This window comes from Coffea arabica, chromosome 8e, assembly GCF_036785885.1.
Source record: "Coffea arabica cultivar ET-39 chromosome 8e, Coffea Arabica ET-39 HiFi, whole genome shotgun sequence".
Lineage (NCBI taxonomy): Eukaryota > Viridiplantae > Streptophyta > Magnoliopsida > Gentianales > Rubiaceae > Coffea > Coffea arabica.
In genome coordinates this window covers 45,357,575-45,428,405 of record NC_092324.1, presented here as the reverse complement: position 1 = coordinate 45,428,405, position 70,831 = coordinate 45,357,575, and the positions used below count along the sequence as shown (strand labels likewise).

At 36.3% G+C, this 70,831-nt stretch overlaps 6 protein-coding genes, 1 long non-coding RNA gene and 1 pseudogene across 8 annotated transcripts; 4 read left to right on the top strand and 4 right to left on the bottom strand.

The window, feature by feature from the left end:
* The first annotated feature begins 1,025 nt into the window (after window positions 1-1,025).
* On the top strand, window positions 1,026-5,162 carry LOC113705434 (protein NRT1/ PTR FAMILY 1.2-like). Of its 2 annotated transcripts, none has more exons than XM_072061746.1 (4): window positions 1,026-1,271; window positions 1,370-1,587; window positions 3,291-3,796; window positions 4,162-5,162. In XM_072061746.1, exons 1-4 carry the CDS (start codon window positions 1,166-1,168, stop codon window positions 5,051-5,053), a joined length of 1,722 nt encoding a protein of 573 aa, XP_071917847.1. In that variant the 5' UTR covers window positions 1,026-1,165; the 3' UTR covers window positions 5,054-5,162. The 2 variants fall into 2 exon arrangements, with proteins under 2 accessions (XP_071917847.1, XP_071917846.1); XM_072061745.1 differs by having other exon boundaries at window positions 3,246-3,796.
* Window positions 5,163-21,228: 16,066 nt separating this feature from the next.
* LOC113703844 (bark storage protein A) lies at window positions 21,229-24,476 on the bottom strand. The gene is made up of 5 exons (XM_027225327.2): window positions 24,156-24,476; window positions 23,977-24,044; window positions 23,724-23,879; window positions 22,625-22,882; window positions 21,229-21,803 (listed from the first exon to the last, which is right to left on the bottom strand). The coding sequence occupies exons 1-5, from the start codon at window positions 24,370-24,372 to the stop codon at window positions 21,432-21,434; spliced, it is 1,071 nt and encodes a 356-aa protein (XP_027081128.1). The 5' UTR covers window positions 24,373-24,476; the 3' UTR covers window positions 21,229-21,431.
* A 2,787-nt stretch (window positions 24,477-27,263) lies between these two features.
* LOC140013132 (uncharacterized) lies at window positions 27,264-30,253 on the bottom strand. The gene is made up of 2 exons (XR_011820205.1): window positions 30,043-30,253; window positions 27,264-27,445 (listed from the first exon to the last, which is right to left on the bottom strand). It is a non-coding gene; the product is annotated as an uncharacterized lncRNA (long non-coding RNA).
* Window positions 30,254-33,741: 3,488 nt separating this feature from the next.
* Window positions 33,742-44,907, bottom strand: LOC113704103 (tocopherol cyclase, chloroplastic). The gene is made up of 10 exons (XM_027225766.2): window positions 44,440-44,907; window positions 43,039-43,283; window positions 42,352-42,431; window positions 41,317-41,393; window positions 39,800-39,969; window positions 38,826-38,923; window positions 38,201-38,308; window positions 36,094-36,210; window positions 35,740-35,889; window positions 33,742-34,150 (listed from the first exon to the last, which is right to left on the bottom strand). The coding sequence occupies exons 1-10, from the start codon at window positions 44,745-44,747 to the stop codon at window positions 33,974-33,976; spliced, it is 1,530 nt and encodes a 509-aa protein (XP_027081567.1). The 5' UTR covers window positions 44,748-44,907; the 3' UTR covers window positions 33,742-33,973.
* A 5,846-nt stretch (window positions 44,908-50,753) lies between these two features.
* LOC113704886 (agamous-like MADS-box protein AGL62) lies at window positions 50,754-51,403 on the top strand (annotated as a pseudogene).
* A 1,149-nt stretch (window positions 51,404-52,552) lies between these two features.
* Window positions 52,553-55,312, bottom strand: LOC113704885 (probable beta-1,4-xylosyltransferase IRX9H). The gene is made up of 3 exons (XM_027226754.2): window positions 54,387-55,312; window positions 53,485-53,737; window positions 52,553-52,838 (listed from the first exon to the last, which is right to left on the bottom strand). Exons 1-3 carry the CDS (start codon window positions 55,310-55,312, stop codon window positions 52,635-52,637), a joined length of 1,383 nt encoding a protein of 460 aa, XP_027082555.1. The 3' UTR covers window positions 52,553-52,634.
* Window positions 55,313-56,625: 1,313 nt separating this feature from the next.
* LOC113703271 (U-box domain-containing protein 26) lies at window positions 56,626-58,412 on the top strand. The gene has a single exon (XM_027224578.2). It carries the CDS (start codon window positions 56,963-56,965, stop codon window positions 58,049-58,051), a length of 1,089 nt encoding a protein of 362 aa, XP_027080379.1. The 5' UTR covers window positions 56,626-56,962; the 3' UTR covers window positions 58,052-58,412.
* Window positions 58,413-62,942: 4,530 nt separating this feature from the next.
* Window positions 62,943-67,143, top strand: LOC140012555 (L-gulonolactone oxidase 3-like). The gene is made up of 3 exons (XM_072060715.1): window positions 62,943-63,687; window positions 65,015-65,270; window positions 66,020-67,143. The coding sequence occupies exons 1-3, from the start codon at window positions 62,989-62,991 to the stop codon at window positions 66,832-66,834; spliced, it is 1,770 nt and encodes a 589-aa protein (XP_071916816.1). The 5' UTR covers window positions 62,943-62,988; the 3' UTR covers window positions 66,835-67,143.
* Window positions 67,144-70,831: the final 3,688 nt, after the last annotated feature.

The following is a 70,831-nucleotide window of genomic DNA, read 5'->3' as shown; positions in this document are numbered from 1 at the left end:
CAAGAACAAGGTGCAAGAAATATTGCACGTTAAAATTTGGCCATTTCTGGCTCGAAAATTAATTTGTAAAGATGAATTGGTTATCAACTTATAAAATGTATTTACACAATATCACGTGTTTCGATAGCAGATTATTTGTAGAAAATTTTAAAATAATGTTGTAGTAGTTTTTGTGATTTGATGTACGTAAAATACAAATTTGATTAAAAATAAAAAATAATTAAAAAATGTCAATAATGCAATCAAAAAATATTTTTAAAATAATGAAGTTCAAGTTTGTTTGGATTGTGAATTATTTTCAAAAATTTATTTGTTTGCATCATTAACACATTTTTTAGTCATCATTTTATCTTACATGCATCACATTAAAAAAGTGTTAAAGTATTTTTTTTCAAAAAATTATGCCAAATAATCTGTCATCCAAACACATTTGGATACCCTTTTCCTTGTAAAAAATTTTGAGTATTGTTCATTATCCATTTATTTCTTTAGTGTGTATTCTGTTGTATTTGTTTGCATTAAACTCACCTTTTCGCATAATTGCAAGTGTTTCAATAATTTGATTTCAGTCCCAATAATTGCATAGCCTCTGATTTAAGCCATTCCAGCAAATTTTTTTTTTGCACCCAAGGCCAAATTGATGACAAAATTAGATTGATTGCGATCGCATATGCTCATTTCTGCGCTACATATACTAGAGACAATTTCACACAGCTCCCCTTATATTCAACGTAATTGCAGAAAATTCCCCTCTAATTATTTTAATAACATATAGACCCCCAAATTCTCATTCAATTTTTTTTGGACTTAAAAGAAGTTTTAGAATCAGAAGAGCACAAACATGCCTCTCAGCAGATTTTCCATCTTACATTTACTTAGAAAACTGCTACAGTAACAAAGAAAACCAAGCCCCCGCTTCCCCCACCCCCAACACCAAAAAAAAAAAAAAAAAAAAGGAAGAAAAAGTCAAACTTGTTGCTACATTTAAAATTCTGTCATTTTCACACCTGTTTCTTGCTTTCTGACCATGGAAGAGACAGCTAAAAGTCCTCCTTTGAGAAGTATCTTGTTTGATGAAAGTCTTTACTTCAACTAGCACAGTATACTTGACACCAAAAAGAAAACTAACACAATAGTCTAGTTCTACTCTTCAAAGAAACTGTTGATGGAAGCAGAGGAGATGGACGTCAATCCAGAAGAAGAGAGTTTACTTGGTCATTCTCCACCAAGAAGGACAAAGGGAGGTCTCAAAACCATGCCTTTTATCATAGGTAAGCAAGCCCATGTTATCTTGGAGTTGCATTTATCTTTATTGGACTGAAGTTTTGATCTTTTTCTTTTACCCTTTTTGGGTTTATCTATTTTGCAGTGAATGAAGCATTTGAGAGGTTGGCAAGCCAGGGGCTAATGCCAAACATGATACTCTACTTGACAAGAATCTATCATTTTCAAACTGTCACTGCTTCAAGTATACTCTTTATCTGGTCTGCTCTGTCCAATGGTTTGGCCCTCTTTGGTGCTTTTCTGTCAGATTCTTATTTGGGTCGGTTCCGGGTCATTTTTCTTGGATCCATCTCCAGCCTTCTTGTGAGTCCCTTGTAACTTTTTCTTTGTTTGGTGATCAATTTAGTCTATTATGTTTGTTTGTTTTTAAGTAAAATTTGCGTCTTTGAAATGGCCCAAGTTTTGTTATTATGTTAAATTGTTGTGGAATTACTCATCTGTGCATAATTTTGAGCCAACATTTGCAAGTTTTGTGTATAAAAATAAACAATGAAGCGATTCTGTTGCTGTTTCTTGATAACATCTTTCTTTAGGGAATTGGGAATTTGATGACTGAGGAATATAATTAATGTGGTCCAAATCAAAAGTTCTTCCTATCATTGTTGTCAATGTTAAATTTTCTTGGAGTTAACTATTATAGTAAAGAAGAATCAGGGTCAATTCCACTGCAAATTGAACCTATTCAACTAATTAGCACCAGATGCTACTACTTATTCACCCTTAAATTACAAAAATTTAGGGGCAGTTTTCTTGATGTTGAAGAAGATGAAACAAACCTTGGTAAATTAACTGATGGATGGAAAATGTAGAATACCTGCACTGTGATTCTGCTATACGCATAAATCAGTATAATGTCTTATTAAGGTAAATGAAGGCGAAGAAAGGAGTGAAATTCAGATTTGAGTTGCTTGAGAGGTGAATTTTGAGTGGCTACTTTGAGGTATGTCCACTAACTGATAGTAATCTTAAAGAGGGTTTCAAAGTTCATCAGCGTGTAGTCCTGTGTATGGAGTCAGTGTCTTTGGTTCCCCGTTCGGTAGCTTATCTAAGCTTTATTTTGAAGATGATAGATTACTATATTAACACTATAATATATTTTCAATCCAGAATTTCTGAAGAAAAGTAGAGTCTGTAGAGCTAGCCTGTAAGAAGAAGTTAACCAAAAGATCAAACAAAGTCTCTAGAACGTTGCTTTACTTTTTGTCTTAGCCACAGTTACAGAGAGCTCAAAGCCAAATAATTTCTCTTGAATATGTTGCTTTATGCGCATGTGCAACTCCAAGTCATCAGAATTTGCACAAATTTGTGACTAATCAAGTGCCCAAATTGTTTGTATGGATGTGCCTCCTAAGGGGCTGCATTAAAAGGTTCCTCCTCTCAATATCCTGCAAAAGGAAAGCTATCTTGAAGATTAGCTGATAGGATTGATAAAGTAAAATAGACAGGAAATATTAGTTGGATACCAGGTTAACTTTGGCTGAGAACTTTTCAACCTTTTGTTGAATTAGAGACAGATTTATCATAGATGAAATGCTTGTAATGTATCCTTTGTGAAGCAATTAGGCTGCTTGTTTGCCGAAGTAGAAATGTTGATTATGTACTTGTGCTGTCACATATGCATGCAGACAATCTGTTTGACTGTGCAATGACATGATATGATTTGGTAACATACAACTATCAACATATAAGCTTCTAAGCATCATTAGGAAAGGTGGAATAGAAATATGACAAGAATAGTTGCTTTTGGATCCATATGTAAAAGAGAATCTGTAAAGTAAGATCATCTCAATGCTGTCATATCTAGTACTGGTATGCATGTAGTTATTGGTATGCCCGATAGGGCATTTGTCTTTTTTATGGTGTTGATATGTCATAAATATTTGGTATTAGGGTAAGATTGTGGGGATTGAAATCTCTGTCCCCTTTTTGGTTGAAAATCAATATATTGTCTGTTTGTGCAGGGAATGATTCTTCTGTGGCTGACTGCTGTGGTTCCACAATTGCAGCCTTTATCTTGTGACCAGTTGAAGCACAAGTGCAGTGCTCCAAATGGAGCTCAAATCATTCCCTTGTTGTCTTCATTTTTGCTAATGTCTGTTGGAGCTGGTTGTATTAGGCCTTGTTCTATTGCTTTTGGTGCGGACCAATTTGACAACAAACAAAATCCCAATAATGAGAGGGTTCTAGAAACTTATTTCAACTGGTATTATGCTTCTACAGGAATCTCAACTGTTCTTGCCATGACTGTTATTGTTTACATCCAGGATCATTTGGGTTGGTCAGTTGGATTTGGAATCCCTGCCATTCTCATGGTTTTCTCTGCTCTGATGTTCTTAATTGGCTCCTCTCTTTACATCAAAGCAAAACCTAGTGAGAGCTTGTTTACTGGATTTTTTCAAGTCCTTGTGGCAGCCTTTAGAAAGAGAGAGATTCAATACCCTTTGGACGAAGAATACAAGTGTTACCATAGAACCCGGCAGTCGAAGCTTCTATCACCCACTGAGGAGTTCAGGTACAGCTGCTACATTTTTAGATGCCATTACAATAGTAAAGTTTCTCAAACTCTTGAGACTTTTAGATATGTTGATATTGACAGCCTCTGACACAGACTGCCAGTCAGTTTTTTAGAGAATACACTGCAGTTAGTATGATTGTTTACAATAATTGGATGTTAATTGGATAATCAAAACATTTGTATCAATCTGGATCTTGCTCGGAAACGTAGTTATCAGACAGAGGAGTTGCTTTCTCCTTTGTGAGAGAAAGATAATAAAAATACTTTTTGCTTGATCAGTATAGCCTACAATAAAATCACTTTGACATTTTTTCAAGTAGGATCCTTGGTTGTTTTACTTGATGCTTTAAGCACTGGTACAGGTGTTTAAATAAGGCTTGTGTTGTTCAAGACCCCGACACAGAGTTAACTTCAGATGGATTAGCTTCAAATCCATGGAGACTCTGCAGTGTGGAACAGCTTGAATCACTTAAGGCTCTTCTCAAAGTCATACCCATGTGGTCCACAGGCCTTGTACTTATATTGACCATGGACCAAGGTTTTCTAACACTTCAAGCAAATTCCATGGATAGGCACTTGTTCTCAAATTTTGAAATTCCTGCAGGATCCTTTAGTCTGTTCATGATAATTACTTTAACAATTTGGGTCGCATTTTATGATCGTGTACTAGCACCGCTATTGGCGAGATATACTGGTAATCCGCAAGGACTAAGTCCCATAGTACGGATGGGCATGGGGCTGATTATGTCATTTATCGCAATGGTATTGGCAGGTGTAGTCGAGAGCATAAGGCTGAAAAAAGCAGTTGAGGAGGGGGTTGAGGATGATCCTGATGCTGTCCTGGACATGTCTGCTATGTGGTTAGTGCCACAGACGGTATGCATTGGATTGGCTGAAGCTTTAAACGCAATTGGACAGATACAGTTCTTTTACATGCTGTTCCCCAAGAGCATGTCCAGTGTTGGAGTGGCTATGTACACATTTGGGATGGCTCTGGCTAGTCTGATTGGAAGTCTTCTGGTGAATATTATCAATAGCATTACTAGTCATGGTGGTAAAGCAAGCTGGTTGGCCAGCAACCTGAATGAAGGTCATCTTGACTACTATTATTGGCTGCTCGGCTTCTTAAACTTAATCAACTTTTTCTATTTTCTCTTTTGCTGCCGCTTCTATAAATCTCCTCACAACAGCAATATGCTATCTAAAAAGGTACCAGAAAAAGAATCTGGTTATGCTCCTTTACCTTCAGCTTGATGAATATGTAATACTAATGTTGTCCCTCTGCTACAATTTATGTATCTGCAGTGATTACAACAATTCTAGCAATAAATATGATGAATGTAGGAAATAATCTTTATCACTATTTTTGCTTACTTCTGCTCCTTATGCTGTTACTCTGAGAAAAGAGTTGTACCTAAAACTCTGCACGTACATTCCTTATTTGGATAATTTTTGGATGCGGGCCTTTGAGTTTGATTTGCCCAATTTACCTATTAGAGCAGATTTGGACGCGACGGTTTTGTGCCTGCATTGCACATCATTTTGGATACAACGTATTCAATTTTTTCTTGTGTTTGAACTTTATGCTGGATGGTAGTATTGCTTTACGCTAAGGTGATGTTTAAGCTGCTTCAAATTTTTTCTTTTATCTGTTCTATTGTATTGGGTTTTGACAAGTCCACATTCACAATTGGCACCACCTTTATGTTGAATAGTACTACTCTTTTACCTAAGGTGATGTTTGATTTGCTAATTCCTTATATCACCAACACTACAGACTAATATTTTCCATTCAAGAGATTTTACATGGGCATTGAGCCTTTTGCATTCCAATATATTGGCACATTCTCTGTATTCTGAAATTTTCCCTAGAAAAGGAATGATCAGAATTTTCTAAAATGACTTTACACCCATACACTATATGCTTTTGCATTTTGAGGAAAAGCCTTAAATTTGCTCGTTCCATGATGCCTACAATGTGAGATGCTCATTTCTTCGTAATCCAACTTAACTACTAGTACACCAGCCACTTACCCCAAGGTCTCTGGTTCAAATTTCAAATCTTCCTCTGTCTGTCTTATAAGGCTTAGAGTCTCGCCTTGAACAAAGTAATAATAATAAAATGATAAATAAATAAAGGTCTATTTAACGTGCGTGCATTGGACACTGGTTAAGATGAATTTTAGGCGTTAGGCTTTTGCAAAAGGTAAGATTAATTAAGAAAAGTATATAAATACAACGGAAGATAATAATTATTAGTGTGTGTATATATATGATAGGTTAAATAAATTTTAACCTAATAATCAACCCCAAGTTAAACAAGTTGGCCTTGCTTAATGACTATGGGTTCGGCAGCTGTGGACTCCATGACCTCCGGAATGTCTGGCTGAAGAAATGCCCCCCTAACCTTAGATGGACCGATAAAATTTATTTTGAAGGTGCTAATTTTAACATATTTACACTGAATAAAATAGAACATTTTCAATTTTTAGCAAGGACAAAATTTAAATTTATGAAAAATACTTTTAAAACTTTTAAACTTTTGAGAGCGCCTTTATCACCAGTTATTTCTAGGGCTGCAACCGAGTCGAGTCGAGTCTAGTTTTTTGGCATAATCGAGTCGAATCTTGACTTAATTTTATCAAACTCGAACTCGATGAGCTGCCAATTTAAATCACGAGCTCGAGCTCGACTCAAATTCGAATAATTATTATAATTTTAAAAAATAAATAAAATAGTATTTTTTCTTAATAGATAATAAAATATTAGGGACATATATATAATTTCACTATTAAAATAAAAAATATATATATATATATATATATATATATATATATATATATATATATATATATATATATATATATATATCCTTGAGCTAATGAACTTAATATTTTTGAGTTCGAACTCGAGCTCGAATTCGATTTGACCAGTTCGAGCTTGACTCGAGCTCAATTTGAGCTTTGACTCGACCCCTCGCGAACGGCTCGATTCGTTTGCAACCCCAGTTATTCCTTTCTTTTTCTCTCTATCTTTTTTTTTTTTTGTGTGCTATAGTTTTTTGATCTTTCATTTATTCAATTCCTACCATTTTATTAATTGAGCATAAATATCCTGTGCCTTTCAAGGCTCGTACTAATATATTGTAAACACCCATGTGGAGATATTTTATTAGGTGGCTGCTGGAGTCTCGACACATATCTTAGTTCAAGATTTTAGGTTTATCTTTAGAAGATTTTGGACATCTGAATAACTCCAACATTTTTAAATAATTCATCTTAGCTATAAAGGCCTCCTAGTCATGACCCTTAGCTCGTGGATAATTTTCTTTATAATCTGCTATGAAGCTTAGCAAGTATGTAAAGAGCTTCGTACAGGTTTTTGGCAGAGTTGGTCCTCTTCGTTTTCTGGATCTTAAAATATGCTGAAGGCGAAGCAATTGACAAGTAATCTGAAGTTCTTGATGTATCTGTTTCTTGTTTTGCTTGTACTTGACATTCATTGTCATTTTTTCTTTTCCCTTTTCTTTTTCAGTAAACACCATTCACAAGAGTACGATTTTCCTATAGCTTTAGTTTTTTTTTTTAAGACTAAATTCCGAGTTTTACACAGGAGCTTAAGGTCTTTGGAGAAAAGTTGTATAGGTCAAAAGAGACAAAGGACATTTGGGAGGTCTTAAGATTCAAGATCAGTAACTGGATCTTAAGTGCTGAATTTCATAATTGATTTGGAAATTAAAAATTTTCACGTAGAAATGCAGGCAGATTTTATTCATCGAGTACAAATATTTTTTCCTCGTGAAAAGAGGGAAAAGGAAAGGGATGAGATTCAGCTAGCTTTACATGTATCTAATTTACTTTGCTGACATAAATCTATTCAAGAATTTGTCACTCCTGATCATTTTTCAACTTCTGAAAGAGGCCATGGAAAAGACTGTAGAATCTTGATGAATTCCACCACAACTTTGAAAGCATTATTAGCAGCAAGAGAAGTGTAAGCAGCAGCTAGCCTCATCAGATTGAGCAGAGCCACCCCCGGCCAAGTCGGAAAGTGCCCTCTAATAACTATGAAAGGCACCCTTTGCTGAACGCAAACGAGAGCCACTGCAGCACTTTCCATCTCCACAGGGCTCACATTAAACTTGTTTGTATATGAAGCTCCTATAAGCTACATTGTCCAAGTATATGCTGGCATTTAATTGTTCCTCTTTCAATAGTTGTCACCTTTGAAATTGGTTTCGAACATATTTATTTCAGACGAACTTGGTCCACTATAAAGGTCCAAAAACGAGTAAAATTAATAAAGATATGTATTAGAGTTTAGCTAATGGAGGAAAAGATACCAAGAATTGAGATTCTCATAAAAAAAAAATTAATAAGAAATCTCCATTTGAGTTTCATTAGCTTTTGGGAGGAAAAGAAGTCTATCTTTATGGATCTACATGTGACTTATTATTTGGAAATTTTCACTTTGTATGTACTGCTCTTTCTTTTCTTAATTTTGGGGTAAAGAAAAACTTCGCATTATTCCCGACCATAACTTTAGCATTATTAAGCTTGTCGTTTTGCAGTCGAGTAAATGGTCAATACTGCATGCTAAATAGTGACGGGTAGACGAGGGATGATTAGATTAGACAATGTATGTACGCTCAAGGTTTAGTAATATAATAAATAATATATAGGAGGAAGATTACTACTCCATATTCCCATTTCATATCCTATTTGACCATTTCCTGTTTACATCTCAATTCATGCACTGCACACTCTATTCGATTGTATTAGCACACACTTCATTTCCTTTAGGATAAGATTTAAAATAAAAATTAATTATCAACTTATTGTTTGAGTAAATCTTCATGAAAGTTGCCCAGAATGCTTCTGATTTGTCTGATTTTTTTTTGGCTGGAATTTTACTTGCATGACGATGGCATATAATGTGCTCAGTAAGAATGAAACTTGGATGTTTATGTACGTAGTGGATCCGTTTCAAGTAGATTTAGAATTACCAAACCTCAATAAGGTCCTAATTTGTTAGCTCAATTGATCAATTCTTGTGTCTTTGCGTGCAATGTACTATCTGCTTCTTCCGGGATTAGGGCAAAGATGATAACAACAGAAAGAAGCAAAATTTTCATCATGGCCGCCATCTTCACTATGCCAAAAATTGACAGGTGCCGAACCTGTGCAATAATAAATACCTACTCAAGAAAATTACAAATTTTGTATATAGCGGTGAGTAGGGTCGATTCCACAAGGAGCAGGTAGGAAATTATTTCTTTCCAAATTAGTAGAACGAAATTGGGGGATTTTCACTGGGAGGCAAACAAAAATAAAATAAAATAAAACAAACAAAATTCAAAACTAACTCACAAAGCACAATTCACTAAAAATAACAATTAATAAAAGTTCTACCCAAAGGATCAACTGCTCAGGCACGGTCCAATTAAATGCTCATCGATGCAAAGATATTTCACCCATTTATCACTAGGTTGGTTATAGCCATCAATAAGCTCTGACAACCAGCTCTTCCTTACTTTTTCGACAGTCAAGGTACGACCATTGACTGCTTCTCTAACCAGATAACAATCCTAGGTACGACCGTAGGAATTTAATTACCCAATTGCATTAAAGCTAGAAGAACCCAACCCTAACCAATAAACACGCTAAGAGGGTTTATTTAAATTAGATCTTGCGTTTCCCCATCATAAAGCCAATTATGGTGGTTGCCACGGGGTGTCAACTAAATGAACAATTACGGATTCTATTTAATTAACGTGGCAGTAGGCTATTAAATTAAATCAAATACCCGGCCGTTGATATTCAATTAATAAAATACCCATGAACAATTAATTCAGGAAACGCACGAATAGCAATTAATTGGAGGAAATAATGAAAATTCGGTTAGATCTCATAGATATTATGGACCGCGCCCTCGCGTCAACCTTTGGGTAGAGGAGGAAATTAGCCGCTCCTCATCGTGTCAATCCCGCGTGATTTAATTGAATTCATTCAATTAATTGCCGAAGAATTGGAAAAGATGAATTAACAAAGGAACGGCTGAAAAACCTTCGCTTCCCTTTGTTGGGTTTCGCGTTCGTACCCCTGGAGCGAAAGTAGAAGCAAAAGTCGAATAGGAAAAATTGTACAGAATTCGAAAGCAAAAGCTACAGCAGAGGAGAAAGTCTCCAATGTCTGACCCAGAGCCGCCGAAGAAACAAAAGAAAAATAAAAGCGTCTGACAAATCTCGGAAAAGAAGACTAAAGCTCAGGTATTGATCCCCTGATTCTGAATCTCCTTTTTCTTTTTATATGTAGCGCCGCCCAAGAGAAGTCAAGAAGAAAGCAAACGTCTGGCCCAATTGATTGCACAAAAGCTAGCTTTTGGAGTTTTAATCCCATGCTCCTCGCGGTTCACGTGGACCGCAGTCCGGCTTTCGGTTTCGTCCACCTTCCAAGGCGTGGCCACGCTCTGAAATGCAAGGTCTTCTGGAATTTTGCCTCGCAAGATCATTTTTTATGCCGACCACCTACAATTCACACAAATGTCGAATATGAGTGAAACTCCAGTTCTTAGCACCGTGAATAGTCAAAATTAGGACAGAATAACAGTCCAAAATACGCCAAATAACCGTTCTATCAAATCCCCCCACACCTAGACAATGCTTGCCCTCAAGCATTTCGGAGCTCAGAAGTACAACCAAGAGAGCAGAGGCCATGTAGTAGTCTATACTAACACAAGCATCTAGGGTCCCTGACAATATCACCAAAGGTAAAACACACCGGACATGTTGTAATTCAAAGAATATATATGAATACTAGAAACGCTCAATTCAACATCACGGAATGCCATTACCATAGGCTTGCACGTTTATCACATCTCCACCACTTAAAAGTGAACTAAACACATAAATCAAAGGGACTTTAATAGGGTTGTAATGGGGCTCAGGTGAAAGGCGGGTTAAGAAGGTATGGATAGGGGGTAAAGTGTCAAGAGAACGTCCGAAACTCACCAATAACCACAGTGCTCTACTGGAGGAGTTTCACTAACAATGCAGTTTCCATTTGATGTACACCCTGTACAAGTGCCCCAAGATATATATATATATATATATATATTTTTTTTTTTTTTTTTGAAACTGCTCGCAAGGCGTGGGCACGCCTTGTAGCCCATAGTCCTCTGGTCACGAGGTCTCTTCAGGATTTTTTTTTTTTTTTTTTTTTAAAGAGAAAGTCCTGTAAGGTGCGGGCACGCCCTGTAAGCCAAAGTCCTCTGGTCAGTGGCCTTTTTTCCAATTTCCCCTCCTTTACACAAAGATAGCATCATATAGCTCCTAATCTAACAGCACTTTCAACCCCAAATTCGTTTGCTTTGCGCAAATGATGGATTTCAGACATCTCTTGACAACACAGGGGTAAACAAGAAAGTTTAAAGAGGTTTCGGGTTAACAAACACGGATAACAACCAAAAGCGAAGGATAAAAGTTCAAATTGGTTCACTATTGGGAAATAAGATGAGGGCTTGGTTTTAGATAGCTAAAGAGAGTTAAATTCTAAATGCCCTTATCATTTCAAATGCATCCAATTCATCAAAATGCGGTCTTGACATGTACAAAATAGCAAGTTCTAGAATGTTCAAACCATGTGCGATACCCACTCAATCAAACAAAATAGAGCAAACAAGAATAATATGCTCAAGTAAGGCTCAAAAGCTCCCCAAAAGTTACAAAAATGGGTGAATTCCAGCATACTCAACATTCAATGACATTGCCAAGGGAAACAAAATGCACAGCCAGTATATACGACCATATACCCACTCACTTTGATTATGTCATTCATCACAGCAACATGCCCCAACACTAACAAGCATAGAAATAACCAAAAACCGACTAACTACAATGTTTTTCTTTTTTTTTTTCCATTCATCCCATGTTATATTTTTTTTTTTTTTTGAGTAATCAAAGCAAAAAGAACTAATGAAAAAACAGAACTAATGGAAGCCACTCCCCCCACACCTAAGACCTACATTGTCCTCAATGTAGAAGAGACAAAATAAAGTAATAGGAGGAAAGAAGAGAAACTTCCCTGGCTCCGGGGGGGAAAATGAGATACTAAGGCGGAGGGGGGGTGAGGCGGGGTGAATCCAATGTGAGTGAAGAAGGCCGCCTGATTCTCTGTTTGAATGCGGACGGCGGGCGGCGTGGTCAAGACTGGGAGAAAAATTATTGGAGCTTAGGCAGAAGGAGTTTGGAAGGATTGTCCAAGACTAGTCAAAGAAGAAGGGAAAGTGGAAGGAGTAGGGTCTTGGTCAAACTTTTTTTTTTTTTTTTTTTTCGCTATCGGAGGGGTTGGAAAGCGTGGGCACGCCTTGGAGGACATTCGCTTCTGCCCACCACATGCAAATAACGTCCAAACGAATTTTTTTTTTTTTTTTTTTGCAAGGCGTGAGCACGCCTTGTAACCCCTACTCTTCTGTCCAACACCACAAAAGCAACCAAAACATTAAGATAAAACTGAAAAATCATAAAGTAAGGTAAAATGATCACAACTAATATTGTAATCCTTGGGTTGCCTCCCAAGTAGCGCCTTTCTTTTTCGTCTTTGGCTAGACACAGCACCACTCTTCAGTCTGGATGTAATTGAATTTTCCTTGTAATTGGTGGCCCTCCTCCAGGATCCACATGGCCATTGAGTGCAACTTTTTTCCTAAATTTTCTCTCCATTTTTACCTCATGAATTGCTTTCACCCTATAGGACTTGTTCGCAGCAACCTTGGATTTACCCCTATAAGCAAACTTAGAAAATTCTTGCACAGAGGGATTAGTGGTATACATAGCAAACACAGAATGAGAGTTAACAGGATGTTTCATTGTATCAAAAATATTAAAGTGGACTATTTCTCCATCAAATTCCATCGTGAGAGTACCCTTACTAACGTCAATTTTAGTCTGGGCAGTACTCAAAAATGGTCTTCTTAATATAATGGGTGATGGATTTGGGGCACTTCTATCATCCATGTAAAGCACATAAAAATCAGCAGGAAAAATTAATCCATCTACTTGCACTAAAACATCCTCAACTATCCCATCCGGATAAGCACATGTACGATCAGCCAATTGAATTATTATCCCCGTTTCTTTTAAAGGTCCTAAATTTAGGGAATCATAGATTGATTTAGGCATCACATTAATAGAAGCTCCTAAATCTATCATGGCATTTTTTATGCTAGAATGACCAATCTTACAGGGGATAGCAAACATACCTGGATCTCCGCATTTGGGTGGGAGTTTCCTCTGAAGTACAGCTGATACATTCTCTCCCACCATCACTCTTTCATCACCCCTTAGCTTTCTTTTGTTAACGCACAAGTCTTTCAAGAACTTTGCGTACTTGGGTACCTGCTTGATCGCGTCCAATAGGGGGATGCTTACTTGAATTTTGCGGAACACATCCAGGATTTCTTTTTCCTTCTCTGCCCTCTTTGTCTTTTCCAACCTGCAAGGAAAAGGAGGTAAGTTAGATTTAACAGTGGGCGGAGAAGTGAAGGTTACCTTAGGATCCTTGAGAATACGCCTTTCCTCTTCAATTTCCTTCTCTATCTCCTCTTCACTTTTGCTTTTTGAACTTTCCACTTTAGGCCCTTCCAGTTCCTTACCACTCCTCAGCGTCATGGCACTTACATTCCTGGGATTTACTTCAGGTTGTGAGGGTAACTTTCCATAAGCGTGGGACTCCAAGCGATTGATGGCAGTTGCCATTTGGCTTATTCGAGCCTCCATATCCTTCATGCCTGCTTTTGTGTCCTGCTGGAACTGAGTGGTGCTCATGGTTAAGACTCTAGTTTCTTGCTGGAGTTGAGCCATATTTGTGGTCAATGACCTGGTCTCTTGCTGGAGCTGAGTGGTGGTCGTGACGAGTTGAGTGGTAGTCGTGGCCAAACTCTTGACAATTTCTTCCAAAGAACTCCCTGAGCTTGAGGACGAGGGTTGAGACTTATGTTGCCAAGGTTGCTGAAAACCTGGAGGCCGATTAGAGAATGCATTTTGTGGCCTACTACCATAACTGAAATTGGGGTGATCTCTCCAACCAGGGTTGTACGTGTTGGAGTATGGGTCGTACGGTCTTTGAGGCGCGGGCACGCCTCCAGCCATGTTCACTTGTTCAGCTCCATCCTCTTGCAACATAGGGCATGAGTCAGTGGGGTGGTCCATGCTAGTGCATATTCCACACACCTTCGCTCGCGGCGCGTCTCTCATAGCTAATTGCCTAACAACTGACGTCAATTCTGACATTTGCTGCTGTAAGGATGAAATCTCTACCTCGTTGACTCTACGGGGAGGGTTGCTCTCACGGAAGCCAAATTGCTGGGAGTTCTCTGCCATGGCTTCGATGAGCTCCCACGCTTCCCTTGGTGTCTTGTTTGCCAGTGCTCCCCCACTTGCAGCGTCGATGATACTCCTATCGGTTGATTGGAGCCCTTCGTAGAAGTATTGGATTAACAGTTGCTCACTAATTTGATGCTGCGGGCATCTAGTGCACAACTTGTTAAACCTTTCCCAGTAGTCGTACAAGGACTCACCGGGGTATTGTTTAATGCCGCAGATCTCCTTCCTCAAACTCGCAGCCCGGGATGCAGGGAAGAATTTTTCCAAGAATTTCTTTTTCAGCTGCGCCCATGTGGTAATACTACCTGCTGGTAGGTAGTACAGCCAATCTTTAGCTGCATCTTTTAGAGAGAACGGGAAGGCTCTCAGTCTAATTTGCTCTTCAGTGACCCCAGGAGGTTTCATACTAAAGCAGACCACCTCGAACTCCTTTACGTGCTTGTGGGGTTCTTCGCCAGAGAGACCATGGAAAGAGGGTAAGAGTTGAATTAATCCCGACTTCAGTTCGAAAGCGGTATTCTCAGCCAAAGCGGGGAATGTGATGCATAAGGGCTGGTGAGTCAGCTCCGGGGCAGCCAGCTCCCTCAATGTTTGGTTGTTGGCCATGCTTACTTCGTCTTCCGCTGACTCGTTTGCAGCAAATAAGTGCCCTTCTTTTTGCCTCTTGGTCTCTTGCCTCTGCCTACGCGCTGCCTTCTCTACCTCAGGATCGTATACCAATTCACCTGTGCGAGAAGAACGGGGCATAAACTAGCAAAAATACCAAGAAGAATAAAATAAAATAAAAACTGAATTTAAAAAGAAACAAATAATCCAAACGCCAACTCCCCGGCAACGGCGCCAAAAATTGACAGGTGCCGAACCTGTGCAATAATAAATACCTACTCAAGAAAATTACAAATTTTGTATATAGCGGTGAGTAGGGTCGATTCCACAGGGAGCAGGTAGGAAATTATTTCTTTCCAAATTAGTAGAACGAAATTGGGGGATTTTCACTGGGAGGCAAACAAAAATAAAATAAAATAAAACAAACAAAATTCAAAACTAACTCACAAAGCACAATTCACTAAAAATAACAATTAATAAAAGTTCTACCCAAAGGATCAACTGCTCAGGCACGGTCCAATTAAATGTTCATCGATGCAAAGATATTTCACCCATTTATCACTAGGTTGGTTATAGCCATCAATAAGCTCTGACAACCAGCTCTTCCTTACTTTTTCGACAGTCAAGGTACGACCATTGACTGATTCTCTAACCAGATAACAACCCTAGGTATGACCGTAGGAATTTAATTACCCAATTGCATTAAAGCTAGAAGAACCCAACCCTAACCAATAAACACGCTAAGAGGGTTTATTTAAATTAGATCTTGCGTTTCCCCATCATAAAGCCAATTATGGTGGTTGCCACGGGGTGTCAACTAAATGAACAATTACGGATTCTATTTAATTAACGTGGCAGTAGGCTATTAAATTAAATCAAATACCCGGCCGTTGATATTCAATTAATAAAATACCCATGAACAATTAATTCAGGAAACGCACGAATAGCAATTAATTGGAGGAAATAATGAAGATTCGGTTAGATCTCACAGATATTATGGACCGCGCCCTCGCGTCAACCTTTGGGTAGAGGAGGAAATTAGCCACTCCTCATCGTGTCAATCCCGCGTGATTTAATTGAATTCATTCAATTAATTGCCGAAGAATTGGAAAAGATGAATTAACAAAGGAACGGCTGAAAAACCTTCGCTTCCCTTTGTTGGGTTTCGCGTTCGTACCCCTGGAGCGAAAGTAGAAGCAAAAGTCGAATAGGAAAAATTGTACAGAATTCGAAAGCAAAAGCTACAGCAGAGGAGAAAGTCTCCAATGTCTGACCCAGAGCCGCCGAAGAAACAAAAGAAAAATAAAAGCGTCTGACAAATCTCGGAAAAGAAGACTAAAGCTCAGGTATTGATCCCCTGATTCTGAATCTCCTTTTTCTTTTTATATGTAGCGCCGCCCAAGAGAAGTCAAGAAGAAAGCAAACGTCTGGCCCAATTGATTGCACAAAAGCTAGCTTTTGGAGTTTTAATCCCATGCTCCTCGCGGTTCACGTGGACCGCAGTCCGGCTTTCGGTTTCGTCCACCTTCCAAGGCGTGGCCACGCTCTGAAATGCAAGGTCTTCTGGAATTTTGCCTCGCAAGATCATTTTTTATGCCGACCACCTACAATTCACACAAATGTCGAATATGAGTGAAACTCCAGTTCTTAGCACCGTGAATAGTCAAAATTAGGACAGAATAACAGTCCAAAATACGCCAAATAACCGTTCTATCAACTATGCACTCATGTTTTTGAATAGTTTTGGGAGCAAGTGTGAGAGAAAAAGCAGGAGACTTACTAATCATTATATAGGAAAATGGATTTTTAATTTTTAATTATATATTTTTTTGTACAAAATAATACAAACTAATCATGTCTTTCATGGAACTTACAATATAATTGTGAACAAATTTAACGATAATGTTTGGTTTCTTGTACACCTCTATTTTCCTACTATTAATGCTTGTCATTTGGTCTAGTAGATATTCATGGGGTGTGTAAGTATTGTCACCCTAAATTTAACTTACATGAATAAGTTGAAACTGCGTTATGGGATGCCTGTGCACTTATCGTGCCTTGGTCGGGTTGGGGCGCCGGGTTCGGGCCATAGGGGATTAGTCGAGTCTCGTAAGAATTGATTCGAACACCCATGCGTCAACAAAAAAAAAAAAAGAATAAGTTGAATCTGTTCCCTTCAGGCTATCTATTTGATTTATAAATCTTTAGGTTTTACGTTACTTGTACTTTTACAACGTATCAAATTATAATAATTCATAGTTTGTGAAAGTATAAAATCAAAACCCACAAGTTACCTTAGCATATGAAGAAATCGGAATGCAAATTTAATATACAGAAAAGTGATTCATCTACGCAAGACAAAAAGTTACGTAAGATTCGAAAGTGTTTTTCCAACGTCGGATCATTTTGTCCTTGAAAGATAGTGAAGCGACAAAGAAGAAGAAAGACGCAGACAAGAAGTGACCTGCGAGCATTTGAATATGTAAAGCGAGTGACAAGTTGTTAGGAAATTGGTTTTATCCAAGTTTCTTATTTTGCGTGTAAGTAACTAGCTTTTTAATTATTTTAATTATTTTCTTATTTATATGAATTTAGAAATTAGGAGTTATTTTTTTATTTTATATAAGATTAAGAATTAGTAATTATTTCCTATTATTACTTAAGTATTAGTCAAGTAATGTAACTTATAAATAAGTAGAGGTATTCATGCTTGTGCTTGTTTTTCGTTAAATTATTGTATTCTTGATTTCTCAATAGTCTTGTATTCTGCGCTTAGATCCCAACACAAGTAACATCAAGATTAAATTGCCTAATTGGTTGTTAAACTATTATTTTTGTACACTTTTGACTCTTAAACTATATTGTGTATTGTTTAAACCTTTGAACAAATTAATATATAAACTTTTGGCCCTTCTATTAATTTCTGCTATTTGACCTTATAAACTTTTGGCCCTTCAAACAATTTTTGCTTTTTGACCTAATAGAATGGAGGGAAAAAATTGTCCTTCAATGAAAAAGAAATGACAAGAAGATGAGTAAAAAGATCAGATCACTATAATTCTATTATTATTGAATCTCCCAAAAATTAGGACTAAAGGATGAAATAACCTGCAAAGAAGAAGAGGAAAAAGAGCCAAAAGTTCGTCATTTTTTATTTTTTTTTGGAGGGACAAAATTGATTCTCCATTCCGTCAGGTCAAATAGTAGAAACAAAAGGGCCAAAACCTTGTATGTTAACTTGTTTAAGCCCTTAAGCGATATATAGTATAGTTTAGGGGCAAAAGTGTATAAAAGTGATAGTTTAGGAGCTGGTTGGAAAATTTACTCTAACATAAAATATTATTTGCAGAAAACTTTCGAAAGTGCCTCGGGAAATAATGCAACACTCACATAACTCATTGAAAAAATCAAAGATCACTGCAAACCTTTTACTTAAGAGAAGTGAATATAAGTTATAGTGCAATTGAGCAGAATACCTTTACAGATTTTCATCTTAAGTTTGCTGTTGCCATCTGAGCTACACAGAAAAGTATTGCTGAAGGTACGTCATAATTCCCTCGTGTCTCTCTGATTGTTTTACTTCCTAATTTTTTTTTTTTTTTACATTTTTCTAAGAGTGTATTGAGAGCAAATTATTGCTTCTGTGTTTTGTGGACCCCTTTCTTTTGTCTTTTATCAATGATTTACGTTTAGGTCTACCTCGTTTATCACGTGGTTTGGTCATTTCTAAATAAATTTGTCAATCCTCATGTCACGTCTTTGTTGTTGCAATAAACTTCCAAACCCGTGATTTTTTAAAGGTAAAATATAAAAAAACTCCCTGTGATTTGTTAAATGTATAATTTAATTCCCTCAGATTTGAAAATTTATACTACAACTCTCTGTGATTTCAACTAAATTAAAAACTGAATGGATCTAATCTAACGGGTGTATGTGAAAAATGCTTTTCGTTTAATTTTTAATTTAGTCAAAATCACAGGAAACTATAGTGTAGTTTTTTAAATTAGAGGGAATTAAGTTGAATATTTGAAAAATCACAAGTTTATATATACAGAAGCATTATTGACATTTCACGTGCAACCGTTAGATTGGATGTTTCCATCCAATTTTTAATTTAGTTGAAACTATAGGGAGTTATAGTGTAGGTTTCTAAATCAGAGAGTTAATTATACATTTGACAAACCTCAGGGAGTTTTTTTTTTTTTTTGGTATTTTACCCCTTTTTTAAGCTACATGCTTTCTTTTATCTTTATACACTAGATTTTCCTCAATTGCGTAAAAATTAAAAAGGAGTACTTAAATATGTTAATGACCACATACTCTAGGTTGAAACGAAAAATCAGTTAATAAATAGGTTATAGGAGCAATGTCACGAAAATGAGTCCTTTCATTTAGAATTAAATTATTTATACCTATAACCAATTTAACATTAAAACCTTTTCTTTCTTTTATTTATTTTTCAAACTATCACAAAAGTTTCAAATTCCTGACTAAGGTTTCTTGAACTACATTTGTTATGCTGAATTGACCCCCAAACACATGCATTAATAAGTACAAATCTATCTTTTTAAGTGTTAATGTTATTGTTCGTCAAAGTATCTTAACCTAAAGGGTAAAATATATATAACTTCCTTGTGGTTTCATTTATTGCCATATGATCCCCTAACATTTTAAAATATCCATTTTACTCCTCTATAGTTTTATGTGAAGTGAATAGCTTTATGTAATGTCCTTAGTTGAAATACTAATAGTATTCTTTCTTAAATGGTAAATCAATTGACCACTTAACCATCTTATATAAAAGAATAGAAAGAGTACATGAATAAATATAAAAATCATAGGGGGTAAAATGGATATTTATACAAACTATAAGGGGATTATATGAATATTAAGATTTTATCACAAGCGCTTTTAAAGTGTGTTTAGTGTAAATGCTATAATTGATTATGCATTCTGTCTATTTTTCACTTTATATAAAATCACGGGAAATTATGTAGCTATCTTAAACCTTACGGGTGGTCGTTTAGCATTATATAAAATTGCATAGGATAATAAGCAATTTACACTTCCTTCGTCCCAAAAATTGGGACGTTTTTCGAGAGTAGCACTTGTTATTCACAGTCAAATGGTGGGCTGCACTTTTCGTATTCTTCCTGTCTTACCCATTGTTTGAACACGGAAATAGCCAGCTAAAAACAAAAGGTCAGAGGACTTGTGAAAGTGTGCACTTGTTATAGTGGGTCATATGTAATTGTTTGTTATTAATTGATGAAATCTTATCCTTATTATTAAGGGTACGAAAGAAAAATAGTATTGAAAGTTGTTTGATTTTTATCATGAGACTTTTATTTTGGGACGATAAAAAAGTGAAAATATGGCATTAATAATGGGATGAAGGGAGTATTATTTTATAAAGCTATGGGTTTTTTTTCCTCCCAATTATTTTCTACGTAACTCTCTAATCTTGATGTCAATGCCCATAGCTTTCTACCCCAAAAAAAAAAAGTTGATGACCGATTTGTTGGGAATATGGTGATTGCCTGGAGATGTGGTTCAGATTACAACTTTCACGTTTGATACAAATAAAAAATTTCAGTAGTGGTAGTAGGTGCAATAATGTAAAAGTATTCAATGACTACTAGCAGTCTTTGATTTTTGAGAATCCAGTAGTTTAACCAATCAAATTTGTTCACATATGCTTAATCTAAACAGGGAGAGTTACATCTACTTGTGGTTTATGGTCCCCTATGCTTTTCAGGGATTTTTCTTGAATAAATATTTTTGCTTTTTTTTAATAAGTCACTTGTATTACCATCTTATTAGTTGAAAACAAATATCGTCTACCTAATATTCAATTGGAAAGGATGAAACTGAGGCAACCCAACATGTTCAGCAGAACATTATTATCCTTTGTTGATATTAATTTTATTCAAGAATTTGTCACTCCTGATCATTTTCCAACTCTAGAAGGACTAAACCAATTAGGCTCTAAGGTTGCTCAATTCACTGCATCGATAGCTCAAGATTCTCAGAGATATTTTGTTTGGTGGATGCTCAAAACATCTCTTAGTGTCTGGTTTTATGAATCTTTAGAAAATTTTGCACATCAGTAATATCAAGATTTAAATAACTCTTTCTTTTGTTTTTTAAAGATTTAAACAACTCAGCTTTCTGTTGTTTTGCAGAAGATTTGTCAACATACAGCGTTTGTCGGTAGCCAACTAGCCATAAGGCATGGAGGCCTGTCATTATGACCTTCGCCTAAAGTCATGTGGAATGTCTAAAGAATCAAGATTAGCAGGGTTGACAAAATCTTAGAGATAAAAATTTTATGCCCACTATATATAATTTGTTTCCTAAAAACTGGCGTGAGTCTACCAGAACCCTTCACCATCTCAAGGTGGAATTTGGAGAAATATGCAGAAAAAAAACAACACAGATCTGACATATGATATACTCGTACTGGAAATGAAAAAGCTTCAGTACAACGACATGAAGTTTTAATGATCCAAACTACAGTTTATTCCGCTCGTGGAAAGAGAGAAGAAAAGGGATAGATTAAGCCAGCCAGCATGTTCTGCAGAACAATTATTCTCCTTTGCTGACATTTAACTTATTCAAGCATTTGTCATTCCTGATGATCTTTCAGCTTCTGCCTTCTGGAAGGAGCCAGGGAAAAGACCGTAAAATCTTGATGAATTCCACCACAACTTTGACAGAATTATCAGCTGCAAGAGCAGTGAAAGTAGCAGCCTCATTGGATTCAGCGGTGCCACCGCCGGCCAAGTCGGAAAGTGCCCTAATGACAATGAAAGGAACCCTTTGCTGATGGCAAACGAGAGCCACTGCAGCACTTTCCATCTCCACAGGGCTCACATTAAACTTGTTGTATATGAAGCTCCTATAAGCTGCATTGTCTAAGTAAATGCTGGCACTTGTTCCTCTTTGAACCCTTGTCACCTTTGGGGTTGTGTCCAAACATGTTGTTGAATTCACACAACCTTCTAATTCCAAGCTCTGAAAGTTAAAGTAACAAAAGATACATTAGTTTAATTTGATACATTAGTGAAAATTTTTTTCCCCATGTTTTAATTAATAAACGGATGTCAAGAAGATAAAACGTAGGATTTTCTCTAGTGAAAATATAAGAAGAATTTAATCTCTGAGAAAATATATGTTTATTTGAGTTTCATAATTACTATTTTGTGGGGGTTGGCGAGGTGAATAAGTACAATGGATTAACTCTCTGTAATGTAACTTTAGTTTTACTATTCATTGCATGCTAAATAATTGTTTGTCTGATGAGATGGAATTATTAGACCAGAAATATACGTAGATTTCAGTATCACAATATAGGAAGAGAAATACTATATTCATCTAAAATCCGAGTATGAAATGATATATTAAGAACTCAATTACATAAAAATTGTTTTCACTTTCTTGGTACCTCAAACTTAACTAGGAAAAGAGAGAATTGCTTATAGGCCAAATTGAAATTTATTCGGCTGCTTGAACTAGTGTTTGGTGCACTCTGTCTATGTGTGCTCAAGAGGAGGGAAAAGGGAAAAGGGTTAGAAATTCCATCTACAAAACTACCATTAAATTGCTACTTATTTGATTCTGCATTATAGTACAATGGATTGTGCTTTATATATTTATACAATGGGTTTTGCAGATGATGAGACACGAAATTGATGGGATATAAGTTCTGAGTCATATCAGGCTTAGCCCACCACCACCACCAGCACCCGACCCCACTAAACCCCAAACAAAGAATTATACAAAAAGGAAAAAAGTGACCAGACATGAATAAATGACTGGGAGATGGCTTAAATTACCTCAAGCAATCTTGAGATCTTGAAGTAATGGGAATCGACGGGGACCCAAAATGCATGTTGTCTTTCTTCAGGAACTCCATCTATTGGAAAAACTTCTTCAGGCTGGTACCAAACGTTATTTAGAAGATTATCAAACGGGCTGCTGCAGCTTGTTACATTACTAGTTGTATAATCTGCAAATTTTATGTACCCAATATCCCTTGTGTAGTCTCCATTCTCTTCAAGTGGGAGTTCGTTGCTAGGCCCGTCTCCATATCTCTGCAGCATTGCCATTATTAAAGGAATTTAACGATCATAGATGTGAAATTATACATGGTTAATATGACCCCAAAATCCATATTACTCCATAAGGAATTTTATTTCTCAGTGTCACCATGCAGGTTGGCTGTTTAATATACTTTCTAAGGTTCACATTTGAAACAGTGTGGGGATGGAAAACAATGCAAGTTCCAGAGGCTGTAACTATCCAAACGGTCCCTTTACTACATCAGGACCCTTTTGGACGTTGCATAAAAGTGTCATTACTTTACAGTGAGCTAGCACTAAAAAGGTTACTCCTAGTAATGTAGAAGTGGTAGAATTATTCCAAGTATTTTAGCCTGGTCGACCCAATCATGATATTGAAGGATACAGTATGTAGACTATTAGAATTGCAAAATCGTAAACCCAAAATTCATAACATACACCAGCATTGAACTGTGGAAAATGCTGAATTTTACATCCTCTATGATTTAAATTCTCAAATTGTACAAACTTTACTACGAATAATACAACTTGTTAGAGAGTGCAAATCTTACATAAGTATCAAACAATTAATATAGGTCATGAATATCTATACGACGAATGCATAGAGGTGTAAATTTAGAATGGAGAAGTGTCGATTTAGCCTAATCTGTTGATGTTGGTCTCAAACACAACCCACCGCAGCACCCTTGAGATGTTGGGTTAGGAAAAATAGAAGTGTACCCTTTGACCTCCAATATTGGTATTTAGATTAAGAAAAAGAATAAGAGATTTAATATAGTAGCTACGTGTTAATACTACTTAATCATTTTTCTAATGGTGCTACGCATACAAAAGTAAATCTGCCAAGTTATACCTGCCAATTCCACAGAGCAGAGTGAGACCAAAACTGAGGAATAGTTACATCTCCAATATGAAGAGAAGGGTTTGCATTCCCAGCAATTCCATAATGCACAACACCCTCTATTTCGAACAAGCTCAGCAAAAGCTGCGTAGTCACACCTGCATTTAGCTAATAAAGAGTAGGAGAATTAATATGTGCATATTCCTCTCTATTTTTCTAGTATGGCCTAAAAAGAACATAGATGAAATCCTAAAAATCTGCATACCATTCCAAGTCCCGTCATCACCAATATAACTGGCTTTTTCTCAATTGTTCCAAATCGAAATCTCCTACCTTTGGAACAAGTTTCGAAAATACAAAAGAAGATGTTATTTGTGCAAATCTCGAAGGACAAAAGTTGTTGAAAATGTTTCTGATTTCATGGTGTTTTTGCTGGAATAATACCTGCAAAATCTATAACGAGCTCACTAGGAACGAAACTTGGATGTTGGAGTAGTGGATTCATTTCGAATAGATTTGGAATTACCAATCCTAAATAAGGTCCAAATTTGTTAGCTCGGTTGATTAATGCTTGCGTCTTTCCAAGCAACGCACCGTTCGTTTCTTCTGGGGCTAGGGCAAAGAAGACAAAAGCACTTAGAAACAGAAGAACTTTCTTCATGGCTGCCTGTTTCTTCCTTAAATACGTATATGATGGATTAAATTGTAGGAGGAGCAAAGCATAAGAGAAAGAGAAAGAGAACTAGATTTTCAGGGATGAGACTAACGAGTTAGAGTGAGCGTTTATATAGGAAAATGGATTCTTAACTTTCCTTTTTTTTTTTTTTGGTTCGATTTTACTTTCTTGTGCCAATGATACAAACTAATGTGCCATTCATTGGGCCTTATCATATAATAATGGTGGACCGCATTTCAACACACACACTTTTAAATGTTTCAAAGATGCATTACGATCATTACCTCAAATTTGCTTTACATATACTAGTTGAAATTGGCTTATAGGTTATGAACGTATGTATTAAATCTTTATGTTTGTGTTACTTAGTATTTTAGACCTTCATGTGTACTTATCAAATTGTGAGTTTATGAATTATATAGCCCATATATCACAAGTGACCTAAGTATATTAGCCAAAGATAATCGAAAATTTAAGGTAAAATATGACTCTTCTGTGTAAGGCAAAAAGTTGCATGCAATCATGTTAAAGCAGGTGCTCTCAATAATTGAATCACTTTTTCCAAACTAATACTATCATATAGAAAATGATTGAGGGTGCCTGCATAATTTATTGGTAAAATCAAAGATGTGATAAAGAAAAAAAACCCCTTTCTTTTGTCTTTTTCCAATCATACTTGTTTAGGTTAACCCTACTTATCATGTGGTTAGGTTTAGATTACAATTGTTAATCTTCACACTACCGATTTTTTTTTTATATATTTACAATAATCGTATACAAAGGAAAAATATACTTAAAGAACTCCTAGGCTAGGACGCGTGCGGAGTAGCTTTCCCTCGTTTGACCAACCTGTAATGAGCCATTGGCTCTCCTTAGCACCAAAAAAAAAAAGAAAAATATACTTAAATATGCCATCTCATGACATTCAGGAGTATCGACTGGCCATGTAAATCTTGGTTTCAGTTTCTTGATTAAGTTTTGTTTAACAACATTTGTAACTTATTAACAGTTGCATTTATAGCTTTTAAAGAGAAATGCTATTGTTGGTCCAGTCTCTTAAATCAACAGCCACCTTAACAAATTTTATTATAACTGATCTAAAGACTTGACATTAATTTTTATTTTTGTCCATCTGTTACCATTATTAAATTACAATAGCAAAAAGAAAAAGAAAATAGCCAGCTAGTTTTCTTTTGAGCTTTGCTATTTAAAAAAAGAAAAATTAATGTCCGCAGAATGTGTCATTTCTGTTCTCCTCACGTGCTTATATGTTCTCTTGTTTTATATATTCACGTGCGTAATCCTCTAAGCTTGGTAAGATTGTGGATTGTTTTCTATCACAGAAAAGGGATAAGGTAATCTGTGATTGCCTGAATTTGGATAAGGTAACTCTGATTTCACTTGTGATATTGCTCTTCCTAATAAAGTTAATGGTACCAGATTCACTAGCTGTTGCAATAATCCACTTTACATCCTTTAGTCATACTCGCATCCTCACTTTAATCCCTAAAATATAAAATTTATTTTACTTAAGTAAAATCATTCGCAGAAATGGGACAATTTTATATTTAAGTCAGATAAATTTTTATACTTTAGAGTTAGACAGATGTTGTACTTTAGGGATTAAAGTGAAACGCATTTTATATTTTGTGAACGAAATATTCCATCCTAAAATTTAGAGATCAAAGTAAAAATCTAAATACAGTTGAAGGGTGCAAAGTGAAATTAACCATACTCTCAATCTTTGACCATCTGGAAACTCCTTTTACAAGCTATCACAATTTGGGAATTAATTGCATTTCCACAACTTGCATATATTTACTGGGCTGTAGGCCCTCTAAAGAACCCTAAAAAACAAAGTATGCATTTTAAAGAATAACAACAAAAATAACGGTTCAAGTTTTAATTTGATTGAAGATTATATTGCACTCAATTGATATAGAGGTTCTGGGAAGAGAACCAAATCTAGAGGTCCCTCCACATCAACAGGAGCATTAGCTAACAGTTTCTAGTGTATTTGTTTCAGCTTTCCTCGGGTTGAATCAGGGTCCTCTTATCCAACAACCCATTTTCTTTTTCTTTTTTTTTTTTTAAAAGGCTTTACAGCTCCCATACTACTTGTGAGTTCCAAAATAATCTATGAACATAACAAGAAAATCATATTAACAGTTGGTTTTGAAACACAGAACGTACAAGATGTAAAATAATCATTTCTGCAACACTTGAAACAACATGTCATCTTTGAATATTGGCAGTTGGTTCTGTTTTTAAATTTATGCCGAAAGGAAAGGAACGGAAAATGAAAATGTGAATTTTTATAGATGAGTTTCTGTTTCTTGTTTTTCTCGTATTCTTCTTCTGTAAACAACAATCACAAGAATACGATTTTCCTAGTGTTTTGGTATTTCCATTTTTTCACTAAGAAGTAAGAGCAAGATCAACGCCATCAAGAGCCGCTAGTTCCATGCTATCTACATCCATGCCTTATTTGCCTACCTGTGTTTGTGGGATGACAGTAATGATAACATCATGAACAAAATCCAAGAAGTCATTTGAAGCTGAAATTTGCAAATACAAGTCAGCCAATGAGAGACTTATTCGATGTGCATTGTAGCCTTGGCTGATGGTTTGTCTTAGCAATGTTTGTTAGAGGCATGGATAAATCTGTTGGCATGTGCTACAAATTGCTGGTGTCATTGGAAATCATTGGAGAATGATGACGTGTTGGATATAGTGGCAGCATATTGATAGGACATATTGTGACGCCCCATTTCTCTCAAGGGCGAATCCAAGGGTATCCGCGGGACGCCTGCCCAACTCTCGCCAGGATTCGAGACAATTCCAATTCAAACTCAAAATCTAATACCAACAATGTAAGTCGGAATAAAGGTACAAAGTTATTTCCATACATAAATATTCAGTCTTACATCACAAATTCGAGATACAATCACTTTCCCCAAAAATATATAACATCCAAAAGTGTCTAGTCGATTACAGTCAAGACACTAATACAAAAGTGCCTCAGGTCGGCATTTCTTAACTTCTTCCATTCCGGTTCCTGTTAAGGAAAACAAACTAATAGGATGAGCCAATACTCAGTGAGGCCAAGAAAGTCATGCAAGCACGTAGTTCAAGTATCAATAACACTTATACCATAAATAAAGCGATAAATTCAGGTAATTCACGTTAACAAATTTAAGCACACTTAGGTAGGATACAGGAGCTCTCAGGAGCTAATTTCCACATGCTTTGTCAATGCTCAATCCGCGACCTCCACGAGTTGACACTCCGTCAATCGGGTAGGTTTTGAAATCCGTAGAAGCTTCACTTACAACCTCCAGCCAACATTCCACCCTCTCGGATCCGTAACAAAACACGTACGAAAAGGGTGATACTCGCCGAGTATGCCGAACAAGATCTCAAAAGATCAAGTTTTGTTTTGTTATTCTCTTAGTTCATCAAGCTTCTCGACCAAGCCCATGCCAGCTCGAGTCGCAAGATTAGCCAAAGAGAATTGGGCGTCCCTATAAGTCGAGGAGGAGGTTCACTCTACCCGACAACACGACACGCACGACATTCACGACATGCACTACAACACGACATGTACACGAAAACGAGTATATTTTAGTCGACGAGATTCACTCAAATCGACTTTGAAACCAAGTTTAATGCAAATAAAGTTCGAATAAAGGAGATCGAGTGCGATAAAGTACACACTCGTCTCATCAAGTGATATTCAAGTATATAAGCAGGATAAATCAAGTAAACACATCAAGTCATGCACTTGACACTCACCGATTCAAAATAAGTGAGCAAACAACTTTAGGTGTCCGCACCGAGATTCCCTTCGAAATCTCCTTGAGTGCCCGGACAATTAACAAATATTTCTCACTCACAATCACGTATTATTCAAAAAAGAAAGCACACTTGATTTGACTAGTTAATACCTCAAACACGAACCTTAACCACTCAAAATAATGGTTCAAAAGTGAGGATTTAATTAATACAAGAAAACTAATTTTCTTCACGAACTCGAGTTCAAAACGATTAATCATTATCAAAGGGTAGAGAAAAGTTTCCAAAAACTCGTTTCTCATCAGGTTCCAGAATTTCAGTTTTAAGGGGCTATCTTTGAAAAATTGTATCTCTCTCTCTGTGATTCCAAAATTGGAAAACTTGGTACCGTTGGAAACGTCTTCTAAAGTACTAAAAATTTCTAGAATACACTTTTCCATGATTCCAAACGGAAGGTATTCAAAAATTGTCTCAAAGTTGCTATTTTGGGGTACTTAAGACAGGTTTAGGTTGATTTTTGGCCAACTTTGAAAATTTGATAAAATTCACTTGATTTGAACTAACCTCTAAAATTTGGAACTCTATTAGAGTTGCAATCTAGGTTTAAAACAAAACAAGCGGAACAAGAATCGGAGTTTTGAGCACCAAGATATGGTAGCTCAAAGTTACTAAGATTTCCTTGTTAATCAAGGGTTTTCCAAACTCAAATCATGAACTTTGGAAGTTTAGTTGAGCAGCGAAACGGACTCAAAATGGTACCAAATTTAGCAGTATAATACTACCATATAGGGACTATTTCTCTGTAAAATTTCGTAGAAAAATATGTACGAAAAGATGGTTAACAAAACCACTAAAGTTCCAAGGAGTTTCAAGGCAAATCTGCCTTGGACTTCCGTTTTTCCGTTTTCAAGCATTTGGCCAAGGAAAATTCCTCAAACATGGTTCATTGGTGTAGACAAGATCTAATAATCATCCAAGATGTGTTTGGTAGGTGATTTACACCAAAACTTTCAAATAGCAAGGCCCAAATCAATATTGGTTACAATCTGTCCAAAATGAGGGTTTTCGCCTACAGAGTCAGTTTCGAAATCTGGTCATAAATTACTCATTTCAACTCGGAATTGAGCATAGTTTGCGGCATTGAAAACTAAATCCCTAAGGCTACAATTTCATAGAAGAAATCGTTTCCAAAATCTGTCTACAACTAACTCATTTTTGAGCATTAACTCGCTGTTCAAAACAGGGTTCCGGTGTACACGAGAAACAGGACAGTCATGTTTAAATGATTGGCACGGACTGTTCAAGTGGAATCAGAATGTGCATTTTATACCATTGGAAAGATGGGAATGTCTAGTTTCCAGTGCCATAAATGGCACTCGATTTCGACATCGGAGTAAAAAGTTATAGCAAAAAGAAAAAGACTGCCTGGGCAGTTACGGGAACCATTTTCCAGTTTTCTAAGCTTTCGAAATCAACACATTTGGGTGACGAAATCATGTTATTTTTCAATGAAACTTTTCACACACTCAATATAACATGTATACATCATAAACAAGCCATTAGAACCTCAAAATTTTGCATCAAAGTGCATGAACATAGCAGGGCAAAATGGTCACTTTTGGTCATTGCACCATCCTTAAGTTTCTATCGACAACCCAACATTATTTCACTAATTTAAGCACCAAACTAACATTAATAACATCATCATTCACCAAATCAGTCCATCCATCAAATGTGGGAGTTCATAGAGCCCACACAACCATTTTTCCAACATAAACAAGCTACCCACATGATTAAATGAACTTATAAGTGTAATAGAACTTCCATAAATCAAGATTATCAAGGTTGATCGTTACTTACTTTTGTTGATGACTTAAACAGAAATTTCGGTCCAAAGATGCTCAAGAAAAACCGTGGAAAGCAGGCTCTTTGGGAGCTTAAGATAATCCCCAAATGATTAGCAAAGTGTGGTTGAAGTTGGAGGTGATTTGGTGAGGATTTAGTAAAGAAATGGAGAAGAAATTGAAGCTGTTTTTCTCTTCCTCTTGGTCGGCTGTTTGGAGCAGGAAAAGAAGAGCTAATGCTGATGGTAAGCTTCCGTGAGAAGCTTTAGAATTTGGCCAAAAGTTGTTTCAAAAGTCAACTAGGAATAGTGCGCGTACGCGCGCGTTTTGTGCTCGATTCCTCTCAGGTTTGTTTCACTTATGCACTAAACCTCTAATGCACTTATATTCATACTATTATTATTCACCCTTAATGGTCAAAAAATGAAGGTCTAAAGTCCCTCAAATAATCGCGCGCGTAAAAACGCGTATTTCCGATTTAAGCACGATAAAGTGAAACCTCCAAGAAATTCTTGTAACGATAGTACTACTAACTATCACTTGCGTATTTAAACATAAAAATACCCATTTCAAGACTAATATACAAGTCTCCAATTTTCCAAACTTATTGTATTCTCGATTCAATTATTTACTCCAATCGCGTATTTACTATTTTCACTTAACGAGTCTTCAGAAATTAAATTTTGAAACGAGCCACTCTAAAAATATAATTAAACTATAGATCCATGTAATTAGGTCTAAAAAGGTTAGAAAATAATATTTGGAGTAAACGGGCATTTAAATTTTTAAATAAGCTCGTAACAGAAGTTTAAAATAAATAAATTTTGCGAGTCTTCACATGAGTCGAATTTTAATTCCTCAAATCTCCAATTAACTTTTCTTAATCTACTATTGATCATTCTTACTTTTCCAAAATTAATACACTCTCAATTCAAATATAGTCTCGAAAAACGTGTGCTCGTTGTTCCAAACTTAACGAGTTTTAGAAAATAAATTTTCTAACAAAACGCTTTAAAAACTTAAGAGAGACATTTTTCCATATAAATGGATTTTAAATAGTTGAATTAAATAATTCAGAGAAAATGAGTGAATAACTATTTAAATAAACCAGTAATATTTGACAAAAATACGAAAATTTTCGAGTCCTCACACGTATAACTTTATAAGTCCACTTTTGTACCCTTTCTTTCCTTCATCTTTCTTGTCTCGTGAATCTTCGTACAAGCACTCATATATGTCGTAATTAACTATTAAACCTAATGAAAAGATTCGAAATCTAAATTGTAAATAGTTTAGTGATCAAAATCAGAGTTTTAATAGTTTAGTAACCAAAACTCGACAATTCCATAAGTTTAGTGACCATCCGAATAATTTGCTCAACATATAATTAGATAAGCAAATTTTTTTTCCTTTTTTGAGGCTTTTTTTTTTAAAGAGTGTAAACGAAAGAAGTCAAATCCAAAACCTCTCAATTATTCTCCCTCTCCCGAACTACTCAACCCATCTCTTCCCTAACCTTTTTTCTGCTTTACTAATTAATATCCGTATGACTTCTTTTTTTTGGTACAAAAGAGGGCATGAGCCCATTACATATTAACTAGACGAGGTATTGCCACTCCACAAACATCATGGCCAAGAAGTGATCTTCGTGCTTGTGGAGGATCCCTGAAAATAGTCATCCCCGGAGCTAAACTCTTTCCTAGTTTTGCTAAGTAATCTGCACAACAATTTCCTTCGCGCCAAGAATGTTCCAAACAACATTCCCATTCATAGCCTAGCAACTCTCAAATTCCCGCAACCGTGTTCCAATATGGACTCTCTTCAGATGCACTTTTAATCAATGTCAAGGCCACATGCGGGTCTGACTCAATAACCACTCTCCTATACCCTTGCTCCCAGGCTAGTCTCAGTCCCAATAGAATCGCCTAGAGCTCTGCTGCTACATTACTTGAACTCCCCAAATTTGCACTAAACCCCTTAAGCCAACATCCTTGATCATTCCTTGTAAGACCTTCAACACTTGATTCTCTTGGATTTCTCGTGGCTGCACCATCGACGTTGCGCTTAACCCATCCCAGTGCCGGTTTCTTCCAATTGATGAATTTCATTTGTCGTCCACCCACCAAATTGCAGTCAGAATGTAACTCCTGTGCTATCAGTGATTGCTGTAAAAGAGTCTCAGGCCGAACTCTGACCTTCCTCAGCACACCTTGGTGCGTAACTTCATTTCGTGCAGACCATGCCCAGTAAACCACTTGCTGGAATAACATAGGCCAGTACACTTCCTTCATCCTCCCAATGTCCTTCTGCCCAATATTCCAATCAATCCACTGGATTAGAGATTTAGTGTTATATGTTCGCCACTGCAGAGGATGGACCAACTTTCTCCAAACTTCACTGATCTACCGACAGTCCCTTAGAGGATGCAGAGTAGTTTCTCGCTTCGATTTGCATAGGTCATAGAGCCCAGTAGCATGCAAGTGCCTGGCTTGTTTATCTGCATTGGTAAGAAGTTTCTTATGTCTCACAACCCAAAGTAGAAATTGCCATCTACTAGGCCCCCTTAATTTCCACAACTTATCCCAACTAGTATCTATTTGCTCACTAGCATCATGTCCTCCATCTACCTCGTAAGCAGATGCCGTTGTAAAGTCTCTATTCACTGTCAGACCCCATGATAATATGTCCTCATTCCCAACTCCTCCATAGACTTGAACTGCTCGTATGGCTTCCAATTGGTCCTACTGCAGATAATTCCTAAGGGAGCTCCAGTCCCATCCTGTTCCAGTCCAGTAATCACTCACTACATTATGGACCTCGTTCTGCAGAAGTTCAGTCAAAATTTTCTTGATCAACGGCTCCTGAGTTATCCAATGATCCAACTAGAATTTTATCGTCTTACTGTTCCCTAGCCTCCATTTCAGTCCTTTGTTTAATAATTTAGCCCCTTCCAGTAGACTCCGCCAAGTATATGATTGTATACTTCTACCTTTGAGCGGGAGCTCTTCTCCGCTGCAGACGACATACTTCCCCTCAGTACCTTGACCCATATAGCATCTTGTTGTTTTAAAAACCTCCAGCAAGTTTTTGCAAGCATGGCTCTATTTACTCTCCTCAATTCTTGAACTCCTAGGCCCCCTCTATTCTTGGGCTGTGTAATGGTACTCCAATTAATCAGGTGCATTCTCCTTTTTTCGCCTTCTCCCCAAATGAAATTCATAATTCTCTTCTCAATGTCTGCAGTAATTGTAGCCGGTAACAAAGAAGTTTGCATAGTGTATATCGGTCTGGAAGATATAACAGACTTGACCAAGAGAGTTCTGCCTGCATATGAGAGGCTATGCACCTACCCTTCCAACCCTGCAACCTCGTATGAACCTTTTCCAAAATTTCACCATATGTGCTTCGGTTTACCTTAGAGTGTAGTAACGGCATTCCAAGGTATTTTCGTAGATTATCTGTTAAGCCCACTCCTGTTCTATCGCTGATTTGTTCTGCCAATTCCCTCTCTACGCTCTTTGAGCAAAAAAGTCTAAATGGTTTTTTTTTTTTTTCAATAGGGGTACAGTTTCTTTTCGCTTTAGTTTAGAGCTTCTCACGTGCTTAATTCTCTTATCATGTACTCGGACAACCCTCACAATTATTTACAACGTAACTCTCTAATCTCGAAGCATATGCCAACAGCTTTCTACCCAGAGAAAGGAAAAACAAAAAATTTACAGCAATTTCTTTTCTTAAACTTTGGGACTATTTCGGCAATTTTTCAGATTAAAAGTTTCTATTTTTCTGGGGTTCATCTACAACTGTTTCACCTAAGAAGTCCTACAGGAAAGGTTGGTGTGGAGATCAACCAGTTTCACATGGAAACACCTATGAAATCTGAGCAGTTGTGAAGCTTTTCATCCTCTTTAACCTGTAAAGAAATACAGCATACAGCACTCGATCTGTTAAAGACCGGGGGGCTTCAGCAGAGGAACTGAATCCAGAAGTCCCTCTACATCAACAGGAAGATTAAGAGCCCGGCTAACAAATTCTGGTGCATTCGTCTGGCCTTTCCATGGGCTGAACCAGGGTCCTCCACCAACTTCTACAGCTGCCATATTACTTGTGACATCCAGAATAATCTACGAACATGCATGAAAAGTATATTAATTGTGGATAAAAGATTTTGAACCACAGAAAATAGAAGAAGTAAGATAATCATTTCTACTAAACATGTTGCTCGATAACAATTAACAAGTAACCCCGGAGAATGGAATTCTATGGATACACAGAAAGCGCAGGATCACGCTTTATACTTCTATAGTTATGGATCATATACCCACTTACTCGTCTTCTCGATTAACCATCGTAAATTAACTCATTATATCCTTGTTTTCATGCCCGACTTCTGCCACTAGCAAATAACACATTGCCCTAGAATGTTTCCACTAGGATCTGTTTCCAAATATCCAAATAAGTCCATGATCTCTTGTTTTATTTTCTGTAGCTGCAAACTTGCAATTTCAGAACTCACAGATTCTCCTTTCACCAACACCCAACCAAACCTACAACATCCTCATCCATATTATCCCCTATGATGTCAGAACCGGAATACAACAGGTAGTCTAATAGCTTTCTCATACAATACTTTAAACTCGGTGACTCTAGTGATCAAGACAGGAAATTCCTGTGTCTTTGGTCGTTGACAGCGGGATGAAGTGTTAATAGTGTTGGTTATTCATTTGCTTGGAAAAAGATAACCACAGGAACACAGTCCGTGGGTCAAGATGTCATGCACATATCAAACCAAAAAAAAAAAAAGAAGAGGAGATGTCATGCACAGTGGATCTAACCTACTCAAGTGTCATTAACTCTTCAGTAGTTAGGTCTTGTTTCTTCGTAATGTAACATCAAAGACGGAAGACTCAGATCCTTAAAATATGAAACTTATTAAATATATTCTGACTTCTACAATGCGGTCCCTCCAGGAAATTCACTAATGACTAGTTCAACTTTGCGTATTTCAAGAAGAGGAAGAGGACTATAAGATAATCAAAATTAGAAACCGTAGGACGACTAAATTCTAGTAACATTTTTGGACATTTGTTGTCATGCCCTAAGCCTGCAGATGCAGTCAAGCTACTGCACCCTAGCCTATATCATGACTTGCCAAGAATCCAAGCTATAGATGGGTACTTAGGCTGACAATAGAAAATCACTCCAAACTTTCTCGCTCTCCTGACTCGGGGTCACCAGCTCTAACAAAGTCACAAAGTCATCCTCGTGGCCTAACCAAGCCTCACCTCTTGCAAACACAAATCGCCCACCCTAACAACCTAGCACAGGTTCAGTCTCACCTTGTGGAGAGACCAAGCAGCCTTCACACCTGCTATGTCCTTGCAGGAACCTAACACTAGCTGTCTCTCCTCATGCAAAGCCAAAACTAGATTCTCTCTCATGCCATAATGTAACAAATTCAGCCCACAGGTATGTCCTGGGCTGCAGTACCCCTTATTCAGCATTCATCTTCACTTGCCCATATCCCAAGCTGTGCATTTGCACTTGTGATCAACTTGCATATCAATCTAAACTTTCCTGCCATCTCAAAGTGGGACAAATGGGCTACAGGAACATGAACTTATGCAGAATCTCTAAAATGATAATGGCATCTCAGTGCAAATATGAATTGTTATTTTCAAGAAAAAGAATGGTGAACAAGGACAAAACTCACATTTCCTTTACTTCCATCAGATCTTCGATCCCACAGTTGCAGTCTTAGCTCTGCACTGCAAGTATCCTTACAGGCTGGGGCAAAGCCAGCCTCTGAGGTTGGAGCACGCAAGGTAGTGCCTAGGTCTTTTGTTGTTGCCACCAACTCCACCTGCTTAGACATGACTTCCAATGAGAAGCAACTAAAGCATTCCATAGTATACATGTTTCTAAAGCCATACAAAACAAGTTAGACCAGAAAAATCTGAGTACATTTCAAAATGAAAAGCTAAGCAACATCCAGCTTTGTCAATATTGCTGAGTCGCAATACAGTGCTAATCAGAAACATAATTTTCTTTGGTAGATAACTGATACCTTGTGTGTTTTATTCTCTGCAGACATAAACCAATAGCCCCATTGCGAAACTTCCCATTTAACAACTCCATTCCATGGCACGAATTCGTAGAATACTCCTCTATAGTGAACACCAATCTGCATAATCAATTTATCATGTAAGCCTGTAGCTGTAGCATTTAGAAATTCTCAAACAAAGCACAAAACAATGGAAAAGAGAGACTTGGGAACTTGGCATTTGGAGTAAAAAGGAAGAAATGCTGCCCAGAGGGCAAGAGGAATATGCAGGTGATAGTTAATTATCACGTGAATTTGTAAGTCTAGTTGAATATCCCTAGAAGGGAAAATCAATCATCTTACATCCCTAATCAAGTTCAAGTAAAATGCCTCATTCAAAATCACACGTTTAAAAGAGATGTCTTGATTGACAAGCCTCCAGGGATATGCAAATAAGTCTAGTATCACCATTTTTCTCTAATGCAGAACTTCCAGAAGGCAACGAAGTATTATACACCAAATTAGTAGGAAAGCCCTATAAATACAGAAACTAGACTTCCACCAAGAAATTTAAGCCTATATCTTACTGGATTGGACATAATACTGAGAAATTATTGAATCAGGCAAAGTACACTCAAGCCATTATATAGTTACCACCTTTAAGCCATTACATAGTGCTCAAACTTGGATTCCTATCAATTTAAGCCTTACCCCTCCTTGTGCCCCCACCCCCCGGGGGGTGGGCAGGCGTTAAAAAAGATCTTGTTTAGCAAATAAATTAAGGTTGTATTTCCCCCTATTACAATACAGTGCGTTTCTCTGGGGGTGGGCAGGTGTTAAAAAAGATCTTGTTTAGCAAATAAATTAAGGTTGTATTTCCCCCTATTACAATACAGTGCGTTTCTCATCCAACCCAGATAGGGAAGAGGGTGGGGATGTCAAATCAACATAACTAAGAACAACTACAAAGTAACTAATCAACAAGAATGCAGTAAACTTTAACTTGAATGGGTAAAGTATAACTTAATTTACAGCAAAAAATCAAGAAATCACTAGATATTTAAACATAAATACAGAGATACTAAAAAAAAATAAAGTATGCTCAATTTTGAGGACTAACAATTTGGTTTAGCCATTACTGTGTAAAATTGATAAAGCTGCATAAAAAATTCTGCAAAATTGCTCTGTATGAAATTAAACTTGCAGATACAAAATAGTAATAACATTTCCGTATACATTTGAATGAGCCACTCACACGTCCATAAGATTTAATTTTACTATTGCCAAGAAGTGGAAACTTCACAAGAGCTGCACATAGAATGATAGGCAGTAGCTTTTGTTAGCTTAATACTATGTCAAATTACCACATTGGTTAGAAATTTAGGATGTTAAGTCTTTGAAAGGTAAGTTGAAACTTCTATATTTATCAATCTAGCATCAGTTACATACAGATGAGAGCACAAGAAGATAAATTTGTAACTTCAGAGAGGTGTGTGCATACTACCCAACCCCATACAGGATACAAAGACAGTACAAACCATGCCCAAAGATTAATTATTAAGACTGAATAAAAAGTGATTAAGTCTACATTGGAAGTAATTCCATCATCAAGCACTTACCACTTTGAACTTAAATAACGTATACATCCATAATCTTCTGAATGTGCCTACATGCCAAAGCACTTAAGGTCTATCTAGGGAAGAAAGATTTTGAAGAACAAAACTTTTATTAGGGGGCAAAAACTAAAACATGTGCATGACCTCACAATTGAAGGGTCTACACATGGAAAACCTAATGCAGTGTGCAGTTGTGCACCCATACATCAACCTAGCACCTCACAAGATAGAACAGTACGCCTTACTATCAGGCCACGACACACCTTAAATTTCTAATAAACCATAAAGTTCCTTTTAAGCTATCAGTTTAGCATGAGATGCATTATTTGATCTCCCTCTTTCATGCTAAAGTTTAGGGGTCTCCATGTCTAGCTTGTTTGGATTCAAATTGGGCAGAATACTGATTCCAAAAGCTATTATCTGTAATTCATAGATGAAAGAGCACCACAAGGAAAGGAAAATAAAGAACAAAACAAAAGAGCTATGTGCCTCTATGAAACCTAATATGGATGTACCAGTGCCGCATTTTCAAAGGTATCAGACAATCCAGGAAGTTGCCTCAAGCCACCAGCAGCAGTAAGAGCAATGTCTCCACTTGCACCTTCAAAGACATTGCACTGGACCTGTATAAAGCAAGCCCATAAGCAAATATGCAACATATAAACAGAACAGTCCCAAGAGTGATAGAATTACATAGAGATTCCATATAATAACTGATGAAGGTAGCAGAATAAAGTTAAAGGCAATGTAGTTCTGAAAGATGGAAGGGACTAGGTTTTAGGTCAATAAGCATACATTCTGCTTGCAGACACCAAAATTTTTCACGAACAAAACAGAAGGATACATGCTTTCCTTTCCATGAGGAAGGAAAAATGCTTGCTATCTTGTACAACATAGACATCTAGGATCATCCACAAAGAAACATTGAAAGTTGTAATTGGAATCACACAGAGGATGAAAGCAAAACAAAAAATTAGATCTATGGAACCACTTTCAAGAGTATCATCAAGGGAAAGCTTCATTATTCTATCTTCTAAATGATCACCATGAAACTAGAATAATTCCATAGAGAAATAAAAATCATATAATCAAAAGCAAGCTTCAACATAATAAGACATAGAAGGGAAAGGGAAGACATACCCAAAACCACCTTCTGGGGAAGCCACCACCCCAATTCTTCTCGGAATATGAAGGAGCATTTTCAAACTCAAACCTTTCTCCATCCCACTCTATCCAACCTGCAACAAGAACATGGAACTTGAACAGAAAATAAACAATCGTGTTTATATTATCCGTGCAATCTAAACGTACTACAATTAGAATGTAGAAGAAAAGTAAAAATTAGACTCAACTACGCAGCACATAATAATATGGAATTAAAACAATACACAGAACATTTATCCAGGACAACTGAACTGTTCAATGTAGTTTGGATGCCAACAAATTAAGAACAAGCAAATTCAGATAGATTTTAACTAACAACAATGATTAAGCAATTTGGTAGAGCATACACCAATTTAATGCTCCAGGTAAGATATTGATCTCTAACGTTGAGTGAGGTCTAGTTAAAGCCTTCCATGAAATGAGCCAGTCATGCATATGGCCAGGATGCCAGCAACTATAAAGCAAGCTAACGAACAATTAGACACCATGAGAAAGATAAGGTAGAAACAACTGCAGATACAAACAAGTGACAAACCAACTTCCTCCTTACACAACAACAACATATCTCCAAGGAAGCTTAGAAACTTTTAAAGGACTGTAGCACCTATTGCAACAAAAACTGCAAATAAAAGAAAGACTTTGCTTGTTAGAAAAACGGTAGCAAAATAAGAAAATGTGCATTATTGAGCAAAACAAATCCTCATTCTACAGTAACTAATCATTTTCATTAGTGAATCACTTGGATGTGTACAATTGCTATACTCCCCTATTTATCATTGAAGAAGAAACCATTACTCGTGGAACCTGTGATACAACCATCTATTAATTTCAATAAGCAATTATCTTGTCCTCAACAAGTTATTCATCTTAGGGGTTGAAGTCCAATAAGGACACAATTAAAACTTATCAGTCAACCAGACCTAAATGGAAAAGAAGAAAGGTAGCTGAACCTGTCGAAAGCCCCCCTGCCATGCACATTTGCCAATGGGGTTCAAAAACAGGGAAAGCAGCAAGCCACCCGGCTGTAGACTTTTGTTTTGAGTCAACATTACCCCAGCCATAAATGGGGCGTGTACTATACTCCCAACGTGCAGTCTTTACAGTCTCCACATAGCTTGTCCTGTCACACTAAATCATGTCAAAAAATGAAAAGATGATCTCACCTTTGAAAGAATAAAATGAGATATTTTTGCATATACTGGCTCAGAAAGTATCAGCTTTTGGATAGTGATTGTCATTCAAGTACCATTTTATAACAACTGTTCCAAGCTACTGGGTCATGAATTAAGCCAGCAACAGACTGAGTTTGCATGAACTTCAAGAATGAGAATACTTTTAAGATAGTATTTAACAAGACAATTCAGCTTTCTCTAGCCATTTAGTTTAGCACTTGAAACAGCAGAGGAAAATTGGAGCATCAAAACAATTTGTGAGACCACAGAAAATCTATCATGTAAAAGTTAAAATAGGACCTGAAACAACAATGAATTTTCCGGGTTCAACATTTTTATGTGATAAATCTCATGTAAAACCAGAAAAGGCCCCTAAATATTCTCTTGCTAAAAGACCCATAGTCATTCTCTTGCTAACAGCAAATGCCAGAAAACGTGTTTTGCAGATTATCTTCCCATCTATTGTCTGTGACATCAAAATCTCAATTGCACTAATTTTTGCAGGGACATATTTAAGCAACTTAAACATTTTGTAACATTCATGTATGGTTTACTAACTTCTGAATCATCAGTTGCTCTTCCTGAAATTCATTTTGAGACACTTTCAATAGAAAATTACCTGCTCTCACAATCCTGCTTAAAATTTTCCTTAACAAGAAGTATTACCCAACAAATTATCACAAGGACTAAAAAGAGAAAAGAACAAATAATATGCTCTTATGCTTAGAATTCCTGCCCAAAAATAAAACGACGCAAAGACAAAGCCCTATTATAAAACACCAGAATTTGCAGGGAGGAAACAACTTGCATTTATCTGCATTTCTTATCCTGAAAGTACTTCAACCTAACTAGAAAGACAACAAATATGGCTCCTGGCTGACAAGCACAATTATCAAATTAACCTTATCCTTGAAGTCAGATAAAACACAAACTGTCATCTAAGTCAAAGGTTTCAGATGAGAAAATGTTCTAGGTGTAGTTGTTCAACAAGTTTACTGGTTGCCAGTGAAGGTAGAGTAAGGTATTTGGCACACCCCATGATCCAACATGATAAATTAAGTAAAATTTGGTGTAAGTAAAAAAGCACAATTGGATTAAACTAAGAAAAAGAAAGCTCAGTAATTTAGAGAAAGCAAATTGTTATATAATAAACGCGTAACATTCCTCCAAAAGATGCACAATGCAAGTAAACATGTTATACATGACTTTCACTTCACTTAAGGAGTCTAAAATAAATTATGCAATATGATAGGTAATCAATACTCTGAAGCACATGTAAGAAAAGAAGAATTTACCGCTCATCATCACGAATAAAACCCTGATGCCAAAGGGGAGTAACTTGAAAACCTTCCAGAACTCTTTGATCGAACTCCTGTAGAACCAAACAACGAGATATGAAGAAAGAAATAACTTGAGGATTGCCAGGTAAGCCTAGTATCATATCTTGAAATCAGATCTACATTTTGTGACACTTTTAAAGAAAAAAAAAAGTCGCTGACTAACAATAATATCTCGTAAGCATAATATTCTTGCCAGGATAGAAATACGTATCCTGTTAAAAGGATACCAACTCGGTAAAAGGGAGAACCTCTTGGGAGTTACGAAGCAGAAAAACCTATAATAAGTTCATGCACTGACACCAAAACATTTCCAAGACAATAAAACTATACTTAACAATAATATCTGAGTAGTTGTCATTACACAAAGAAATAGATACAAAACTACAACAGCAGCACATACATCACTTAAGGCTCCACAATGCACTACAGGAAATCCTGCATGACTCCATTATAAGGTCATGGAGCGGCAGATTTTATATGTTGAATGTGACTAACAACTGGTTTATTGACATGCTTACTTTTGATACTAAGTGGGTTTCTATTAAAGCAAAGAATTTTCTAATTGAAGCCCTTCATTTTCCATGATGCGCAAACATCAAAATATTTATCCATTAGCTTTTACAGTCTCCCATAATTTATGAATATTTTGAATTGAAAATTAAGAAACTAAAAGATGTGAAGTTGGTGCTCAGGGATGTACCACATCTACTAGCAAATAGATATAGTACACGCTATAATCATGGTACTGGTAATGCAGAAATGAGTTCCATCTTATACTCTTAGTAACAGAAAAGTAAAAACTGACAAGTTCTATTTAATCAGCAACACTGATACACAAGGTGTCATCATCTTGAAGGATTTTTTGGAATATGAGAGTCTGCTCAAACATGGTGATGGTGTCTAGTATTTATAATTGTACACCTTCTATTCAGAAAAATACCCTTTCTCCTTATCTTACGCCAAGGCAGCAACAGACAAAAAACTGCTCACCTGAGGAGGTACCTCCTTACTTGGAGGCCGCATATTTTTCTTCGCTGAAAAAGTGTTTCCAAGCATCAATTCATGCCTGCCTATTTGTGGAGACAATATGAATTAGATTCACAAAAAAGCATATTATTTATTTACTAACCATGTCATGGTGTACTGCAAAAATTATGCTCCAAATATATGTCTACAACACCATATTCCCTATGTGATATCAACAAAATAGGAAGCCATTTCAAGAAAAGAATTATGGTCACAGCTTACTAAAAAGGCCATGGTCAGTTTCCTATTCCATCCATGCAGAGGAAAAACAAAGAAGAATATTCTGATACAACAAAATTTGGAAATAGTGCAGAAATTGCCTTTACAACTTACAAGGCCACAGAAGACTTATAGCACTTACCTTAGGAAGCAAGACAGCTACTCAAACGTGATCAAGACAGAAATGGAAGGGTAGCATGCAACAGTTCCGATCAAATTATATGAGACAAAGAACAGAACAAATGTGTCAACCCATCAAGGACAATGCAAGTTTTATTTGGTCTCTAGGCTGGGGCAGGGGAAGTTAAAGGCTTAAAGCAGCCATACTGAATAAAGGAGAAAGAGAGTATAATCAAGTATCAAGTAATCATAATAACTTCTTACAGACAGTCTACAGCAAAAGTTGTATATTCATATGGAAAAGAAACATACTTCCCCAAAAGTTAGGAGAATCTTCAGTGTACTGGCAAATATATTTGTCATCAGCGCCAAGAATTTGAGCCCCAACTCCTGTAAATCTAGGCCCATATTGTAGTACCTCAAGTGTGCTCAACTTCTTGGAGAAAGCAGGATTCTCAACAGAATACATAAAACAGAAGCTCTGCCTACATTCAGGTATTGAGACCTTGAAATACCAACCCTCAAAGAATTTCCGAGTACTTCCATCAAAATGGTACCTGGATAAAGAAATTACAAATCGTGGATTGACCAGACTGTTATGAATTGCAAGAAGAAAAGTATAACCATGCATGCAAATTATTATCCATCCATTCAGTAGCAGTATCAATTTGATAACGGTGATGCAAATGTAAAACATGTTTCCTGGAGCACCTAATACAGCTATAAACTAGTGAAAAAGCATATGTGAAAAGCTAGCTCCAGCTGGTTTGTCAAGGTAGTAAGGCCAACAGATCAGGGAAACCAGACATACAGAGAGAACTACAAACATGTCACCATTTAGACAAAGTTGGATAATTATCCAAATTTTGTAACACTTGATCTAGGCTATACTACTGCACAGAAAGTCACACATAATCATCATATAAAGAATGAATAATATACCACCAAAGAATGGTCTTTAAAATGCCTTATATTTCATGTGTACGAATTGTTTACAATCATCCAACAACCTTTAAAAAACTACCAAGTATGGCAAGCGCATCAGTTAAGGCTGGCAAGCACACAACTGCAACTTTTTAACTCGCAATAGCACCTTATCATACAATTGTACCCCGACCTTGATCAATTAGTGTACGCAACAGGTTCAGAGATACACCTTAGCACATGCATGTACTCTACGCTAGTGTACATTCAAAATGGGACTTCTACACGCTAAAGACAAGTGTGCACTATTTTTACATACAGGTTTCATTTTTTCTACATTATTCAACTATACACTATTCATCCACGCCATCAGTTGATTGGATTACTCATTTATCCTGCACTACGTACTACTGTTATTGAACAACCGCCCCCCAACACCCTCCCCCAACCCCCCCCCCCCCGGGGCCCCCAAAAAAAGACCAAAAAAAAACAAAGAAAGAAAATTGATAGATAAAGGATCCAAATTAAACGGCTGGATCATTTGACAAATGAAAGGACTTCTCATTTGATACAAACAACGCAATTATACGGAAAGGCAGCTCAAAATGGAGAAAATTTGCAGTTTTCGTTCGTTCAATACTTCAATTTCTACAGTCGTCTCAATTTAGTCCTCAAGACTATAAATTTAGCACATTTTTCCCATCAACTTTGAATTTGCATCAATTCCGGACCAGCCACCAGTACTTCAAATAAATTGGCGAAACATATAAAAGCATTATAATAAATTACCCGCTGTGAGGGGTTCGAAGAGGGCGATTGGAAGGCGTAGGCTTGTAAACAGGATTCATAGCAGCAGCTGACTCTTTAAACTTTGCTGCTTTTGACCGCTGCTCCTCTTCAGCAACGCCGGACTCCGCATCCATAGTTGACGCTGCCGCCCCCGCCTTCTTGGAATTTGCAATAAAGAAGTTGGGGAAGAACTGCTGATGACTCTTCAGTGGACTAACGCTTACTGAATTTGTTGAATTGGGTTTTGGATTCAAACAAGGAAAGGGCAGCGTTTGGAACATGTTTGACATGGAAAATGCATTTGCCATTGAATTAGTGAAGTGGGTTTCAATTGTTTCAGGAGATTGGAGGTGGGTTTTGGATTTTGGGGGAGGGAAGACCAAGGGCTGAGGATTAAGGAGGAGGAGGAGGAGGAGGAATGAACAGGTGGCTGAAGAAGTGACCAGGTGGCCAAAACGAAGGGATACAGACTTAACATAGGAAACTGGAAAGCTCACTTGTCCAAATTGAGTACACTGATGTTTGTTTAAGCGTTACATGCAGAAGCTGCCAAACTTGGGACAGTGCATAAAGTACAAAGTGTGGGACAGGGCGCCTCTATTTACTTTTAGGGATAATTTCAGAAACCTCCCCTGAGGTTTCTGACATTTACACTCACCTCCCCTGTGGTTTGAACAATTACACTGACCTCCCCTGAGGTTACTAATCCTTTACAAATTCAGTCCAAATGATTAAAATATTATTTTAGAGAGTGAAATTAGAATTTTGTACCTGATTTGCCATTTGTGCTACATGTCCAATGAATGACAAAGTATTACAAATTAATTAATAATTAATAAACTTTAAGGAGCGTAGTTTATAGGCAAATACGTATTACTTATTTAAAGTACCAGCTCTTTACGGATATTTTACTTTCAAACATTTACTTTATTACAAATATTTATTCTCAAATACAGATTTGTATTTACTCTCAAATATTTAATTTTCGTTAAATACAAAACCTACCAGTTTTTCTTCCGCAGAAATATTAATATAACACTTTTTCAATTTTAGTTATAAATATTTATGTATTTAGCATAAATTAAATGATTCAGGATAAAATACTCATAAAGAGATAATACTTTACTCATGTAATGGGTGAAAACCATAAAAAATTAATACATTATGGGCCATTTCTTTTTTAAAAAAATATTTAATTTATATGAAATAGATAACCTACTGATTTTCTTTAAAGTAAGGAGTATAGTTTATTGATTTAAGTTAAGTAGTGTAGTTTATTGATTTAAGTAAGGAGTGTAGTTTATAGGCAAATACACATAACCTATTTAAAGTACCCGCTCTTTACAGATATAATCTTAACTTAAAATATTCTCGCAAAAAGAAAATCAGTAGGTTATCTATTTAATATAAATTAAATATTTTTTTAAAAAAGAAATGGCCGATAAAGTATTAATTTTTTATGATTTTCATCCATTACATGAGTAAAGTATTAGCTCTTTATGAGTATTTTATCCTGAATCATTTAATTTATGTTAAATACATAAATATTTATAACTAAAATTGAAAAAGTGTTATATTAATATTTCTATGGAAGAGAAGAAAAACTTGTAGGTTTTGTATTTAACAAAAATTAAATATTTGAGAGTAAATACAAATCTGTATTTGAGAACAAATATTTGTAATAAAGTAAATGTTTGAAAGTAAAATACTCGTAAAGAGTTGGTACTTTAAATAAGTAATGCGTATTTGCCTATAAACTAAGCTCCTTAAAGTTTATTAATTATTAATTAATTTATAATACTTTGTCATTCATTGGACATGTAGCACAAAGGACAAATCAGGTACAAAATTCTAATTTCACTCTCTAAAACAATATTTTGATCATTTGGACTAAATTTGTAAAGGATTAGTAACCTCAGGGGAGGTCAGTGTAATTGTTCAAACCACAAGAGAGGTGAGTGTAAATGTCAGAAACCTCAGGGGAGGTTTCTGAAATTATCCCTTACTTTTATTCACTCGAATTGTTTCTTTGAAGTAAAATTTTTTTAAAGCATAAGTGGGAGGAGAAGTCACGAACTGACACCTCTCAGTTGCATTCTCTCTGTCTCTTGTACCAACCAATTCATTTCCCCTCCTTATTTTTATTCACTTCAATCTATAGTTACTATAAATTTTAAAATTTTTAATATAAATTTGATAATTAGGAATTAATTGTCTGAGTTAATAAAATTTAGATTTATATCAAAGGTATATTGTTATACATCTTACATTGTAAGAATTATAAAAAACTAGATTGACGGGCAAAAGTTGACTAATTTTATTTTATATCCTTAAATTTGCACCCTAAATTTTAATTTTAGACAGTTTGCGCTCTAAACTCTTAATTTTGGATACCTTACACCTTAAACTATCAAGTTTGTCCAATTTAAATCCAATCAATGACTACGTTCGCAAACTCAATGAATTAAAGGATGGTGAAAATTAATAGTAATGTACCATTTTATTTGAACCGTAATCCTTTAACTTTTTTGACCACTTTTAGTACATTATCGTTGATCTATAATGTCTCAATTACTAATATTGTTACCAAAATTAGCGAAATAAAAGATGGTATAAATTAATGACAATGTGTTGTTTTATTTTTGTTATAATAACTTAGCACCTTTTGACTACTTTTGGCACATTGTTATTGATTTATTGGATCCTCTATGCCGTTAATTTTACTAAAGTTATCATTGATTGGGTTTAAATAGGACAAATTTGAGAGTTTAGGATGCAAAGTATCTAACATTAAGAGTTTAGAATGTAAAGTGTCTAAAATTAAAGTTTAGGATGGCAAAATGCAAAAGTGATACAAATTTGGAGGTACAAAGTGTGAGTTTGTCCAACAAAAGTTCAACCGGAGAAGCTCAAATTTCAACTTGTATGTAGTCTCTTTTCGTCCTGTTTTCTAACCCAAAAAAAAAAAGAAGAAAAATCTAAAAAACACTCCTAAAAATGTCATAGAAAATGTTCTTACAAACAATTATTTATTTATAATTTCAAAATTGTATAAAAATACCCTAAAGAACATCCGTCCAAACGGATTCTAAATCAATGTGCAATCGTCTTCTTGTATTCTACTAATGATAAACAACAAGCTTTATGAGATGTCCACGAAGCACAAGTGAGAAATCAAAATGAAAACGATGTTGAGAAGGCTACAATTCCCGTTTAGTAGCTAATCAAAAGGGTTAGTTCCACTTTAGATCCGTTCATATTTGATGCTGTGGAAAAGGGTTGATTCCGCTTTAGCATGTGTTTTTCTTGGATGCTGTGGAAGAGTGAAAATAAATCACAAAAACAACTAGATGTAGTGGAGCAATAATATGTGAGCATGGAGGCTTAGATATACAGTATATGATAAAATGTGGGCATTAACAAGAAGTTAAATTGGTTAAGTAATGAAGTGCAAAGGGCTAATGGAATGCGTTTGTGCGTTTAAATTTTGATTTAATATACTAAACAGTGATCACAAGACACCAATCCGAAAAATCCTTTCAGTTTTAGCATTTGGATTATTGACTAATCCCACCTATATTTCTAGCTCGGTTAAAGCTATATGTTTGTATTAATTCTTCAATCTCTAACTTGGTTCAATCGAATCAATGCCAAAAGCTAACGAAAGAACCATCTGACTTGCATGTTACCTATCACTTTAGACCCTAGCTAATTTGTATTTCCTTGTTGCGATGGAGTGAAATTTTGGGACAAGATCTGCATGCATTTGAGTATAAAATGGACTGCACGAAATATAGGCTCTATTTAGATTACTAGTGTTTCAAAAATTAGTTTTTATTAGTTATTTTTTGGGGTATTTTTGAAAAATTTTGTTGTAGCAGAGTTTTTAGATTATATTTAGGGATATTTTCAGAAAATATTTTGGGATATTTAAGAGTAGAAAAGTTTCTAGAATATATTTTGAGATATTTTTTAAAATTTTAAAAAATTTTAAACTAATTTTTAGATTATCTTTTAAAATACTTTTTAAAAATTTTTATTGTATTTGAAAAACTAGTTTTTGAAAAACACTTCCATCCAAACACTGATATAGTTTTTCTGTCTGATATTCATTGGCCTATATTGAGTGGTTAACAGTTTTGTTGTGTTTCTGCCTACTTTGAGGATAGGATCGATCTGTAATCAATCTAGCATACTTTTAAGTACGTACCTGCAGGATTATTCTTGTAGGAAGATTGAAAATGCAAACTTTCGTGAAATGAAGTGCAAAAAATGGTATTACTAGTTTCAGTGTCACCAAAATTCTCTTCTTAATGTAGACTAATAAATTCATTAATGACTTAATCTGCATAAGAAGCAAATTTATGGTTATGCAATGCTTTAGAACAAAAGCCAGCTATGTAACTACAAGTTACCCCTATATCTGCAGCAGGGAAACAAAAAAAAAAAAAAAGCTTTGGCTAAACCCCCAAGCTATATAATTGGTCCCCAATTGCCCTGCACTCCAGCTATCCGCAAGTCCAGAAATTTTGTCATATTATTAATTGCATTTGGCAACTTCTGTTCCTTGCTAACCAACCAAAAGTGCTAAATTATGATGGTGAGCTGAGAGATCCATGTGTAGCCTGTAACATTTGGTTCTTGATTGCAGCCCACTTGATCAATAATGCAAGTAGCACTGAATAATACCTAATTGAATCCCACGTAAGTCTGAGAAAGGGCGTACAAGAAAGTGGTGATCCTTAGTTATCTGAGCACAAAAACACAAACTAGAGAACCTAGGAATTGAAACTCCTTCTGTGCAATTCAAGGGAAGAGAAGGGAACATCAGAAGCATCATAAAGAAGCTCTTCCACTGCAGATTTTGTGGTAAAACATACCGATTTTAGCAACAGTTATAAAATTGGGCATGATTGAAGAAGAAATGGCATGCATGAGATACTGAACTTCCGTAGCAGATCTAAGTCGTTGCCACAACATTAATTTCACCTTGCACCGACGGTAACCTAGAAATTTTGTGCTTGGGGATTACTACCCTCTCTATCTTGGGGAAGATGGAGAATTTTGTACTAATTCATTAGCAACAAAAGTGAAAATCATTATTTAGCTGAGCACTGTTCTTAGTTTATCTCTTGGTGGGTATAATTTGCATGCAGGTATTGAAATTAATTAAACTCACCAATATTATCTGTGGATTCTATCATTTTCTTCACGAATAATATATAATGTATAATTCATGTCACATTTAGTTTAAGTAGCAAGTACTTATTTTTTCTCTTAACGCGATATAGAAGGAAATAGATTATAGTCCTTAGCAAGGTGTATTTCAATTTTTTTTTTCAATTACCGTTGCTTATTGTAGTTATGTATTCTCACAAATTATCTTAATCTACACCCTTGACCTTTAAGAAAGTACTGCTTAACCACAATTCCAACTCTGACACTTAATCTTTTTTCCTGCATTTTCAGTTAAAGGTCCTTTTAGTAAGTCAGTGCAAAGAACTTGCATTTATGAAATTTAAGCATCTAATTAGTTCCCTTCACTACTAGGTATATATCCAAATTTAGTTCTAGTTAAGCAGGCTATATAAAATAAAATACTCCACTTGTCCCAGATAGTCTTGCTTTTCATTTTCATTCGTTTCAAATTATAGTCGACTTTTTAATTGAAAACTTTAAACTTCTCTAAAATGTCCTTATTTAATGTATTTTGTTATCAGTGAATATAACCTACCTTATTCATTAATTGCTTTGATTCATGCCTTGAATGATGCAATTTTTGATCAATATTATTGTTGCAATTAATGTAAAGGTATAATGTTTAGTTGTACTACTAATATTAATACAAGGATATTTTAGAAAAATAGTAGGTTAGATTTATTCTTCCAATGAAGTTAAATAATTTTTTTTAAATTGGGTGAAAAAAATCAAGAAATCAAGGCTATCAAAATGGGATAGAGAGAGTATCAATCTAGGACAAATTTAGAGGGTGAAACAATGGAAAACTGGATAATATAGTATATATCTTTAAAATTTTCAAGTAACAAGATTACTGGTAAATATTAAGGAAGGTGGTGGAACAATATCTAATAGTAGCATTTCTAAGACTAATCCATCAATCAAGGATAAAATTAGAGGGCGAAACAATGGAAAAAAACTGGAAAGAATATATCTTCAGAATCAGGATAAAATCTTTGAAGTGTTTAGGAAAGAAAATTACAGGTAGATATTAAGGAAGGTTCAAACTCGTATTATAGGATACTAATGAAATGTAGCTATTCCTTAATTCCTCAAAATCCCACCAAAAACCCAGAATGAACAACATGATGATGAAGAAGACGACGACCCAAGGTCGGAAAAAGATCGAAATCAAGATGATAGACGACTTGAGCAACAGGCAAGTAACCTTCTCCAAACGGAGAGCCGGTCTTTTGAAGAAAGCTAGTGAACTTTGCATCTTAACCGGCGCAGAAGTTGCAATTGGTTCATTCTTTGGGCAAGGGTGTATTTGCATTTGGCCACCCCAACATTGATGCTGTTATTAACAAGTATACCACTGCATCAGCATCATCATCATGTGTTGCTGATCCGAACACCTCATTGGTTGCTGAGATACAAGAACACAACCAACACTATGCCAAAGTTTCTGAAGAATTGGAGATTGAGAGAAAAAGAAAGGAAACCATTGAAGGGTCGAAGGTAGAGAATAATGGGAGTTTTTGGTGGGATGAACCAATTGATAATATGGGGTTGGAGGAGCTTCAACAATATAAAGCTTCATTGGAAGAGTTGAAGAAAAAGGTGTTGATTAGAGCCGATGACATTGATGCTGTTGAACGGTAATATCAATCCTGGTATGAATGCAGTTGGTTGTGATGATATGTTCTTCAATCAGACGACTGAAAACTGCAACAACTCTATCGCTTCTTCTGGTTCTGATGACTTCAAAAATTTGCAAGATTGAAGATTTATGGTTGGCAGAGTCATGAGGTTTCTATAAGTTTAATACAATATCATGCACGGGCTTCAGGAATTTCTGATTCTTGAGTAGTTTTTAATAGCTTTATAGCTGTTTCATGCATCTGATGACCGACTATTACGTATTGTTTCAACTCATGACTGACCTATATATAAGTAGTTTATGTAGGAGATTTCATGGATTTGAAGAATATTATACATTACTGTTAAACATAGATTGTATTTGGGTTGAATGAGTCGCTTGATGATCATTCAAAGCACATCATTCCAAAAAAAAAAAAAAAAAAAACACACCATCCAAACAGATTATAGATGGACAAAATTTTCGTCTAGACTTACAGTCGTAACTCATAACTGTTGTTTTGACCTGTTGTTAAAGTGCATGAAATCGGAAGTTTGTCATTAATTAATTAGTTTCGCATAATTGTTTTGGATTCAATAATATTCCATGGGACTATAATTAAGTTGGATTACATAAGACAGATGTGCTGTCATATCATTGTAGAACTCTCGTGAATTCGAAAATTTTATTGTGGAGATTTTAAAGCCCATTTGGGATCGATGTACTTCTAAGTAATTGTCGAGTTTTTTATGTGACGTTTCATTAATGGATTATTCTGTTAGCTATTTTGGTATAAGATTAATTTTTTTGATGAAAGCCTAAAAGTGAAGCTTATGGATTTCAAGAATCACTCCATCACATATCAGTTACCGCAAGTCCACTATATTCTTTCGTTGAGACTGAAAGTCATGCATGCATATATGGGAGTCAAAGACGAAATAAGCGACTCGATATTCAAGTTGATTTGATTAGTGTAAAATTAAAATTTATAGGTAAAAACTTCAAACTTCTCGAGGTCAATTCGATCAAAACTCATTTGAATTTAGTTCGGTAAACAAACAAGTCAAATTTAAAATTAATTTCAAGCTCGTTAAAATTATTAAACAAGTTTGAGCACTAAGATATTTGACTTGATGAGATTCATTTACGTCTCTATGCACATACGACATTATATTAAAAGCATACATGAGATATTGGTTGGATAAGAGAGAAATAGAAGGGAAAAAAAAGAAAAGAAAAGAAAAGGACATTGTCACTACAATATCAGATCTGCAAGTTAGACATTGATTTGTTTTACGTAAAGAAACTAATTAGTATAAAATCATATGAGAAACAAATCCGAGAATGGCTATATGAATCTGGAAGAATAAACATCTTAATGAATCAAGTTCTTTATGATGGCAAAATCTAATACCCCGTTCAGCCAATGCAGAATTAAGCTACTTCTTGTAGAATTTTCATGAGGAAAAGAATACAAAAATTCCCCATCAAGGCGCCAAACCATTGCCCTCGAGCAAGCTAGTGGTAAACATTCCATTTCGTTCTCGCCCTCCGCAATTTGTTCGATGAACCTGCTAACCTGCAATATATGCAAAACTACTTATACATCCTTGACTAGATAAAACATACAACAAATAAATGAATTGCATTTCGTACTTCCCTCTTCTCTTCTAAATCATGTGTTTTTTCTCCTCTATTCTTTTCTTCTCTTCACTAATTGGATAAACTAATTAAATATACATTGAGTCATTGACAATAAATATACAAATAGAGTTGAATAGATGTAACATATGCAAAATATAATATTCAAATTGAAATTGTGATTAGCTGTGATGCATCCAATCCCACTTAAAGAATATTTTTTTGGTGTATATAGATTTTATCCTTACTAATTACTACATTTTTTTGGGACAAGGGGCAGGAACCGTTCCTGACGGTTTTAGTCATTTTCAACAGCGCGTAACTTTGGTTGCACACGGCGTAACTTTGTTTGCACAATATGTAATTTTAGTACAAAATTTTATGGGCCCCACACACGTTGTGAAAATCCATGTACAACTAGTGATCTGGACCGCACTTTTTTTTTTTGCCAAAATCTGGCCGTGAATAGAATGACCGCTCTGCCCCTCTTCCATTTTTTTGGGTGGAGGGAATGCAATCATGTGGCAAACTCAATCAAATCATGCTGATTAACATTATAAAGAAAAAGGAAAGAAACAACTCACCGGGAATGGTGCTTCTTTGACTGAATCAAGCAGCCTGATTGGTTGAAGTGGGCGGCGATGCCATCTCTTTGGATCCCAAAGTAAGGTACTATTGAAGGCAAACCCTGATAATCCTGAGCGGAATTTTTGAAACTTATTTGACCTTTCATTCAAATGCCATCCCATAACCTGAGAGCCATTACAAATTGGACCCTCCATAACAGCATGCGTATTTTTTCCCACTAGTTCAGCTACTATCCACGTACCAAACCGCCTGCATATGCAAGAGTTAACAATCAAGAAAAACTATCAATTGAGAGGAAACCCCCCCCCCCCCCCCTCCCACACCCACATACACACAAAAAGAAAAGAAAAGACTGGTATTTCTAAAGAAAAACTGGTAAACCCTTGAACATTTAGTTCCTACTTTTTAAATTTTTGTAAGCTAACTATTAGAACACAGAACCATATAAAAGCTACAAGTGAAAAGAGTGTAATCATCCAAAAACAAATCTAATGCAGAAGGTCCGTATTATGTCTGTAACAAGTTGGCTAGTTTCAGTGGTACCCACTAAGTTCAGAAAAAGTATGATGGATGACCAGTCATCAAAAGAAGAAAAAAAAAAGTTGTACAATGGGAGCCCGAAAACAAAAATTGAAAGAAAAATGATCATTTGAAAATTATGTATGCAGCTTGTGCAATAAAACTTATAACCATGTTGACTTGTAAATCATTCGCGCAAGTGATTGAGACAAGTCAGAGCCACATATTAAATTATTGTTAAGTTTTCTGGGAAAGAAAGAGGTAAATGGACAAAAAAAAATTAATTTAGGAGAAAAGAATAAATTAAAGAAAAAAAAGAACCACAAGTTAAATGGCAAAAGCTGTTGAAGAACAAGGACAATTATAAAAAGTAGAGGACCTGATATGTCTCATTTGGTCAAAGAGATCAGTGGTGTACATGTTGTCATCATCAGCAAAATAAATGATACCATCAAGCTGGTGTGTCTCAATGTGAGAAAGACCTACATTTCTGAGGAGCATGCCACTATCATTTGTGCCAGTTAAAGTCTCTTTGCATATTAGATGCCTATGCATAACACCAGAATTCCTTAAAATTTCAGCTGTTTCAGCAGATTGAGATGTCATCTCCACAACTATCCACAACAAAGGAGGCGGAATCAATCCCAATGTTTGGGCCAAACGATTTAAATAATAAGCTTGAAATGGCCTAGAATATATTGGGGTCACAATAATCAAAAGCTTATTGAATGTGATGTTTATATCTTCATAAAGTGTTTTATCAGTTAGATGATCACCAACAGGAAATCCGTCTTGTCGTTCATCAGTAGCGTCTTCTGATTTGGGTTTATCGTTATCATTTATTTCGACTCTTTCGACTGCAGATGCCAAATTTTTTGGATCATCATGTTGATAAAACCGAATCGTATTGACTCGTTGAAGCATCTCCAAGGAGAAAGGCTGATGTTTGGCCAAAAGATTCATGGAAAAAGTTGGTGAAGCAAATGGTGTAATCTCAATAAGTATGCCAATAAGGAAACATACCAAGAAATGGAGAAGAGCCCTTCTCCAACTGTTCCCCTTTGATTTGAACCTTTCTAAGGGTCGAGAAGATCTTTTAGGGAATAAGCCAAGAATGAGTGTTTGAAGTTTGTACAGTGCATAGTCTAATGAACTGAAAGAACGTAGAAATAAACCACCTGTTGGCAGGTGATCTGAGTTCAGCGATGGTGATTTAGGTAATGAAGATGCTACTGCATATTCTTCCTCATCTGCTGAACTTCCATGTTGAGGCACCACTGACAATGATCTCCTGAAAGATGCCATCACAATAATCCAGCAAAGTTCTTATAACTTCAAATGCACATCACGACTAACATTTGATTTAGCTGAAGTTGTAGAAAAGATATCTCACAGCAAAATCGAGAGGCACATGAAATGGAGGGTAACCTAGGGGTATGAGTACGTATATTTATAACTTCAAAGTAGGTTAAGAGTTAAGACTAATGATTAAAATGAGATCTTCAATGTCTAATTTTAGTTATTTCCAATTGTGACTCAAATGTTACGCGCAAACCTCGTTTTTCTTGTTTAAACTGTTGAACACGTTACGATTTCTGAGCAAAACAATAAATGTACAAAAAATATCTGTTTCCCTTTAGTGCATTAATATATTGTTATCTAAGTATGTTTAATTATAAGTAAATATCGTAGAGGATCCTAGTGATATTGGAGGATAAAAAATTGCCACAATTCCAAATTCATTAGACTGTTTATTCTTCCAATGCACATGTACAAACAATCAGATCTCATGTAATACATGTTACTAATTAGGCAACTAAAAAATTACTGCCCTTTCTTGTGATGCTTAGAAAGGGAAGGGAAATGGGAATGTTGGGAAGCCTGATGTGAAGTTATGATTTAACCTTTTCTCTTTCCAAAAGACAAAGAAACCATGACAATTTTAGAACACCTTAGATCACTCATCTTGAACTTCTTTCTGTGAGGATCCATCAAGTGCATTACTTCATCTCACCAGATTCAGTCCAAATTACTAAGCAAGTACTCATACGACAGTTCATGACAATTTGACTCACCCTTGATAAAGTTGACAATAAGAATCTTGGTATGTTAATTGGACACTCGAAAATGATACAGTAAATTGATAAGTTTTTACTCATTATCACATCAACCATGATAGTTATATTAAATTGTTCAATGAGACCTTACTTTTCCATTGATTTGGAAATTTACGATCTAAATTACAAATCCTATGCATGGTTTAGAAAATGTGATGGTTGCAGTACTTTTAGTAGGATTCAAGGCAAAAATTGGAGTAGAAAGAAGGAAATGACAACCATTGATCTTAAATCCAATATTTTGACCCAAAAATGTTTTGCAAGTTTGTTAGTGAGGTACTGAGGTACATGCAAAATGCAATTAGATTCTCATAAATTTGACAAACCAAGTCGAAAGAATATGCAAATAGAGGAACCCAAGAGTAATTCTTTCATACCATAACATTCCTCAAATGTGTGTGATCAATAATGTAGGTACGTCTTCAGAAGGAGACAGGGAAGGCTGGTATGAATCTGTCCTCAGTCCCCACATCCAAGTTGATAGATAGATACACTGTCATTTCAACCAAGTGATCAAAGATGAAATGGATTGATCCAAAGAATCATACTTTCACAGTTCAAATCTCCCAAACTTCACTAAAATGTCAGTAACTATGACCCTCCTCACGACCCCAAAGCACTAAACTACTCTCTGAAACCAACAACTCAGATAAGTAGATTCACTCCCACGGCTCACGCACTGTCACACTCACAAAACACACAGTAAAAGCAACATAAATCTGAGTTTTAGGATTATCAGCTTGTTTATTTATTTATTTTTTATGATGATGTTATGAAGTCTCTTTTGCTGCACAAATTGCACTACTGTTGAAGTGTTTTTGTGCATTATATTGCCACAATGAAATCTCAACACCCCAAGCTAAAAACTGCGCCGCGTCCACTTTTTTCTTGCGGGTTTTTTCGCAACTGTACTCAAACAGTGCTCAGTCCGACGACCACCACTCCTCCAGCACTCCCTTTCCCAGCCACCTCTGATCAGCCACCGCCAAAACCAACATCACCACCACCACCACCTCCTCCTCCTCCTCCGCCTCTCCCTCCTCCACCTTCTTCCTCTCATCCACCACATGCACCGACCAAACCCGATTCGGAATCATCCTCATCTTCCTCAAACACCTCCCAGAGCTTCACCCAATGGAGGTTCCCGCTGACTAACTCCCCCATCTCTCACCATCTTATCCACCCGTATCAGCAAACTCAAGAAAAGCCGAAGCTTTCGGAGCCCACCCCACCAAGAAAAGCGCCTGATTCTCTGCCGCCGCCGCCACTATCCGCTACCAAGTTGGAAGAAACTTTTCACGTTGCGGAGCTTCGTTTCAGCTCTGGATCCGACGAAGACAAGCTCGGCGCGCTACACTTGCTGGAAAAGTCACTCGTTCCAAACCCACGCGCAGTCGCGGACGGTGGAGATGCGGTGGCATGCCCGGCTACGGTGATGAAATGGGTGGTGAGCTGCCTAAAAGAAAGGGTCATGGCTAAGTCGGCCAGTAAAGTTTTATTGGCGCTATGTTTGGTCGAAGGTGACAGACATGCAGCAGTCGAAGCCGGGGCAGTTGGTGTTGTGGTGGACGCAATGGCGGATTTGGAGGGTGCGGTGGCAGAAAGGTCGTTGGCAGCATTGGAGTTGCTCTGCACGGTGGCCGAAGGGGCGGCAGGGCTGAGGTCTCACGCGCTTGCAGTGCCGATGATGGTGGAGGTGATGGGGAGGATGGAGGGGAGAGGTAAAGAGTATGCCATTAGTGTCCTGGCGGTGATTTTTGGTGGCTGTACTGATGGGGCGGTGGTGGCGCCTCCTGAGGAGGTGGCGCGTGCGGTAATGTTAGCTCTTCAAGGTGACTGTAGTGCTAGGGGCAGGAGAAAAGCGGCCCAACTTCTGAAGATTCTGCAGGAGGAAAATGGACGGTTGGATTTGACTCAAGACGGGTGATCAACGGTCCTAAAGAGTAGTAATCTTACGGCTTTAAGGTCATCTGTCAAATTTGGTCAAAATGGTCCCATTGACCTGCCTGACTTGCTTCTCTCTTTTTTATGGGGTTAGGGTTTTAAGGGTTTTGATATATCTGTATTAGTGTAGAGGGTATGTATTATGCACTATGAGTTTTTATTTTCCTTTTTTTTTTGTGGGTTAGGAAAATGTAATGAGTCTATGATATTGGGGTAATATGGTAGTCGTAATAATCCTTGGGGTTAACCACAAAAAAAAAAAAAGGTGGAGAATTGTATTGATCCATATGTAGATTGGAACACTGGATAAAAAATAAAATAAAATTTCAGCTCATTGTTATCTGTTAATTTAGCACAGTTTTAATTGTTGCTTGGTCTTTTAATTCATATTTGAGGCTGCATATACATTGGTATAATACTATGCAATAATCTAAGTTTGGTATAGCATACTTAAAGTAAAAGCAATAAGACCTAAAGGGATTGTTTGACTAATTTACGAGAGTCCAAAAAGTAAGTAATCCTGAGTTCGAAACCTCTTATATAAATCCTGATCACACTAAAAGTTAAAACTACCTGTTTTTTTTTTTTTTTCCTTAAAAGCTATTCTTTTCTGCATGAGGTATCCAAAACTTTAGCATTAAGAATATTCACCCTATACCTTTTGGTAACTTGGTGCAATTTTTTCAAAACTCATGCAGTAAACTTATATTTGAACTCTTAAGAGTTGAACATGTGAATGTAAATTGTCCTATATCAAAATCTATTGGGTCTTAGAACACTGTTATCTCTACCATAATAGGGTGATATATGTTTTTTTATGATGCATATTCCGACTAAAAATTTCATAGAAGAATTCTGTCGCAACGGATCTTCTATTTCATTTCTTGTGCCATTTTCTATTACGCTTTTTATTATATTGATTTTTTCCTTTATAAACGAAATATTTTATTTCTTTTTTTGTTTCTAAAGATCCAATAACTACTAATTAAGTAATACACAAAATTTAACAAACTCAAAAAATCAAAATGCATAAAAATGAAATTTTTTATGAATTTTCTGTATTATTTTTAAATTTTCTTTTTTTTTTTTGAAATTGCCGTATTTTTTTTACCCAATTAATAGTTAGTGGATCTTTAGAAAATAAAAAAGAACTAAAATATGACATTTATGAAGCAAAAATAGCAATATAATAAAGAGTGGGACAGAGAACGGCATAAAAGATGGGACAGAAGATCCATTATGGAATTCTATTAACATTAACCACAATGTTATATTTGAACACTTCATATTGACAAACAAATCCGGATTTGAAGTCCCTTGTAATCACTTGCAAAACACACGCAAAAAAAATTATTTCTCATTTCCAAAATAATCAAATGTTGCGAATCAATTAGCATTAAACCATATCCAAAAGTGCTCCAATGTGTAAATTCTTTCCTAGACTAGAAAACTAGCTACTAATTTTTTTTTCTTTTTTGGTCTTGCGATGGTATAAAAAGATGAATGAGTTTAATTTAAGGTGAAAAAAAAACCACATGTGATTAAGCGAATATACAAGAAATATTCTCGTAGTTTCAAAACGTACAATCCAACACCTTGTGGTTTGATTATTTCTCCTTGAGTTAACTACACGAAGCTTTTTCCGTAAGGGGTGGAATAGGTATATCAATTGAAAATTAATTATAAAAAAACTATTTTCATATACAACTATTTGCAAAACAAGCCCGTGTGCTTAAACACACGTTAATTTTGAAGATTTCCGTTGCCTTTTCAATTTAGTTCCAATTACGAGATGCCAAATTGTATGTTTTGAAACTACGAAAACTTTTCTGTATATTTGCTTAACCACAAATGGCTTTTTTTTTTTTTGTTATTTACTCTCTAATTTATTAATTTATCGAATGGATGAGTAATAATTTGGATGGCAAATTCACGTGCAGTGGGGCTGATATGCATTATTGATGCTTGAATATGCAAGGGCTTTAATATGTCAGAAACAGGGAAAAAGTGTCTTCTGAGCAAGATTTGTCTGATTTTAGCAAAATCAAGCGGAAAAAAGTTTTCTTTTTTGGTACTACAGAAAAATCATGTCCAACCACTACAGAGAAATATAATAAAGAAAAAAGAAAAATGAATCCCAAGCTAGAATTACTAATATTTATACACGGAACAATAGCCCAAGCTAGTAGTGAGTCGGCCTGATCCAACTTACAAGAAGGTTGGGCTTGAAAAATGAGCAGGCATTTAGACAGTGACAATTGGTGAAGGGGTATTTGGATCTTTCGCAAGGTTCTAGTGGGTGAAGGTAATTATTGTTTTTAAACTTTTGGCTTGCATTCTGAGTTTCAATTATTGATGGTATTACGAGGAAAAAGGGATTAGATGGCTGCATGCAATTGATTGGAAAAAAGGCAACGCCCCATTTCCCTTGTTGTATACGCAAATTGAAAATGTATTGATGTACTTATGTGACATTTAGTAGTTTGTAATTAGGCTGTCTCTGTCACCTCCTCTTAATTTAATATTGCAGAATGTTATGCTCTGATTTATCTCTTTTCTTTGCTTTTTCTACTTGATTTGCCATTCATTTCTTTAGAGAAAGGTTCCGTTATCTCCTGTATTTTGATGGCAAATGTCTCTTAGGATATGGTGTGTCAGTCAAATCCATCAATCAAACTCATGTTTGCATATTCTTCCCTTCTAAACCGCATATATTCATGCATATTTGAAAGAGTTTGGCAAACCCCGTCTTAATCCTACTCCTGCAACAAAGCATTTCTTGATCATAATTCTTTATTGTTAGGAAACTTCCCTCAAACCACCCCTTAATATTAGTCCTGCAACAAATCACGGCAGTTTCAGATTACAATTAAATTTCTTAATCCTTTCACCTGCTTGCATTGCTTCTCAAATCTCAACAGATCCACCCTTCAAAGTTTTCCAACACATCCACCTCCCTCATTTAACCACGAACAAAAAAAAAAGTTAATTTTCATGATAACATATGCTATACCCCGACAGATTGTGCTGTTTTTTCTCTCTTGGAGGGATATTTACAAGATCGTGGGGAAACAAGAACTTCTTGGTTTTTAAATTTTACGATTAGGGGCTGTTTTCGATTCAAATGTATTAGGTTCATGAGTAAAGGGTTATGTCCCATATTGGTCTGATAGATGGAGAAAGAGCAGTTAATATGTAAGTAAGGGTCCAAGATCTAATAATTTAATCTTTTAGATCAAAGTTGGGTTCCTGACTTATATATTGGGCTCTTTGGTGTACTCTCTCGAGGTGTTTCCCTCTATCAAATTGGGATCAGAGTTTCAAGTTGTGAGATTGAGTTATTTATGGGCAAATGAATTCTTCTTGGAGTTGGACCGGTGAAAAATTCTATTTTTAGTGGTGGACCGAAGTGCTAAAGAGTTTAGTTAGTATTGGATCAGGTGCGCCATGGGTTTGGCAGGGGTCCGGTTGGTGTGAGATGGAGCCAAGGGTTGGTAGAGGTCCAAAAAATCAAGTTTGGATGTCAAAAAGAGTGTGTCCATGTTTGGGAGAAGAGGTGTGTCAAGAATTCAAGTAGAATTCCCGAGCTAAATCTACAAGGGAGCAGTTGAAGGAGAAGAACAAGACAAGGGAGGGAATAAGGGGAAGGAGATAGAAAGAGAGAGAGATAAAGGAAACGAGAAAGAAAGGAGAATCAATTTGTTATCAATCAACTTGTTTTCCTTTTACAATCTGAGCTTGTTATATAAGAGTGAGCTAACCGATCATTGCTACTTCATTCTGTAATCTAACTAACCTACTGACCTCATTAATGCTAACAACCCTCTAACAGACTAACCGAAATTGTTATTTATTGCCTAATTGCAATTTAGTCCTCAAGTCCTGACAAGGTGACCTTAGGTGATAAGGTGGGCTTGCGTTGAGTATTAAAGTAGATTCGAAAAAGAGCTTGTAAAATTGAGTTTAATGTGATGGTTACTTATCAAGGGGGAGATTTGTTAGATTCATGAGTAAATGGTTATGTTCCACATTAATCTGAGAGATGGAGAAAGAATATTAATATGTAAGTAAGGGGCTAAAACCTAATGGTTTAAGCTTTTAGGTCAAAATTGGGTTCCTGACTTACATATTGGACTCTCTTGAGGTGTTTCTCTCTATCAAAATATTATTGTTTTCCATACTTACATGATTGGGTATTTGTTGATCTCTTGTTTGACCTCGTTATTCATTTTGGAAGTTTTGATTTAATGGTGGTTGTCAATAGATTGTCACTCCATTTGGATTAGCTATTTTTTAGGCTATTTTTTAAAAAATTTACTGTAATAGTGTATATAAAATTTTTTTACTATAAATATTTTTAAAAATATTTGATATATTGTATACATGATATGTTTTTTGAGTTATTTTTGTTAGTATATTATTGTATCATTGTATTTGAAAAATTTATTTTTGAAAAATTGACCAATCCAAACGGATGATTGCGTGTTTATCACGAAAAAAATTGAATAATTGCTAATTAAGGTATCAATGTTATACACGCTTGCTTGCTCCATAAATGGCTCTATTGGCCATGCCAAAAGATACATAGCTTTTGAAACAAAGATTTCTATCTTGAGCTATTTCCAAAAATTCAACCAGCAGAACAACTGAACTTTTGACATGGACTTCTTACTTGTGGAGAAAAAAAACACTCGAAACCTATAAAACCCCAAACAACCATTAGCCCACCAATTGACAATTCACATGCCTTTCTTACTTTAAACTACCCCACACCTATGTACAAATTTCAACGTTTTTTTACATCTAGTTGCTCAATTCCTGTCTTGCTATCCAATTCAAGTAATCTTTTATCTCCAATAACTTAGCTTTCAAGCACTGTCCTGCTTTATATAGCCTCCAAAAATTGGATTTCACTTCAGAATGACACATCTCATCATGGCTAATCATAGCTGCTTTCTCCTTAATGGCATCCTTCTAATTCTGATGTCTACCATTCAAGCCATACCACCACCAAACCCTGTCCAGTGCAACTCAACCGGTTGCATCCTTCACAATTCTTATGGGGTATGGGGAGACCGAAAAGATTGCTATGTTTCCGGCGTTGTTTATCCGACAACGGAGGAAGAACTCCGGTTAGCAGTAGCCAATGCAAACAAGAACAAGCAGAAGGTGAAAGTTGTGACCAAATTTTCACATACTATTCCAAAATTGGCATGTCCCACTAGTACTGCTTCCATACTGGCTGATCAAAATGCAACCCTGATTAGTACTGAAAAGTACAGGTCAGATATAAACATCGATGCGGCGAATATGGCTGTCACGGCTGATTCAGGAGTACCACTTAGGGATCTTATTGATAAGGTGGAAGCAGCAGGGCTGAGTTTGGTGGCTTCGCCGTATTGGGAAGGGGTGACTGTTGCCGGGCTAATTAGCACCGGAGCTCATGGAAGTTCGTGGTGGGGCGCTGGTGGAGCCGTTCATGATCATGTTATTGGCCTAAGCCTAATTATTCCTGCAACGGCATCGGAAGGATATGCCAAGGTTATCAGTCTGAATCACCAAGACCCACTCCTGAATGCTGCCAAAGTTTCGCTTGGAATGCTTGGTGTCATTTCTAAGGTGTGACCGACTTAATTTGTTTTCCATTAAAACATTCGTTTCTGGCACAGTATTAATTCGAGCGATTCTCTCTACTGACAACATAAACTATGTGGAGGGGCAAAGGATTATCTACTATTTCTTACAAAAAGAACAAAAAGTAAAAGAAAAAGGGAATATCCACTGTAGAGGTGGAATCAGTTGGTATAGGGGAGCGAGTGTGTGTACAATTGTATGACTGTTCTTGCTTAAAAAAAAAAAAAAAGAATGACTAGTGTGTATAAATATGCTGCTTTTTAGCTAGGATAGAATCTTTTTTGACCGTAGGAGCAAAGCAAGTTAATGAAGAATTATACACGTATTTGAATAATGCTTTAGAAGTATACAACCTTTGACCGTGAAAGAGACACTGGGAAAATGGAAAGTATCCTACAAGACACAAAACGGGAGAAGTATTTGTATATTTATTAGTATATGGGTTTGGTTAGCGAGTGCTCTTTCACATGTTAATTATTTCTTGGTATGAGCGAAACTAATTCAGAATCTAAATGCTCGTAAATTTTTTTTTGGTAAGAGTGAAAATAATTGATAAGAAAAATAATTTCAAATTTGATTAGATAATTACTTGGGATTACAATCAATCAATCAAAGATTAAAAATCACAATAGAGTGTTTAGAATTTACTTATATTAACCCTACATGTTAGAGAAATATTTAGTTGTCCAATATTAAATTGCAGGAGGAACCATTTGGGTCTCAAAGGTTTGGGTGAAATTTTGTAGAAGAGACCGGCTTAAATTTTTAATTCTTCGAAGCTGGCCCAATGTTCAATTCTGGTATTTTTGTTTTTGTCTTTTGCATGATATATGCATCATTCTTTCACAACCTAATCTTCATAAACAACCGGTAAAAGAGTAGATTCATCTACTTCACCATTAACTCTAAACTTTAAATTTGGTTTATGGTTGAAAATGAAGAACATTAAGTCTCATCACTTTCTGGTCCATTTCTTTTCTAAATCTCATGCCTTGTTCAATTGGCACTCTTTTTTTTTTTTTTTTTTAACGGCAAACCCCATATACGGGGTTCAGTTTTTCCATCTCAGTACTTTCAGTCAGGAAATCGATCATGCTTTTGCACTTTTGCCTTCAATCTAAATTGCCCAAGACAAATCCATATTTGATTAGTTGATAGGAAATATGAACAAAAAATCAGATAAATTACAAGGTTGAGACTTGAGAATGCAATAACAGGGTTCAACACCAAGACTTCAATGATTTGACTGATACTTTACTAATTAGACTACTATCCTGATCACACCTTATTTGCATACTAATTTATTATCTAGGTAACCTTTTCTTTGGAGCCGGCTTTCAAACGCAGTATTACTTACAACTTTACAAGTGATGATCGTATTGAAGATCAAGTGTTTGACCATGCAAAGAAACACGAATTTGGAGACATTCAATGGTATCCGTCCAGACATACTGTTGTGTACAGATATGATGATAGGGTTCCATTGAGTACTGCTGGTAATGGAGTCAATGATTTCATAGGTTTCCAACCCAATGCAATTCTTGTCTCCCAGTCAGTTCGAGCATCAGGTATCATGATTTTTCTATCTTTAGACCTTCTTGCTCACTTTTTATGACCAATCAACGTACATTTCATAGCATAATATATTGGGTCATCAGCTTTTTACAAAACTTATTTAATTCTTGAATTAGTGATTGTCGTTCTTTAATTTAGTCCACAAAGCCTCAAAAGTGGACTTTGAATAGATCAAAACAATGACCAAGGTGGGTGGAAGTTTGTTTAGGATAACATTAAGCATGTGGAGCACTAAGGACAGGTTTACAAAATTGACCAATACAAAATTTCTGAAAAAGTTCTTTAACTTCAGGTGAAGTTAACTTGAAAAGTACCTTAAAGGCTAAATAGATGGGATACAAAAATTTGATGACTAAAACTTAGGCCTTGTTCTTGTTTGCTTTAAATTTTGCAATATTTGATTATGAAAAGTAATTATAGAAAATAATTTAGCAAAAGCTATTAGATTATGGATTTTAGTTTTTTTAGGTATTAAGAAATCTATAATCTAAATACTAATGTAGATGAGAACATCAAAAAAATTAATTATCCAAAATCAAAATATATGATCAGGTAAAATAATCAACCGAGAACAAGCCCCAATGTTTTGAAAAAACTTGAAGGACTCTAGATGTGAGAAACCTACATGTATTAGACAGATTCTGAAAATAAAAATGAAAAGAGTCTTATATATTATGGTGATTGATTGCTTTTTTAGTGGTGTAATTTGACTTTACTTTTGTTTCATTTGATGTATGAGCAGAGAAATCATTTGAAAACGCAAGAAATGCCAATGGAAAATGCACATTAGCATCTTCTTTCGTGGCTTACAAGAAATTAACAGCAAATGGATTAAAGAACAACCTTATCTTTACTGGATATCCAGTAGTGGGTCGACAAGGAAAAATGCAGACTTCAGGTTCTTGTTTAAATTCATCACCTGCAAGAATTGACCAGGCATGTTCTTGGGATCCAAGAATTAAAGGGCTATTCTTTTATGAGTCAACAGCAATATTTCCAGCTACAAAATTTATTGATTTTCTACGTGACGTGAGAAAACTGAGGGACTTGAAACCAGAAAATTTCTGTGGGGTGGACATCTATAATGGTTTTCTGATACGTTTTATCAAAGCATCAAAAGCATATCTAGGACAATCTGAAGACTCAGTGGTGGTAGATTTTAACTATTATCGAGCTGATGATCCTTCAACTCCACGCTTGAACCAAGATGTTTGGGAAGAAGTGGAGCAAATGGCTTTTATTAAGTATGGTGCTAGGCCTCACTGGGCTAAGAACAGAAATGTGGCATTTTTGGATGTGCAAAATAAGTATCCCAATTTTAACAGATTTGTTGCTGCAAAGGAGCAATTAGATCCTCAAAACCTGTTCTCTAGTGAATGGTCGGATCAAATATTGTTTGGGAGACAATCAAACAAAGCTGATGGCTGTGCTCTAGAGGGGCAATGTATTTGCTCGGAGGACAGACATTGTAGCCCCGAGAAAGGTTATTTTTGTCGATCCGGCCTTGTTTATACTGAAGCTCGTGTGTGCAGGTATTCAATGTCTGCGGTACATTGATGAAGATTACTGGAAGAATCCGTAGAAGTTGGTAGAAAAGTACCAAAGAATTAAGAAAGAAGCCGGGAACAACCCAGGACAGAAATCAAGATTTGTTCAGTTCTTCTGGATCTTAGCCGAGAACTCCAGTTTTCACAGTTCTATCAGGGGAAAAAAATGTTTCCTATTTGCTTTATTCAGTCATCATTGAAGTTATGGACTACACAACCAAAGTTGTATGCTTGTGCGAGGACATAGTTAACGGTATAACACTCAATTTTTCAACGATGGTATGATGAAAAGAAACAAAGGTACAAATTTGAGTTGAAAGATATTGGAAAGTCCTCGTCTTTTCTTTTACAGCACAATATTCACCTATTGATGATGCCAATATGCTTTACCTGTTCTGTTTGGACTATAGATATCGCCCCCAGTTGTCCTAAAACATGCGTTATCACATAGAAAGATGAAGAAACCAACTTTAATTTTTTTTTTTGAGAAATATTATATGCACTCTAATTTTTGTTAATCACACTTCTACTGTCATTTTAATCATATAGTTTTCATTTATTACATCATATGACGAAACAAATGATGAAAGTTTAATAACAAAAAATAGAGTGCAAATAATATTTTTTTCTTTTTTCTTTTTTTAAAAGGATGATCCAAGACTCTTACACTTAGAGCCATATGTTCTTTTTTTTTTTTTTTTTTTTTCTCTTCTGTTAATAGTTAGAATCATGTTGGACGTGCAATTTGTGTGGATCATACAAGTATGCAGGCCCAATTCCACTCTAATTGTAGACAGATCAACACCCCCAAATTTCATAAAATCTGTCACTTCTAACCAAATGCTCCAATTTTAGGAGCATTACTTTGTGGTTTTTTCCTTTTTAATTTTAAGTTGCTAAGATATATCTTTATGTGCCTTTTGCATTCCTTTTTTTTTTTTTTCCTCATTTGGAAATGTGGGCGTGCAACTATTGCATCTCTGAAACAAAAGAGAGGGAAAAAAGTTCAATTAATTTATGACCCCAAAAGAAATAATAGCATACTATGCTATGCTTTGTGTAATGGTACCACTGATTATAATCAGAGTAGCTAAGGGGGTAGATGAAAAAGAAAGAGAACAGAGGAAATAGGGAAGGAAAGATACGTGAGAGGGAAGGGATAATGAAGGAAAGAAGGAACTGAATTTGTTGTATCTCATTGCATAACCTTTCCGTCCCCTTTTAGGCTTATTTATACAAGATTCTTCCTCTAGATCCTTCTGTGTTCTAACCGCCCCCTTAACAGAATGAGCGTACATGCATGCATGCCTTTTTGATGAGTAACAGAGTAACTAACTTTTGAATTACTAACTTCCTAAAATAGAAAACGCAGCAGATACATTTCTGCTAAAGGTATTTAAAATATCTAGGGTCATTACAACACCTTCCCCTTAAGAATCCTAGTCACTAGGATTGAGCTGGAAATTTGGGAACTGTGATTGTATTACTGTGACATCCTCCCAAGTTGAGTCTTCCGTGCCTAAGTTCACCCACTTGATCAACACTTGAGTCATCTTCTGTTTTCTCCTTATGATTTCACGAGTATCAAGTACACTTTCCGGGGCAATTTTAATCTGCCCCTCAGCAGTAGTCAAGGGTAACTCCTGAGTCACAACACGATTTGTTGCAGATGGTTTGAGCAAGGAAACATGGAAGGTAGGATGTATCAAAGAACCAGCAGGTAACTCTAGCTTATAGGCTGCATTTCCAACCTTTTGAAGGATCTTATACGGCCCATAGTACTTGGAAGATAACTTCAGATTCTTCCTGATTGCTACTGAAGTTTGCCTGTAAGGCTGCAATTTCAAGTATACCCAGTCACCTACCTGGAAACTCCTTTCAATTCTGTCCTTGTCAGCAAACTGCTTCATTCGATTTTGAGCCTTGATTAGATTTCCCCTCAGCAATTCATTCCACTTCCTCCTATCCCCCAACCACTGTTCCACAGCGGCTACTGGGGTCTCTAAGGTATCTAGGCCTAATTGAGAGGGTGGATAACCATACAGAGCCTGAAAAGGAGTCATTTTCAAGGCTGTGTGATGGTTGGTATTGTACCACCATTCGGCAGCTGCTAGTAAGAACTTCCATTTGTGAGGTTGTTGGAAACAAAGACACCTCAAGTATGTCTCAACGCACCTGTTCAGCCTTTCTGTCTGCCCATCTGTCTGAGGGTGGTATGCAGTGGAGTAGTGCAGCTCAGTACCCAGCTTCCCAAACAATTCCTGCCAAAACATGCTAGTAAACAGCCTATCCCTGTCTGATACAATGCTCAGGGGTAATCCGTGCAACTTGTAGATGTTATCAAAGTACATGCTAGCTACTGATTGTGCTGTATACTTGGAGGGTAGTGCTAAGAGGTGGCAGTATTTGGTAAACCTATCAATGACCACTAGTATTCCTTCATATCCTTGAGATTTAGGTAATCCTTCAATGAAGTCCATTGCAATGTGCTGCCATGCTTGCTCAGGGACAGGAAGTGGTTGCAGTAGGCCTGGTGTTTTGCAATTTTCTACCTTGCTCCTCTTACAGACATCACATTGCTGCACCCAACCTTCTACCTCTCTCTTCATTCCTGGCCAGAAGAATGGTCCCTTCAACCTCTGATAGGTTCCCAGATTGCCTGAGTGTCCTCCAAGGTGCGAGTCATGAAAGCAAGTTATCAGCTTCTGTCGCAAACTCCCTGACGCTCCAATGTAAATCCTGCCTTTATACCTGAGTAATCCCCTATCAAAAGAGTAATTTGGAAGAGAGTTAGGTGTAATTGTCAAGGCTTCGATTAGCTTAATCACTGCACTATCCTCTCGGTAGCTTTCCAGAACCTCAGCTAGCCACGCAGGTTTCATGACTGAGAGACTGTGTGTAGAGCTATCTTCTTCATAGCCTCTCCTGGACAGTGCATCAGCCACAAGATTTTCCTTACCTCTCTTGTACTGTATTTCATAGTCCAGTCCTAGCAACTTAGTAAGCCACTTTTGCTGCAGGGGAGTGGTTATCTTCTGCTCTAGTAGGTACTTTAAGCTCTGGTGATCTGTCTTTATGATGAAATGGTTGCCCAGCAGGTAATGTCTCCACTTGGAAACAGCTGTAATAAGGGACAGCAACTCCTTCTCGTATATGGATAGTCCCAGGTTCTTAAGTCCCAGAGCTTGACTGAGATAGGCAATAGGCCTTCCCTGCTGCATTAGGACTGCACCAATAGCCTTATGACTAGCATCGGTTTCTAGGATAAAAGGTAAAGAGAAATTAGGAAGAGTTAGGACTGGTGTACTGCTCATTAGCTGCTTCAGTTTTTGAAAAGCTAGCTCAGCCTGCTCATTCCAATGGAAGTTTTCCTTCTTCAAGAGTTCAGTAAGTGGCTTGGCAACAAGTCCATATCCCCTCACAAACCTCCTGTAGTACCCCGTCAGTCCCAAAAAACCTCTTAATGCTTTCACTGACGTAGGGGCAGGCCAATCCATCATGCTCTTGACTTTTGAAGAATCTGCCTGCACTCCATCTCCACTGATAACATGTCCCAAATACTCTACTTGTGACTGTCCAAAGACGCATTTGGAAAGCTTGGCAAAAAGAGAATGAGCTTGGAGTGTTTCTAGGACAGTTTTGAGGTGCAAAAGATGAGTGTCTGGGTCTGGACTGTATACAAGGATGTCATCAAAGAATACTAACACAAACTTCCTCAGGTAAGGTTCAAAGACATGGTTCATCAGGCTTTGAAAGGTTGCGGGTGCATTAGTAAGACCAAAGGGCATAACAGTGAACTCATACAATCCAAGGTGAGTTTTGAAAGCTGTTTTTGGAATGTCAGCAATGATCATCCTGACCTGATGGTATCCAGCTCTTAGATCTATTTTAGAAAAGAGCTTGGCTCCATACAGTTCATCAAGTAAATCATCAATGATAGGTATTGGGAATTTATCCTTGATAGTCAGGTCATTTAGTTGTCTGTAGTCAACACAAAATCTCCAAGT

Excerpts from the sequence above, each read along its gene's own strand:
- LOC113705434 (XM_072061745.1), top strand. The coding sequence starts at position 1,166 with ATGGAAGCAGAGGAGATGGACGTCAATCCAGAAGAAGAGAGTTTACTT. Across the intron at positions 1,588-3,245 it reads GATCCATCTCCAGCCTTCTT|GGAATGATTCTTCTGTGGCT; the intron begins GTGAGTCCCTTG and ends CTGTTTGTGCAG. Across the intron at positions 3,797-4,161 it reads TCACCCACTGAGGAGTTCAG|GTGTTTAAATAAGGCTTGTG; the intron begins GTACAGCTGCTA and ends GCACTGGTACAG.
- LOC113703844 (XM_027225327.2), bottom strand. The coding sequence starts at position 24,372 with ATGAAGAAAGTTCTTCTGTTTCTAAGTGCTTTTGTCTTCTTTGCCCTA. Across the intron at positions 22,883-23,723 it reads CTGCTCTGTGGAATTGGCAG|AGATATGGAGACGGGCCTAG; the intron begins GTATAACTTGGC and ends GCAATGCTGCAG. Across the intron at positions 21,804-22,624 it reads AGATCTCAAGATTGCTTGAG|AGCTTGGAATTAGAAGGTTG; the intron begins GTAATTTAAGCC and ends TTTAACTTTCAG.
- LOC140012555 (XM_072060715.1), top strand. The coding sequence starts at position 62,989 with ATGACACATCTCATCATGGCTAATCATAGCTGCTTTCTCCTTAATGGC. Across the intron at positions 63,688-65,014 it reads TGCTTGGTGTCATTTCTAAG|GTAACCTTTTCTTTGGAGCC; the intron begins GTGTGACCGACT and ends TTTATTATCTAG. Across the intron at positions 65,271-66,019 it reads CCAGTCAGTTCGAGCATCAG|AGAAATCATTTGAAAACGCA; the intron begins GTATCATGATTT and ends ATGTATGAGCAG.
- LOC113703271 (XM_027224578.2), top strand. The coding sequence starts at position 56,963 with ATGAAATCTCAACACCCCAAGCTAAAAACTGCGCCGCGTCCACTTTTT.
- LOC113704103 (XM_027225766.2), bottom strand. The coding sequence starts at position 44,747 with ATGGCAAATGCATTTTCCATGTCAAACATGTTCCAAACGCTGCCCTTT. Across the intron at positions 38,924-39,799 it reads GGCAGGGGGGCTTTCGACAG|GTTGGATAGAGTGGGATGGA; the intron begins GTTCAGCTACCT and ends TTCTTGTTGCAG. Across the intron at positions 34,151-35,739 it reads CTGATGGAAGTAAAGGAAAT|ATTATTCTGGATGTCACAAG; the intron begins GTGAGTTTTGTC and ends GCATGTTCGTAG.
- LOC113704885 (XM_027226754.2), bottom strand. The coding sequence starts at position 55,312 with ATGGCATCTTTCAGGAGATCATTGTCAGTGGTGCCTCAACATGGAAGT. Across the intron at positions 53,738-54,386 it reads GACCAAATGAGACATATCAG|GCGGTTTGGTACGTGGATAG; the intron begins GTCCTCTACTTT and ends TTGCATATGCAG. Across the intron at positions 52,839-53,484 it reads TCAAAGAAGCACCATTCCCG|GTTAGCAGGTTCATCGAACA; the intron begins GTGAGTTGTTTC and ends CATATATTGCAG.